At 42.9% G+C, this 72,089-nt stretch overlaps 1 protein-coding gene, 1 long non-coding RNA gene and 1 pseudogene across 2 annotated transcripts; all 3 read right to left on the bottom strand.

The window, feature by feature from the left end:
* Positions 1-25,537: 25,537 nt before the first annotated feature.
* LOC109759115 (uncharacterized) lies at positions 25,538-29,755 on the bottom strand. Its single transcript, XM_020317949.3, has 5 exons — positions 29,592-29,755; positions 27,211-27,290; positions 26,579-26,968; positions 26,456-26,506; positions 25,538-25,866 (listed from the first exon to the last, which is right to left on the bottom strand). Exons 1-5 carry the CDS (start codon positions 29,653-29,655, stop codon positions 25,846-25,848), a joined length of 606 nt encoding a protein of 201 aa, XP_020173538.1. The 5' UTR covers positions 29,656-29,755; the 3' UTR covers positions 25,538-25,845.
* Positions 29,756-39,895: 10,140 nt separating this feature from the next.
* On the bottom strand, positions 39,896-41,009 carry LOC141022988 (phospholipid-transporting ATPase 1-like; annotated as a pseudogene).
* A 311-nt stretch (positions 41,010-41,320) lies between these two features.
* LOC120965270 (uncharacterized) lies at positions 41,321-67,928 on the bottom strand. The gene is made up of 3 exons (XR_012183728.1): positions 67,678-67,928; positions 66,871-66,942; positions 41,321-41,424 (listed from the first exon to the last, which is right to left on the bottom strand). It is a non-coding gene; the product is annotated as an uncharacterized lncRNA (long non-coding RNA).
* Between the last annotated feature and the right edge of the window lie 4,161 nt (positions 67,929-72,089).

Genomic DNA, 72,089 nt, shown 5'->3' with positions numbered 1-72,089 from the left:
GCCTGTTCCTTCAAATGCGACAAGCCTCTCAGATGCCTTCCCGTGCTTCTCACATGGCGACATCGTTTCCAGCTCAAGCCCCTGGTAATCTGGATCTTCAACGCTGAAAGGGACCTGCCGAACCTCATACAAACAAAATGCCCAAATCAAAACCCAGCAAAATCAACCAAATCAAAAAGCCCCAAATCTGAAACCCTAACCCTAAACCTAGCTCAAGGGAAATCACCTGCTTAAGCCCGTCCGTGGATGAGGTCGAGTGCATGTACGGCAGGCTGGACGTCTCCTCACTGCTTTCGTCTTCGAAAACCATGGCGGGCGGCGGCGGTCCGGTCCGGCAACGCTGCGGGCGGCGACGAGGGCGGCGAGAGAGGAGCGAGGAGGAAGGCACGAGCGAGGAGGGAGAGACAGAGCACGGGCCGGTCCGGTTCGAGCCGGACCGCACGTATCGAGCGAGCGGGCGAGTGCCGATTCGCCAGCGTGGCAGCTGATGCGCGGGCCCGAGCGGTCAGTTCCAGCGTCAATACGTAGAAATACGAAGATTAGCTCGATTCGCAACAGTTCGACCCAAACGTGATACTGACACGTAAAATTTTTCAAAAGTGATACCAATTCGCCACCACCGCCCCAAATGTGGTACTATCGTGTAATTATCTCGATTCTATCAGATTCCCTCTGTTCGCATTTATCTAAGATTCGTACTGTATATTTGCATTGTAGTAGTAGTAGTTCGTTCATCTCATGATGCAGTAAGGCACATTTTTTTACACGAGAGTTACTGCAACAGTGGTCGTATCCTGCATTGGATGGTAGAACAGACAACCTTTCGGCCGTAGCAGTCTTGTGCACTTTTTACTCTGTGTGGTCAAATCAGTAGGAGTATGGTCTAGTGTATGGAGCTAGGTAGGACAAATCCTTTTCTGAGCCCGGGTTCATCTGCACCCATGTTGAATAAAAAAACAAAAGAAATACTAGAAAATTTTAAAAAATTCCAATTTTTTTCCCATGATAGACAATTTGATGCGTGAGGTCTGCCCTAATTTTCAAATCATTTGGACAACTGAGCAACTCTCGGCAAAAAAGACAAATTCAGGGTCTGTAAAACAGTTTACCGTTCATGTACTCTATTTTGACCCAATTTGTCTTTTTTCGCTGAGAGCTACTCAGATGTCCAAATGAGCTAAAATTTGGAGCGAACCTCACGCAATAAATTGTCTACCATGGGAAAAAATTTCAGAATTTTTTTAATTTTTTTAGTATTTGTTTTGAATTTTTTTCTGACCGGATGCAGATGAGCCTGGGCACCGAATCGCTACACTCCGTCCTCAGTTACTGCTCACACACACACTCTCTCTCTCTCTCTCTCGCATGAACGGATGAACCCATGCGGACATTGTTTGCCCCCAACGTCCTCAGTTATTGTGCTTTGTATCTGAGGACGCGTTTGGTTGCTCGCATCAGACCTAGGTTCAGACAGACAGTTCTCGTTTTGTTTGGTTGCCTTACCCGCATCTAAATCTTGGCCGGTACGAACCTTAAAGCAGTGCTCAGCCAGGCCCACTAGGAACGGCCGAATCGACAGTTTCCAGCGAGTCAGGCCCGAGCGATGGAGGGAAGGGGAATGCCGCGCTGCGCAACTGCGGGCAAGGAGATAGCGGGAGCGATGAGCGATGGTGCGTCTCCAAAAAAGCGGCGGGATGAATTCGAGTCACCGCCCGCCGGTTGCCCTATATAGCCAGGGTGACCGCCACGACAAAACTCCCGCCACCATTTCCTCCCTCTTGAGCTTTCCCTCCGGTGCAGATCGACTTCCACGATGAGGTAAGCGGCGCAACTACTCCAGCGATCGGTTGACTGCGGCGGCGGATCGACTGGTCCTCTTCTCCGATGTGCCAGGCACCTCCTCCGTGGCTTCTCCGATGGCGTCAGTAAGTTCAATCACCCCCTCCTCTCTACTAGTTCTAGCTAGATTTGTTGATGTGGTAGGGTAAGATCTTCCAATCTGTTTGACTGTGATGTTGTAGTTGCTAGTTTTGATGGATTTGAAGCATGGTAGGGGTTGTTTCCATGTCGGCAAGAATTGATACCTAGTGGCCATGGAGGGAATGGTAGTATGCTTAGATGTGTGGTATGCTAGTGTGCAAGTGTAGAACAAAAACATCCATGTGTCCATGATTAGTTCGATCTGTCCATGTTTTACTGGTAGTTCCTACTATCTATGTGTAGTGTGTTGTGGTATTGATGACACTTACATTTGTAGGACATGACCACGCAACAGTTTAGTCAGGCCATCGTGCTGTCCGAGAGCAAGTTCCCGCCGTCCTACATCGAGAACTGCCAGCCTCACATCGACCAGATGCCTCCTGAATCAGACATTTTTGACATGCCGCCTACTGTTGGAAATATGCCCTAGAGGAAATAATAAAATGGTTATTATTGTATTTCCTTGTTCATGATAATTGTCTATTGTTCATGCTATAATTGTATTAACTGGAAACCGTAATACATGTGTGAATACATAGACCACAACATGTCCCTAGTAAGCCTCTAGTTGACTAGCTCGTTGATCAATAGATGGTTATGGTTTCCTGACCATGGACATTGGATGTCATTGATAACGGGATCACATCATTAGGAGAATGATGTGATGGACAAGACCCAATCCTAAGCATAGCACAAGATCGTGTAGTTCGTTTGCTAGAGCTTTTCTAATGTCAAGTATCATTTCCTTGGACCATGAGATTGTGCAACTCCCGGATACCGTAGGAATGCTTTGGGTGTACCAAACGTCACAACGTAACTGGGTGGCTATAAAGGTGCACTACAGGTATCTCCGAAAGTGTCTGTTGGGTTGGCACGAGTCGAGACTGGGATTTGTCACTCCGTATGACGGAGAGGTATCTCTGGGCCCACTCGGTAATGCATCATCATAATGAGCTCAATGTGACTAAGGAGTTAGCCACGGGATCATGCGTTACGGTACGAGTAAAGTGACTTGCCGGTAACGAGATTGAACAAGGTATTGGGATACCGACGATCGAATCTCGGGCAAGTAACGTACCGATTGACAAAGGGAATTGTATACGGGATTGATTGAATCCTCGACATCGTGGTTCATCCGATGAGATCATCGTGGAACATGTGGGAGCCAACATGGGTATCCAGATCTTGCTGTTGGTTATTGACCGGAGAGTCGTCTCGGTCATGTCTGCATGTCTCCCGAACCCGCAGGGTCTACACACTTAAGGTTCGGTGACGCTAGAGTTGTAGAGATGTTAGTATGCGGTTAACCGAAAGTTGTTCGGAGTCCCGGATGAGATCCCGGACGTCACGAGGAGTTCCGGAATGGTCCGAAGGTAAAGATTTATATATGGGAAGTCCTATTTTGACCACCGGAAAATGTTCGGGATTTTTCGGTATTGTACCGGGAAGGTTCTAGAAGGTTCCGAAGTGGGGCCCACCTGCATGGGGGACCCACATGAACGTGGGTAGTGGGGGCAAGGCCCCACACCCCTGGTCAAGGCGCACCAAGATCCCACCTTAGAAGGAATAAGATCATATCCCGAAGGGATAAGATCAAGATCCCTAAAAAAGGGGGATAACAATCGGTGGGGAAGGGAAATGATGGGATTTCTTTCCCCCACCTTTGCCAACGCCCCAATGGACTTGGAGGGCAAGAAACCAGCCCCCTCCACCCCTATATATAGTGGGGAGGCGCATGGGAGCAGCACCCCAAGCCCTGGCGCCTCCCTCCCTCCCGTGACACCTCTTCCTCCCCGCTTGCGCTTGGCGAAGCCCTGCCGGGATCCCGCTACTTCCACCACCACGCCGTCGTGCTGCTGGATCTCCATCAACTTCTCCTCCCCCCTTGCTGGATCAAGAAGGAGGAGACGTCCCCGCTCCGTACGTGTGTTGAACGCGGAGGTGTCGTCCGGTCGGCGCTAGGATCATCGGTGATTTGGATCACGACGAATACGACTCCATCAACCCCATTCTCTTGAACGCTTTCGCTCGCGATCTACAAGGGTATGTAGATGCACTCCTCCCCTCTCGTTGCTAGCATCTCCTAGATTGATCTTGGTGACACGTAGGAAAATTTTGAATTTCTGCTACGTTCCCCAACAGTTGCATCATGAGCCAGGTCTATGCGTAGATTCTATGCACGAGTAGAACACAAATTAGTTGTGGGCGATGATTTGTTCAATTTGCTTACCGTTACTAGTCTTATCTTGATTCGGCGGCATTGTGGGATGAAGCGGCCCGGACCGACCTTACACGTACTCTTACGTGAGACAGGTTCCACCGATTGACATGCACTTGATGCATAAGGTGGCTAGCGGGTGTCTGTCTCTCCCACTTTAGTCGGATCGGATTCGATGAAGAGGGTCCTTATGAAGGGTAAATAGCAATTGGCATATCACCGTTGTGGCTTTTGTGTAGGTAAGAAACGTTCTTGCTAGAAACCCATAGCAGCCACGTAAAACATGGAACAACAATTAGAGGACGTCTAACTTGTTTTTGCAGGGTATGCTATGTGATGTGATATGGCCAAAAGGATGTGATGAATTATATATGTGATGTATGAGATTGATCATGTTCTTGTAATAGGAATCACGACTTGCATGTCGATGAGTATGACAACCGGCAGGAGCCATAGGAGTTGTCTTAATTTATTGTATGACCTGCGTGTCAATGAAAAACGCCATGTAATTACTTTACTTTATTGCTAACCGTTAGCCATAGTAGTAGAAGTAATAGTTGGCGAGACAACTTCATGAAGACACGATGATGGAGATCATGATGATGGAGATCATGGTGTCATGCCGGTGACGAAGGTGATCATGCCGCGCCTCGAAGATGGAGATCAAAAGGCGCAAGATGATATTGGCCATATCATGTCACTTTATGATTTGCATGTGATGTCTGTCATGTTTACATCTTATTTGCTTAGAACGACGGTAGCGTAAATAAGATGACCCCTAACTAAAATTTCAAGAGATGTGTTCCCCCTAACTGTGCACCGTTGCGAAGGTTCGTTGTTTCGAAGCACCACGTGATGATCGGGTGTGATAGATTCTAACGTTCGCATACAACGGGTGTTGATGAGCCTAGCATGTACAGACATGGCCTCGGAACACAAGCAAAGCACTTAGGTTGACTTGACGAGCCTAGCATGTACAGACATGGCCTCGGAACATAAGAGACCGAAAGGTCGAACATGAGTCGTATAGTAGATACGGTCAACATGGAGATGTTCACCGATGATGACTAGTCCGTCTCACGTGATGATCGGACACGGCCTAGTCGATTCGGATCATGTATCACTTACATGACTAGAGGGATGTCTATCTAAGTGGGAGTTCATTAAATAATGAGATGAACTTAATTATCATGAACATAGTCAAAAGGTCTTTGCAAATAATGTCGTAGCTTACGCTTTAGTTCTACTAAGATATGTTCCTAGAGAAAATTTAGTTGAAAGTTGACAATAGCAATTATGCGGACTGGGTCCGTAAACTGAGGATTGTCCTCATTGCTGCACAGAAGGCTTATGTCCTTAATGCACCGCTCGGTGTGTTGAACCTCGAGCGTCGTTTGTAGATGTTGTGAAACATCTGACATACACGTTTTGATGACTACATGATAGTTCAGTGTGTGATGCTAACGGTTTAAAATTGTGGCACCAAAGACGGTTTTGAAACGTCGCAGAACATATGAGATGTTCCAAAGACTCAAATTGGGATTTCAGACTAATGCCCACGTCAAGAGGTATGAGACCTCTGACAAGTTTCTTAAGCCTGCAAACTAAGGGAGAAAAGCTCAATCGTTGAGCATGTGCTCAGATTGTCTGAGTACTACAATCACTTGAATCGAGTGGGAGTTAATCTTCCAGATGAGATAGTGATGGTTCTCCATAGTCACTGCCACCAAGCTATTAGAGCTTCGTGATGAACTATAACATATCAGGGATAGACATGATGATCCTTGAGCAACTCGCGATGTTTGACACCGCGAAAGTAGAAATCAAGAAGGAGCATCAATTGTTGATGGTTAGTAAAACCACTAGTTTCTAGAAGGGCAAGGGCAAGAAGGGATACTTCATGAAACGGCAAATCAGTTGCTGCTCTAGTGAAGAAACCCAAGGTTGAACCCAAACCCGAGACTAAGTGCTTCTGAAATGAGGGGAACGGTCACTGAAGCAGAACTACCCTAGATACTTCGTAGATGAGAAGGCTGGCAAGGTCGACAGAAATATATTGGATATACATTATATTAATGTGTACTTTACTAGTACTCCTAGTAGTACCAGGGTATTAGATACCAGTTCGGTTGCTAAGTGTTAGTAACTCGAAATAAAAGCTGCGGAATAAACGGAGACTAGCTAAAGGTGAGATGACGATATGTGTTGAAAGTGTTTCCAAGGTTGATGTGATCAAGCATTACATGCTCCCTCTACCATCGAGATTGGGGTTAAACCTGAGTAATTATTATTTGGTGTTTGCGTTGAGCATAGACATGATTGGATTATATTTATCGCAATACGGTTATTCATTAAAGGAGAATAATGGTTACTCTGTCTATTTGAATAATACCTTCAATGGTCTTGCACCTAAAATGAATGGTTTATTGAATCTCGATCGTAGTAATACACATGTTCATGCCAAAAGATATAAGATAGTAATGATAGTACCACATACTTGTGGCACTGCCACTTGAGTCATATTGGTATAAAACGCATGAAGGAGCTCCATGTTGATGGATCTTTGGACTCACTCATTTTTGAAAAGATTGAGACATGCGAACCATGTCTATTAGTATATATGCATGAAGAAAGTCCATACAGATGGATCATTTGGACTCACTTGATTTTGAATCACTTGAGACATGCAAATCATACCACATGGGCAAGATGACTGAAAGGCCTCGTTTTCAGTAAGATGGAACAAGAGAGCAACTTGTTGGAAGTAATACATTTGATGTGTGCAGTCCAATGAGTGCTGACGCACGCAGTGGATATCGTTATGTTCTTACTTCACAGATGATTTGAGTAGATGCTGAGAATATTTACTTGATGAAACACAAGTCTGAATTATTGAAAGGTTCAAGTAATTTCAGAGTGAAGTTGAAGATCGTCGTGACAAGAGGATAAAATGTCTATGATGTGATCATAGAGATGAATATGTGAGTTACGAGTTTGGCACACAATTAAGACATTGTGGAAATTGTTTCACGACTAATACCGCTTGGAACACCATAGTGTGATGGTGTGTCCGAACATCATAACCGCACCCTATTGGATATGGTGCATGCCATGATGTCTCTTATCGAATTACCACTATCGTTCATGGGTTAGGCATTAGAGACAACCGCATTCACTTTAAATAGGGCACCACGCAATTCCGTTGAGACGACACCGTATGAACTGTGGTTTAGAGAAACCTAAGCTGTCGTTTCTTAAAAGTTTGGGGCTGCGACGCTTATGTGAAAAAGTTTCAGGCTGATAAGCTCGAACCCAAAGCGGATAAATGCATCTTCATAGAATACCCAAAACAGTTAGGTATACCTCCTATTTCAGATCTGGAAGCAAAAGTGATTGTTTCTAGAAACGGGTCCTTTCTCGAGGAAAAGTTTCTCTCGAAAGAATTGAGTGGGAGGATGGTGGAGACTTGATGAGGTCATTGAACCGTCACTTCAACTAATGTGTAGCAGGGCACAGGAAGTTGTTCCTGTGGCACCTACACCAATTGAAGTGGAAGCTTATGATAGTGATCATGAAACTTCAGATCAAGTCACTACCAAACCTCATAGGACGACAAGGATGCGTACTACTTCAGAGTGGTACGTAATCCTGTCATGGAAGTCATGTTGCTAGACAACAATGAACCTACGAGCTATGGAGAAGCGATGGTGGGCCCGGATTCCGATGAATGGCTCGAGGCCATAAAATCCGAGAGGAGCCATGTATGAAAACAAAGTATAGACTTTGAAAGAACTACTTGATGGTCGTAAGGCTGTTGGGTATAGATGGATTTTAAAGGGAAGACAGACAATGATGGTAAGTGTCACCATTAAGAAAGCTCGACTTGTCGTTAAGATGTTTTCCGGCAAGTTCAAGGAGTTGACTGCGATGAGACTTTCTCACTCGTAGCGATGCTAAGAGTCTGTTAGAATTATATTAGCAGTTACTACATTATTTATGAAATCTTGCAGATAGGATGTCAAAACATTGTTTCCTCGACGATTTTCTTGAGGAAAGGTTGTATGCGATACAACCAGAAGGTTTTGTCAATCCTGAAAGATGCTAACAAGTATGCAAAGCTCCAGCAATCCTTCTAAGGATTGGAGTAAGCATCTCGGAGTTGGAATGAATGCTTTGATGAGATGATCAAAGATTTTGGGTTTATACAAAGTTCATGAGAAACTTGTATTTCCAAAGAAGTGAGTGGGAGCACTATAGAATTTTTGATGAGTATATGTTGTTAACATATTGTTGATCAGAAATGATGTAGAATTTCTGGAAAGCATCCAGGGTTATTTGAAAAGTGTTTTTCAATGGAAAACCTGGATTAAGCTACTTGAACATTGAGCATCAAGATCTATAAGGATAGATCAAAAACGCTTAATAGTACTTTCAAATGAATACAGACCGTGACAGGATTTTGAAGGAGTTCAAAATAGATCAGCAAAGAAGGAGCTCTTGGCTGTGTTACAAGGTGTGAGTATTGAGTAAGACTCAAGACCTGACCACGGCAGAAGAAAGAGAAAGGACGAAGGTCGTCCCCTATGCTTTAGACGTAGGCTCTACAATATGCTATGCTGTGTACCGCACCTGAAGTGTGCCTTGCCATGAGTTAGTCAAGGGGTACAATAGTGATCCAGGAAGGGATCACATGATAGCGGTCGAACTTATCCTTAGTATCTAGTGGACTAAGGAATTTTCTCGATTATGGAGGTGGAAAGGGGGTTCGTCGTAAAGGGTTACGTCGATGCAAACTTTGACACTAATCCGGATGACTCTGAGTAGTGAACTGGATTCGTATAGTAGAGCAGTTATTTGGAATAGCTCCAACTAGCGCGTGGTAGCTGCATCTACAAGATGACATAGAGATTTGTAAAGCACACACGGATCTGAATGTTGCAGACCCGTTGACTAGAACCTCTCTCGTAAGCATAACATGATCAAACCCTAGAACTCATTGAGTGTTAATCACATGGTGATGTGAACTAGATTATTGACTCTAGAAAACTCTTGGGTATTAGTCACATGGCGATGTGAACTTTGAGTGTTAATCACATGGTGATGTGAACTATATTATTGACTCTAGTGCAAGTGGGAGACTGTTGGAAATATGCCCTAGAGGCAATAATAAAATGGTTATTATTGTATTTCCTTGTTCATGATAATTGTCTGTTGTTCATGCTATAATTGTATTAACTGGAAACCGTAATACATGTGTGAATACATAGACCACAACATGTCCCTAGTAAGCCTCTAGTTGACTAGCTCGTTGATCAATAGATGGTTATGGTTTCCTGACCATGGACATTGGATGTCATTGATAACGGGATCACATCATTAGGAGAATGATGTGATGGACAAGACCCAATCCTAAGCATAGCACAAGATCGTGTAGTTCGTTTGCTAGAGCTTTTCTAATGTCAAGTATCATTTCCTTGGACCATGAGATTGTGCAACTCCCGGATACCGTAGGAATGCTTTGGGTGTACCAAACGTCACAACGTAACTGGGTGCCTATAAAGGTGCACTACAGGTATCTCCGAAAGTGTCTGTTGGGTTGGCACGAGTCGAGACTGGGATTTGTCACTCCGTATGACGGAGAGGTATCTCTGGGCCCACTCGGTAATGCATCATCATAATGAGCTCAATGTGACTAAGGAGTTAGCCACAGGATCATGCATTACGGTACTTGTAAAGTGACTTGCCGGTAACGAGATTGAACAAGGTATTGGGATACCGACGATCGAATCTCGGGCAAGTAACGTACCGATTGACAAAGGGAATTGTATACGGGATTGATTGAATCCTCGACATCGTGGTTCATCCGATGAGATCATCGTGGAACATGTGGGAGCCAACATGGGTATCCAGATCCCGCTGTTGGTTATTGACCGGAGAGTCGTCTCGGTCATGTCTGCATGTCTCCCGAACCCGTAGGGTCTACACACTTAAGGTTCGGTGACGCTAGAGTTGTAGAGATGTTAGTATGCGGTTAACCGAAAGTTGTTCGGAGTCCCGGATGAGATCCCGGACGTCACGAGGAGTTCCGGAATGGTCCGGAGGTAAAGATTTATATATGGGAAGTCCTATTTTGGCCACCGGAAAATGTTCGGGATTTTTCGGTATTGTACCGGGAAGGTTCTAGAAGGTTCCGAAGTGCGGCCCACCTGCATGGGGGACCCACATGAACGTGGGTAGTGGGGGCAAGGCCCCACACCCCTGGTCAAGGCGCACCAAGATCCCACCTTAGAAGGAATAAGATCATATCCCGAAGGGATAAGATCAAGATCCCTAAAAAAGGGGATAACAATCGGTGGGGAAGGGAAATGATGGGATTTCTTTCCCCCACCTTTGCCAACGCCCCAATGGACTTGGAGGGCAAGAAACCAGCCCCCTCCACCCCTATATATAGTGGGGAGGCGCATGGGAGCAGCACCCCAAGCCCTGGCGCCTCCCTCCCTCCCGTGACACCTCTTCCTTCCCGCTTGCGCTTGGCGAAGCCCTGCCGGGATCCCGCTACTTCCACCACCACGCCGTCGTGCTGCTGGATCTCCATCAACTTCTCCTCCCCCCTTGCTGGATCAAGAAGGAGGAGACGTCCCCGCTCCGTACGTGTGTTGAACGCGGAGGTGCCGTCCGTTCGGCGCTAGGATCATCGGTGATTTGGATCACGACGAATACGACTCCATCAACCCCGTTCTCTTGAACGCTTCCGCTCGCGATCTACAAGGGTATGTAGATGCACTCCTCCCCTCTCGTTGCTAGCATCTCCTAGATTGATCTTGGTGACACGTAGGAAAATTTTGAATTTCTGCTACGCTCCCCAACACCTACGGTTCCTCCATTTGTATTGGCTCAACCCAATGCTGTTGCTCAAAAGGCAGCCGCAAAGGAGAAGAAGGATGGCAGGGCTAACAACATGAAATGGCAGCCATTCCTCTCCACTTTCGTGCTTAACAAGATGTGTGAGATCATAGCTAGTGGGGTAGGACTAACAATGGCTTCAAGGAGGTTCACTTGAACCTTGTTGCAAGGCAGGCGTTCGAGTTCTGTGGACAGGAGGTAACCTCGACCCGGGTGTACAACCACCTGATGAAGTAGAGAGCGAGGTGGATCACCGCATCCAAGATCAGAGACCTCAACGGTGCTTCGTGGGATGAGGACACCTGCTCGATCCTTTTGGAGGAAGAGCACTACCAATGCCACATCACGGTTAGCTCAAAAACCATGCCATTCTAACTAACCAACAATTTAAGCCTACGAACCATTGCCATACTAACTAACCACTCTGGCCTATTTCTTACTTAGGCTCACCCCAAGGATGCAGAGTTCCTCAACACACCTATCCACAACTACCACCAAATGCAGTAGATCTTCTCCTTCGGGCTAGCAACCGGCAAGCATGCCATGGGCTCTGGTCAGCCGATGGGCTCGCCGATGCCCGAGTATCCAGACACCCAGGAGTCAGACACCATCAACGTTGGTGCTCGTGAGAAGGATCGTGAGCACGTTCCTGTGGTTGATAGGAAGAGGAAGCGGGCATGCTTCATGTAGGAGGAGTTGAGCGTCTCAGTAGCATAACTCAGGTAGTGAAGGAGGTGGCCACCGCCATCAGGGTGAGCATGACGTTTGACGTCCACCCTGAGCTCTACGACGCCGTCATAGAGCAAGGTGGCTTCATCCCAGAGGCTCTCATGGTGGCTCTCAGCCATTTGCTGGACAAAAAAGCCCAGGGTGTTGGGTTTGTTGTCATGGGAGACGCCCACAGGGTTCTCTGGTTGTGGACCTGGCTGGGTAGGCACTACTATTCGTGTTGCTTCTGTTGGTGGTGACAGCGTGCATGATCCTTGATGGCGATGGCGATGGCAACAAGGACGACGATGACACCATCTATTTTGTGTAGTTAGGGCTTGAAAACAATCTTATGCTCTATATATTTTGGTGAGATGGTACATACTAACCCCTCATGGTGATCCTCACGGTGATTAAGAACTTGTGGTGGTAGGATTACACCCTTTTTGGATGTGGTGGTAGGATGACACCAAAGTAGTTGTAGGTTGAACTTGCTATGCGGTATGATCATGCATGCTTACTAATGCTCTTCTGCTACAGTGCTTCCGTGCTTCATTGCTTGCTCCTAGAGTGCTTCATTGCTTGTTGTTTGTGTGTCCCAATTTTTGTTGCTTCAATTTATTGCTCATTTGCACTGCTAGGGCAAGTGGTATGCGGTGTTCGAAGGGAGGGTTCCAGAGGTTTACAATTCATGGGAAGCTTGCAACCAATAAGTTTCGGCCTACAGTGACAGCAGTCATAGAGGGTTTAAGACTAGGCAGGCGGTAGAAGATGCTTACTCCAAGTATGTGCGAGAGTGGGCATGCAGCAAGGTTGAGGTTGGCAAGGTGGATCGTCCGTTAGGGCTGAAGAACTTTATCATCTTCATCCAGTTCATCGCCATTGCAGTGTTGTGGCGTTGGTGTGCTCGGTGCGATCATGTTTAAGGTGTGGTAGTATTGGGTAAACTAACCAAGTAGGGTACAAGGTGAGCACAACTCTATGCTCGTATGCAACTAAACAACATGCACTCATCTAACCACATACAATCCGAGCAAGCAAACGCGGTGCGTCGAGGCGTTGTTATGATGCAGGGAGAGCATATGCAGGCAACCAATCTACATGCAGATGTTGGTTTTTTGCCTGCATATGCTCAGCCGGGATAAGTATGCAAACGGTCCTGCTGGATTACCCTTGATAGAGACGAGGGGCCCGATCTTTCGATGAGATGATAACTATCGATTTTGTGGAGCCGACTTTGATGATCCAATTACAAAGGTGCACGACGTTGCGCCTTAGCAATCGCTAAACCAATCTCCTGAGGTTACTCACGATGCTGGAAGCACGATCAGCCTGACAACAAAGGTCTATTCCTGCATGCAATCGAAGAACAAGCAAGAATATGATAAAGAAATCTGAATATTATGAATATTTATAAGAAGTAGTGAAAATGGTGGGGATCCGTAAGCGTTCTTGGCCTGTTCGTTGGACACAAACGAAGTACACGAAGTTGCAATGACTAACTTTTAACTAGACAAATCCCCAACAAAAGGTTAATAGATTGATCTACTTATATAGGAGCAAGGGGTGGCGGCCAAGGAGGTGGGAGAATGCCCCAAGGAAGCCTAGAATTAATCTAGGTGGTACAAGGCTCACAGGCCCAAGTAGAGGTGATGCAACACCTTTGAACTTGTATTCTGCTACAGCGTCTGATTTTTTTGTCAATATCTCAACGCTCGGATGAATTTGAAGGTGAATCCAATTGGGTTGGAAAGTGCATGAAATAAACTTTCCAACACAAAAAGAATCACCCAATTCGGAGTCCGGATGAAAGAGATCTTGGCGTTTTGAGTCAGGTATGTGTGTGCAGTCCGAATCTGAGTCCAGAACGCGTGGGACTTGGACTCTATTTTCTCTTGGCCCAAAAGTGACGTGAAAGGACTTTTTGAACAACACCTAAACTTCTCTTTTCCCCTTATCTTCATATGTGGATTGTATAAATGTCTCATACACGTGCAATTAGACATGGCACAAAAGTCTGTGAAGTATTTTTGTTCTAGATAACATAAATAAATTATTGCATAGTTTGCATTAGAAATCACCTCACAAATATGCATGTATGCAATATTTTTTGTCGTATCCAAGGTAGTCATGTTCTCATTATCCTCCCCTTCTTAAAAACAAAGTTTTCCTCAACGTTGCTTAATCTGAAATGTGGCTAACAAAAGAGACAATGTGTACATGTTGTATATGTATATGTCATCCAGTTTTACTTCCCTTGATTTTTGCACCATGACACATGTATACATGAGTAACTTTTATAGTTCATAAAATATAAAGCCAAAATATTATCTTAAGAAGTAGAAGGCATGAAAATATTGCAACTCAGTTTGCACATATAAGTGAAGCTCTTATTCATATCAAAATATTGACAATGTTCATCATTAAACCATCCCAACATTGGTGAATAAACCTTACTTGCATCACATTTACATGCTACAATATGCTTAAATAAGCAAATATGCAATAAGTCATTTGACACAGAATCATCACCAAAATTAGAGGTCATATCAAAATGATTAAACATTGTCGCAATTATTTTCAAATGTATTTGATCCAAATCTGTTTTATTTTCCCTGATTCACATGGTTCTTTTGAATCAACAGTTAATTCAATGGATGCACTCAAAATTGTTGGTATTTCAGCTATTTGATCACATGACGCATTCATGACAGTAACACGGTTCTCTAAAATAGGTGGTGTACTCAAATCAACAGATAACTCAACACATGATGTATTCAAGTTAACTAGGCATGCATCATTCTCATGTGAAGTTATAACATCAATACATTTACTGTTACCTTGTCGCAAAGACGTAGCTGATGTACGTACAAACGATGACAATGTACCATACACTTAAGATGATGTCGCGCTCACAATCTGAGGTGTGGCTGCTCTAGTAGGTGCAACGGTAGAGGAACCAACCGGTGGTGGTGAGATTGAACTAGTATGATACGTCTCCAACGTATCTATAATTTTTGATTGCTCCATGCTATATTATCTTCTGTTTTGGACATTATTGGGCTTTATTATTCACTTTTATATTATTTTTGGGACTAACCTATTAACCGGAGGCCCAGCCCAGAATTGCTGTTTTTTACCTATTTCAGAGTTTCGCAGAAAAAGAATATCAAACGGAGTCCAAACGGAATGAAACCTTCGGGAACGTGATTTTCGGAACGAACATGATCCAGAGGACTTGGACCCTATGTCAAGAAAGCCACCAGGAAGCCACGAGGTAGGGGGCGCGCCTACCCCCACCAGGCGCGCCCTCCACCCTCGTGGGTCCCACGTTGCTCCACCGACGTACTCCTTCCTCCTATATATACCTACGTACCCCCAAACGATGAGATACGGAGCCAAAAACCTAATTCCACCGCCGCAACCTTCTGTACCCGTGAGATCCCATCTTGGGGCCTCTTCCGGAGCTCCGCCGGAGGGGGCATCGATCACGGAGGGTTTCTACATCAACACCATAGCCTCTCTGATGATGTGTGAGTAGTTTACCTCAGACCTTCGGGTCCATAGTTATTAGCTAGACGGCTTCTTCTCTCTTTTTGGATCTCAATACAATGTTCTCCCCCTCTCTTGTGGAGATCTATTCGATGTAATCTTCTTTTGCGGTGTGTTTGTTGAGACCGATGAATTGTGGGTTTATGATCAAGTTTATCTATGAACAATATTTGAATCTTCTGAATTCTTTTATGTATGATTGGTTATCTTTGCAAGTCTCTTCGAATTATCAGTTTGGTTTGGCCTACTAGATTGATCTTTTTTGCAATTGGAGAAGTGCTTAGCTTTGGGTTCAATCTTGCGGTGTCCTTTCCCAGTGACAGTAGGGGCAGCCAGGCACGTATTGTATTGTTTCCATCGAGGATAACAAGATAGTTTTTTTTATCATATTGCATGAATTTATCCCTCTACATCATGTCATCTTGCTTAAAGCATTACTCTGTTCTTATGAACTTAATACTCTAGATGCATGCTGGATAGCGGTCGATGTGTGGAGTAATAGTAGTAGATGCAGGCAGGAATCGGTCTACTTGTCTCGGACGTCATGCCTATATACATGATCATACCTAGATATTCTCATAACTATGCTCAATTCCGTCAATTGCTCAACAGTAATTTGTTCACCCACCGTAAAATACTTATGCTCTTGAGAGAAGCCACTAGTGAAACCTATGGCCCCCGGGTCTATTTTCCATCATATTAATCTCCCGACAACAAGCTATTTCTGGCATCGTTTTTATTTTGTTTACTTTACTTTGCATCTTTATCACAAAAATACCAAAAATATTATCTTATCATATCTATCAGATCTCACTCTCGTAAGTGACCGTGTAGGGATTGACAACCCCTTATCGCGTTGGTTGCGAGGATTTATTTGTTTGTGTAGGCGCGAGGGACTCGCGCGTAGCCTCCTACTGGATTGATACATTGGTTCTCAAAAAGTGAGGGAAATACTTACACTACTTTGCTGCATCACCCTTTCCTCTTCAAGGGAAAACCAATGCAGTGCTCAAGAGGTAGCAAGAAGGATTTCTGGCGCCGTTGCCGGGGAGTTCTACGCAAAAGTCAACATACCAAGTACCCATCACAAACCCTTATCTCCCGCATTACATTATTTGCCATTTGCCTCTCGTTTTCCTCTCCCCCACTTCACCTTTGTCGTTTTATTCGCCCTCTCTTTTTTGTTCGCCTCTTTTTCGTTTGCTTGTTGTCATGGCTAGTCCTTTATCTTCTCCATTGTCTCCCGAAAATGAAGTTCTCAATTTTAAACAAAGGGGGGAGAAAATCTAAAAGACGCTTGGTATAGAATTTGCAATGCTCAAAATAGATCTACCAGGAAGCAATCTACTTCCGTTCTTCTCCGCAATTTTTATGTAGGCGCTAATCCTTGGTATAGATATATTCTTGACACCATTACCTGAGGGAATTTCTTGGGTAGCCATACTATTGACTCTTATAATGCTATGATAGATTTGTTTGGCTCACCACCTCTTTTGGTTAATGGAACTATGTTAACTTTGGAGCATGTAATGCAAAGACTTGAAATTATTGAAAATAAAGTTGCTACCGTAGAGTTAATTGAAAATCTGGATAAAAAGATCCACAACCAAATTACCCAATATGGATCTAAAGTAGGAGTCACTTTGAAAAATATTAAGGAGAAGGAACCCATAGTTAATGAAAGAATAAATCAAGATTCCACTAGAATCGATAAACTTGAGGGTATCATTACCAACTTGGGAACCGCTTTTTCTTCCGTAAAGAATACTCCAAGTCCTCCAACAAAAATTTCCAAGCTTATGTATGTTCCTAAAAATAAGGGTGAATCCTCTAGTAAGGAAACTGCGGATCTCAAATCTATAAGCATTCATCCCAATCTTTTTGCTATCATTAAGGAACCATTTGCTACAAATGAATTTTTCGATCTTGTTCCTAAAAGTTTGATAATTAATAAAAAGAAATAAACTCTAAAGGATGATAGATGTCTTATTGAAGAATTGCCCACCAAAGATGGCAATACCTAGATCTATCCTTGCTTTTATGCCTAGCTAGGGGCGTTAAACGATAGCGCTTGTTGGGAGGCAACCCAATTTTATTTTTAGTTTTTTGCTTTTTGCTTCTGTTTAGGAATAAATATTTTATCTAGCCTCTGGTTAGATTTGTTTTTATGTTTTAATTAGTGTTTGTGCCAAGTTTAACCTATAGGATCTTCTTGGATGATAGTTATTTGATCTTGCAGAAATTTCCAGCAACTTTCTGTTCACGAAAATAATTGTTAAAAATCACCAGAACGTGATAAAATATTGATTCCAATTGCTGCTGATCAATAAACAAATTTTCTAGGTCGTCCTATTTTGGCTGAATTTTTGGAGTTCCAGAAGTTTGCGTTAGTTACAGATTACTACAGACTGTTCTGTTTTTGACAGATTCTGTTTTTCGTGTGTTGTTTGCTTATTTTGATGAATCTATGGCTAGTAAAAGAGTTTATAAACCATAGGGAAGTTGGAATACAGTAGGTTTAACACTAATATAAATAAATAATGAGTTCATTACAGTACCTTGAAGTGGTCTTTTGTTTTCTTTCGCTAACGGAGCTCACGAGATTTTCTGCTGAGTTTTGTGTTGTGAAGTTTTCAAGTTTTGGGTGAAAGATTTGATGGATTATGGAACAAAGAGTGGAAAGAGCCTAAGCTTGGGGATGCCCATGGAACCCCCAAGATAATCTAAGGACACCTAAAAGCCAAAGCTTGGGGATGCCCCGGAAGGCATCCCCTCTTTCGTCTACTTCCATCGGTAACTTTACTTGGAGCTATATTTTTATTCACCACATGATATGTGTTTTGCTTGGAGCGTCTTGTATGATTTGAGTCTTTGATTTTTAGTTTACCACAATCATCCTTGCTGTACACACCTTTTGAGAGAGACACACATGATTCGGAAATTATTAGAATACTCTATGTGCTTCACTTATATCTTTTGAGTTATATAGCTTTTGCTCTAGTACTTCACTTATATCTTTTAGAGCACGGTGGTGGATTTTTTATAGAAACTATTGATCTCTCATGCTTCACTTAGATTATTTTGAGAGTCTTAAATAGCATGGTACTTTCTTATGAGTGTGTTGAATACTAAGAGAAGTTTGATGCTTGATGATTGTTTTGAGACATGGAGGTAGTGATATCAAAGTTGTGCTAGTTGAGTAGTTGTGAATTTGAGAAATACTTGTGTTGAAGTTTGCAAGTCCCGTAGCATGCACGTATGGTAAACGTTATGTAACAAATTTGAAACATGAGGTGTTCTTTGATTGTCTTCCTTATGAGTGGCGGTCGGGGACGAGCGATGGTCTTTTTCTACCAGTCTATCCCCCTAGGAGCATGCGCGTAGTGCTTGGTTTTTGATGACTTGTAGATTTTTGCAATAAGTATATGAGTTCTTTATGACTAATGTTGATTCCATGGATTATACGCACTCTCACCTTTCCATCATTGCTAGCCTCTTCGGTACCGTGCATTGCCCTTTCTCACATTGAGAGTTGGTGCAAACTTCGCCCGTGCATCCAAACCCCGTGATATGATACGCTCTTTCACACATAAACCTCCTTATATCTTCCTCAAAACAGCCACCATACCTACCTATTATGGCATTTCCATAGCCATTCCGAGATATCTTGCCATGCAACTTTCCACCATTCCGTTTATCATGACACGTTCATCATTGTCACATTGCTTTGCATGATCATGTAGTTGACATAGTATTTGTGGCAAAGCCACCGTTCATAATTCTTTCATACATGTCACTCTTGGTTCATTGCATATCCTGGTACACCGCTGGAGGCATTCATATAGAGTCATACTTTGTTCTAGTATCGAGTTGTAATCATTGAGTTGTAAATAAATAGAAGTGTGATGATCATCATTTTCTAGAGCATTGTCCCAAGTGAGGAATAAAAAAAAGGAGAGAAAGGCCATAAAAAAAACAGAAGGCCCAAAAAAATGAGAGAAAAAGAGAGAAGGGACAATGTTACTATCCTTTACCACACTTGTGCTTCAAAGTAGCACCATAATCTTCATGATAGAGAGTCTCTTGTTTTGTCACTTTCATATACTAGTGGGAATTTTTCATTATAGAACTTGGCTTGTATATTCCAACAATGGGCCTCCTCAAGTGCCCTAGGTCTTCGTGAGCAAGCAAGTTGGATGCACACCCACTTAGTTTCTTTTGTTGAGATTTCATATATATTTATAGCTCTAGTGCATCCGTTGCATGGCAATCCCTACTCCTCAACATCAATCAATGGGCATCTCCATAGCTCATTGATTAGCCTCGTTGATGTGAGACTTTCTCCTTTTTTGTCTTCTCCACATAACCCCATCATCATATTCTATTCCACCCATAGTGCTATATCCATGGCTCACGCTCATGTATTGCGTGAAGGTTGAAAAAGTTTGAGATTACTAAAGTATGAAACAGTTGCTTGGCTTGTCATCGGGGTTGTGCATGATGAGAGCATTCTTGTGTGACGAAAATGGAGCATGACTAAACTATATGATTTTGTAGGGATGAACTTTCTTTGGCCATGTTATTTTGAGAGGACATAATTGCTTAGTTAGTATGCTTTAAGTATTATTATTTTTATGTCAATATTGAACTTTTATCTTGAATCTTTCGGATCTGAATATTCATACCACAATTAAGAAGAATTACATTGAAATTATGCCAAGTAGCATTCCACATAAAAAATTCTGTTTTTATCATTTACCTACTCGAGGACGAGCAGGAATTAAGCTTGGGGATGCTTGATACGTCTCCAACGTATCTATAATTTTTGATTGCTCCATGCTATATTATCTTCTGTTTTGGACATTATTGGGCTTTATTATTCACTTTTATATTATTTTTGGGACTAACCTATTAACCGGAGGCCCAGCCCAGAATTGCTGTTTTTTGCCTATTTCAGAGTTTCGCAGAAAAAGAATATCAAACGGAGTCCAAACGGAATGAAACCTTCGGGAACATGATTTTTGGAACGAACATGATCCAGAGGACTTGGACCCTACGTCAAGAAAGCCACCAGGAAGCCACGAGGTAGGGGGGCCCGCCTACCCCCCCAAGCGCACCCTCCACCCTCGTGGGTCCCACATTGCTCCACCGACATACTCCTTTCTCCTATAGATACCTACGTACCCCCAAATGATCAGATACGGAGCCAAAAACCTAATTCAACGGCCGCAACCTTCTGTACCTATGAGATCCCATCTTGGGGCCTGTTCCGGAGCTCCACCGGAGGGGGCATCGATCACAGAGGGCTTCTACATCAACACCATAGCCTCTCCGATGATGTGTGAGTAGTTTACCTCAGACCTTCGGGTCCATAGTTATTAGCTAGATGGCTTCTTCTCTCTTTTTGGATCTCAATACAATGTCCCCCCCTCTCTTGTGGAGATCTATTCGATGTAATCTTCTTTTGCGGTATGTTTGTTGAGACCGATGAATTATGGGTTTATGATCATGTTTATCTTTGAACAATATTTGGATCTTCTGAATTCTTTTATGTATGATTGGTTATCTTTGCAAGTCTCTTCGAATTATCAGTTTGGTTTGGCCTACTAGATTGATCTTTTTTGCAATGGGAGAAGTGCTTAGCTTTGGGTTCAATCTTGCGGTGTCCTTTCCCAGTGACAGTAGGGGCAGCAAGGCACGTATTGTATTGTCGCCATCGAGGATAACAAGATGGGGTTTTTTTTTATCATATTGCATGAATTTATCCCTCTACATCATGTCATCTTGCTTAAAGCGTTACTCTGTTCTTATGAACTTAATACTCTAGATGCATGTTGGATAGCGGTCGATGTGTGGAGTAATAGTAGTAGATGCAGGCAGGAGTCGGTCTACTTGTCTCGGACGTGATGCCTATATACATGATCATACCTAGATATTCTCATAACTATGCTCAATTCTGTCAATTGCTCAACAGTAATTTGTTCACCCACTGTAAAATACTAATGCTCTTGAGAGAAGCCACTAGTGAAACCTATGGCCCCCGGGTCTATTTTCCATCATATTAATCTCCCGACAACAAGCTATTTCTGGCATCGTTTTTATTTTGTTTACTTTACTTTGCATCTTTATCACAAAAATACCAAAAATATTATCTTATCATATATATCAGATCTCACTCTCGTAAGTGACCGTGTAGGGATTGACAACCCCTTATCGTGTTGGTTGCGAGGATTTATTTGTTTGTGTAGGTGCGAGGGACTCGCGCGTAGCCTCGTACTGGATTGATACCTTGGTTCTCAAAAACCGAGGGAAATACTTACGCTCCTTTGCTGCATCACCCTTTCCTCTTCCAGGGAAAACCAACGCAGTGCTCAAGAGGTAGCAGAATAGTAGTTGTTGTAGTCACCCAATGCATCCTCTTGTATCTGTCTCTCAAAGGTACAAGCGCGAACATACATAGCAATAATGCAACAAGGAATATGCTGAAATCTTGCGTGAAATATTATGGTTCAAACCACCAAAAAATCTATTCAATGTATCATCCTCAGATTCTTCTATGTCACAATGATGCATATAAGATTGAACTCTTGGTAGTAAGCATGAATAATGTTGTTGCCTTGTTTTAATTGTTCCAATTTGCGAAGCAATTCACGACGATAGTAAGAAGGAAAAATTGTTGTCTCATTACATCTTTCAAATCTTTCCAAGTTGTGGGTTGGTTATCAATGTTTTTTTACAATGCACACTCCACCAAACAGAAACAAAACTAGTAAATGCTCCAGTGGCAGTTCATACTCTCTCAAGTTCAAAAAAATATAGTGACTAAAAACTTGTTCTACTGCAACCTCCAAAGCTAGATAAATAGCTTAAATCTATCCTGAAATGACGGTAAAGAGACAACATTAATTACCATGTCCTTGTGTGTGTTATCGCACCTCTCGTGGTGGTGAAGATGTGTCCGTCGTCCAAGAACGTTTATCTTTAAAACTTGTCATGATTAGTAGAAACAAGAAACAAAATCCGAGAATAATGTTTCTATGAAATACTAGGATGTGGTGGTAAGGCGGTCACAGTAAAGTAAATATCAATATCTTACTAGTTCTTACCACGCAGTAGGCGGTGACCGGCAACCAGCGGTGTCAAATAACTCCAAAGATTGAGTAAAACGATTGCCAAGGGAACATATGTATACAGGGTGTAGAAATATGTGGAGCTTGGAAGGCTTAAATATATGATAGCAAAAGATTAGCAATAATCAATTCAGAGATGCAATGCTGAATAAACGCTCAACGACGGTACTGTGTTGGTCCTAGGATAGACCATACTAGAGACGCGAGTCTAGAACACTATTGAGGTGACGACGTAGTACAACTAGTAGCAACAAAGGATAGGAGGTAGCTTTGGACAACAAGATATAAGCGAAGATCATAATGACAGTAAAGATAATGATGAGAAACAAGCTCCAAGCAGCATATACCAAAAATCTATTTCCAACTTTCCTCTAGAAAATTTTGTGCCAATTTTCTGATAATTTTTCTCAAGAATGCTACCGACTCAAGCTTTCCAAAGCAAAACGAATCACTCAATTCCGAGTTCGTATGAGGAGTCAAAAAATTCAGGAACTGGCCTGAAAAACAGTGAGAAAGTGTGTTCGTGAACTTCGGAGGGCAAAAAGACCTATTTAGAAGCCGATTTTTAGGTGCCACATATTGAACTAGCTTATGCAACTATTCATATGCGGCTCGTCATTAGCTTTAATTTGAGTAGTTGTGGAGCAAAAACGGACTTCGTATGAGAAAGATATGCTTGTTCTACTGAATAGTGCGCAAAGCAGATTTCAATCCGAAATTAGGTATGAGATTGAGTCTAGATAGATCCCAAGAATAGGTTTCTCTCTCTCTCTTTTTCTCTCTTTTTTCTTCTTCTTCTTCTTCTTCTTCTTCTTCTCTCTCTCTCTCTCTCTCTTTTCACACTTTTCTTACTTTTTTCCTTCTCTTTTTTCCAAAACAAACTAGATAAGATGCAGATTGGATCAAGCAAATATGCGAACGACCTCGACTATGATTATGACAATGAACGATGGGTAGCAGATGGTGAAAATTGATGGATGGGGTGGTGGACACCGAAAGAGATAATGATGCAATGGCGGCGTGACTAATGTGAACATAACTCGAAACTCTAAAAAAACTAGATACTAAGACTAGCAACTCGACACGACGATGCAACCGCAAATTCAACAAAGCAAAACACCGAACAGAAAATTGCGAAAGGCTCAGATTGGTTCAGATATGATGATCTAGTCCAATTTTTTGTGGCTTTTTCTTGGACAATAGGTAACAAAATAAATCTAATCTAGGGATAACTAGAAAATTCTCACCGAGCAACCTGAAAACTGATACCACTTGATAGAGATGATGGGCCCGATCTTTTGATGAGATGATAACTATCGATTTGGTGGAGCCGACTTTGACGATCCGACTACAAATGTGCATGATGTTGCGTCTTAGTAATCGCTAAACCAATCTCCTGAGGTTACTAACGATGTTGGAAGCACGATCGACCTGACCACGAAGGTTTATTCCTGCATGCAATCGAAGGACAAGCAAAAATATGATAAAGCAATCTGAATATTGCGAATATATATGAAGTATTGATAGTGGTGCGGATCCGTAAGCGGTCTTGGCCTGGTCGTTAGACACAAACGAAGTACACGAAGTTGCAATGGCTAACTTTTAACTAAACAAATCCACAGAAAAAAGTTACTAGATTGATCTACTTATATGGGAGCAAGGGGTGGTGGCCAAGGAGGAAGGAGAACGCCCTAAGGCAGCCTAAAACTAATCCTAGTTTGTACAAGGCTGCAGCGTCAGATTGTTTCGTCAATATCTCAACGCTCCGGATGAATTTGAAGGTGAATCCAATTGGGCTGGAAAGTGCATGAAATAAACTTTCCAGCAAAAAAAGAATCATCCAATTCGAAGTCCGGATGAAAGAGATCTTGGTGTTTTGAATCAGGTATGTATGTGCAGTCCGAATCTAAGTCCAAAACATGTGGGACTTGGACTCTATTTTCTCTTGGCCCAAAAGTGACGCGAGATGGCCTTTTGAACAGCACCTAAACTTCTCTCTTTCCCTTATCTTCATATGTGGATTATACAAATGTCCCATACACCTGCAATTAGACATGGCACAAAAGTCTGCGAAGTATTTTTGTCTTGGATAATAAATTTTGTCCCATACACCTGCAATTATTGCAACGTCAGCTTGCATTAGGTATCACCTCACAAATATGCATGTATGCAACATTTTTGATCGTATCTAAGGTAGTCATGTCCTCATCAACCCTGGCCACCGCATGACCTCCGCCACTCCACGTAGAATAGACAACCTTTGACTACGTGCGACCCTGGATCCGGCCGCCCGCCATGTATGGTCCGCTGTCTCGCAATGTCGTGCATGACGGACACCGCACCCGGCAAGTGTTCAGTCAAATGCAATTGCCAATTTTTTGACGTTCTTGTTGTTTACTTTGAAAGAAAAACAATGGATTCACACGAGGAGTACTTCTAAATTGAGTTCATTGACTCGTCTTTGCCGAATGAGGGGAGAAATATGAGGATGAAACGGTGATGATAAGAGCGGTTCTTGTAGATGCGGTGCGTGCAGAGAAGCCTGTTCTCTCAATTAAAAAACAGGGCACGCGGGCATCTGATGTTGATCCATGACTACTTTGCCCCCAATGTGCTATTCGAGCCCTATTTTGTCATCGTTTTTGGATGCGGCGACAAGTGTTCGGGCCTATGATGATTATTTCACCCTAAAGAAGGATGCTGTTGGAACCATTCGGTTCTTAGATTACCAGAAGTGTGCCGCTGTAATGAAGATACTTGTGTATGGCACGTTTGTCCTCCGGATGTCTGAAAGCATTTGCCTTGAAACCATGACCATATTTGCTACTACAATGGTGAAGGTGTTTGCACAGGAATACTTGAAAGAACCAACTCCCAGACACGAAAAGATTCATGGCAATTGAAGAAACAAGAATGTTTCCAGGTATGTTCAGACCCCTGTGGATTACATGCACTAAAAATAGAGAAACTGTCCATATGCTCAACACGGACAGTACCAAGGCAATTGCAAAACGTGTAACATCGTTCCTGAAGCGGTTGCATCACATGACCTTTAAATTTAACATTCTTCATTTGGTATGCCCAGGTCGCATAATGTACTTACAACATTAACTCGCTCCACATAACCTTCGTGGAAATTTACTCAAATCCTAGCATTGACACGTACTACATACCAAGTAGTTCACGACTTAGACGTGGGTACACCACTTCATGGAAAAAGCAGAGACAAAGTTTACTCGCCGTTAGTTCATCCTTACATGTAGCAGCCGAGACATCGCATCAGACACAAACTCTCTTCACGCAGCACTCGAGACATCAGGCACAGCTCTGTTCACTCTTCAGGCACAACTCTCTTCAGGCACCACCCCCCGGAGACTGCAGCAAAACCCAATAATCAGAAAGTTCAAAAGTTGAAAGGCAAATTTGCATGAGAAAATCTGCCCTTATTTTGGTAGCTAAATTTGCATGAGAAAATCTGCCCTTATTTTGGTAGCTAAATAGCACATACTAGTGGTAGAGGCTAATGGTAACAGTACGCCCATAGCCACCACCATTCTACCACTAGACCAGCTACCCCATTAGCACCTCCATTATTTTACCACTAGATCAGCTACTCCACCGTAGCCCCTCTATCCATTATATTATACTAATATACCACCCACTGCTACCCTGTGGAGCATAAACCATGACCAAATTACTCCGGCATCTCCAAAAGAAATCTTCGACATTAAACAAAAACATGGACACTTAAAGCATCTTAAACAAGTAGAACTAAAAAAAGAGAGAATTCATAGACTAACAACTAGTATTACTTCTCCAATAGATTGTTTCTTAGGACTGCTACCAAGATTCCGTAGACCATTTAATTGTTGTATGTGTAGCTGATGGTCATGATATACTATGTACTTCTACACCCTGTGGCCTACATATGCAGTCAATGGCATGCATCTCAACGTGAAATTACCTTTTCATCCTTCTTCGCAGTCTTCTTCTTTGGGCCACAGTTCCTCGGACCCTGAAATAACTATGCTAATTAGCACAGAAAAAAATATCCAACAATTGGATGAATGGAGTAAGCTAGACTTACCGGACGCCGGAACATCATGAAGTAGATGAAGAGGAGAATCCCAGTTACAATGCTAGAGACAGGGAATATGACCTTCTTACTCGTCTCAGTGAGATAGTAACCACACAAGGTGCAGATTGTACCGACATAGCACAATTCGATCAACATGCACAGGGCCAGCACATTGATCCATCTAGTCTTGTGTGCTACTGCATGAGCAAGTCCAGATACACATATTGTATATGGAAACATGGCAATAGTCAACGATATGAAAACGTGTTTCACCACAGCATGCACCCTTTTGAATTCCTTAACAGTATGATTGTAGGACATGGTGGTGGCGAAAACATTCAACATATTGATAGCACCAGCACACACCACGGTGAAGATTTTAGCAGCCTCAATGAATGCCTGTCAAATTAAGAAAGTTTATTAAACTCATGCGAAGGCTGTAGCTATGATAATATTTCACTTGCAAATGTAACCTACCCATATAATTTTGGTTTTTTTGGTTTGGTGTTGCTTTGTTTGGCTGTTAGATAAATTTTACATATTTATTTATAAACCTAGCAGCAACAAACTGAACATCATCATTTAAGGCATATAATCCTTGCCGACAACAGGACCAATGCACAAAGGGTACATATTATTACCTTATCACGATGTGTCAATCGGTCAAATGGATCATCTTTCTTTAGAGCTTGCTTCAAGTCGCCAACGCCAATCGCGACAACTGCAGAAAACAAAAAGGAAATAAACTGATAAGGATTGTATGCTCAAGTCGTAAACAAAGTAAAAGCTCCATGATTTTGTTTTTTTTCTCCCAACAGATAGTTTGACATGTGCACACTGAATAAACAAAGCAACACCAAACCAAAAAAACCAAAAGTACTAACAACCAATGAGTTGATTGTGTGGAGAACACCATAGCACAAAGCTGATGCTATAGAGTTGCAGAAAACATAATAATGATGACCTAATAACAAAGTAATGTGTTGTGGTGAAAACATGACCTGACGTTTCCCATAGTTTTGTACATGTCAATCTAGGAGCTTGTTTTTTAGGGAATGTGTCCTTCTGTTGGAATGCTTTGACGCTGACTCTATATACCCATGAAGAATTCAGCAAGCATTCCAAATTGCAATCCATGGTCATGCGTAAAAGCAGGGTTATCTATTGGTTTTGCTACATTTTTAGTACATTTGTGGCTGTGGGGCTAGAAAGTTAAATCTCAGATTTAGGCTAAGATGCATCCTTCAATCACCATGGAATCTGAAATAGATAATACTTCCATCCCAACGCTCAAATATAGTGTCATATACCTCAATTATTGGCATAGCTCTAATCACACTAGACTGGATGCAGAATAACTAAGGTAAAAAAGGATTAATCCATCACAACCGTAAATAATGACCAATTTAACATTTACAACAGTGAGTTACACATACATGTGCCAAAAAGTATTCCAATTTAATTGGTTATTAGTGGTGCATGTAGCTGCCAAAAATAAAGAGAACACGGCATGCTAACAAAACACTTAATGGCTTACCAAGTAGGCAAATGGTAGTCAACCAACAAAGAAACAGTATTTAAATGCCCAATAGAAAAACATGGTTTAACTCGGATTCTTAGAAATAAGATATAGCTTCATATCAAAAGAACAATATGCTGAGAGAACCTAGCAATATTTTGAAAAAAGAATTGGACACAAATTGGCATACCCATTGACTGTAACAGCAATAAGCAATTAAATGTTACAAATTACCATGGTACAAAACTGCTAGCGTGCACTGAAGTGTAGAACTACAGATAATTGCTTCCCACCAAATTTCACTAACAATTAAGAGAAGAAATAGATACAACCAAGTTGTTTGCCCTTACAAGTGAAAATTTTAAGTGCAATTTCTCTAATTTATATATGATCCATAAACAAATATATAGTATCGAGCCAAAGTAATGATCCTACAGCTATATATGGACAAAAATGTACCACAACCGAGGAACATGAAAACTAACGAAAGGAACAACTAGATAAAGATTCAAAAGTAGATCCAATAAAGCTAGCAGACATGCTTCTTGCTGAATTTTGAAAAGAAAAAAAAATACAATGCCCGTTTATATACATTATAAAAGCAGTTGGCAATGAAATGATGACAACTACCTTAGTTACAAACTGCTAGTACACGCTTAAGTACATGACTTTGATTTCTGCATCGTACACCCTTGTACCAGTGAACTAAGAGCTGGTACGCTTTGCAAGTAAATAAACAAATAAACGGCGATTCCAAGATCACCAACAGCGCACAGTTGAAGCATCGAAAAAGACAACGAATTTGTCTCTCCACACTTGGATCCGAAGTTGTCCGGCGACTGGGAATCAACAGTGGTGTTCATCCCCACTGTAAATAAACAAATAGACGGCGATTCCAACATCACTAGCAGCGCACGGTTGAAGCATTGAAAAAGACAACGAATTTAACTCTCCACACTCGGATTCGAAGTCGTTCGGCTGCTGGGGATTGGGGATGGACAGTAGCGGCCCTCGGTTTGTCATCCACCGCCGCCGCTTCGTCCCCGTCGTGCGTGGCGCCCTCTTCCCTCGTCCAGCACACCATCGCCTTACCCCCTCCCCTTCCACGGCGACCAAGCCGGTGGCAGCAGCCGCGCGTGGCGCCCTCTCCAGCCTTCTCCCCTCATCCAGCACACCGTCGCCCTACCCCCTCCCCTTCGACGGCGAGCGAGCCGTCGACAACGGATGGCATTGGCAGCAGCCGCGCGTGCTGCTCTCTCCCGCCTTCTCCTCACTTTGTTCGCAACCGTGGACTCCCCACGATTATGCAGCAATACATCGCTTTGCCCCCTACCCCCTTCGATGGCCAGAGGCCCGTCGACCCCCGATGGCAGTGAAAGCAGCCACAGCGCCCTCTCCCGCGTCTCCCCCTCCGCCACCGGACTCCCCGAGACCCCCTCGACGGCGAGCTTTTCCATTTCGAATCCAAAAACCAGAGAAGAAATTCAAGGGCGCTGTACTTACGCTGCTGCGGGTCGCCCTGTTCCGCGGCGGAGGCTTCCGCCATTTCTTCGCCCGACTTGGACATGGTGCGAATCCGGCGGGGCGCGGGCGGCGGCGGAAGTCTCGCTTTCTAAGCACGACACACAGACTATTTTATAGCGGCGGCTCGTCTCTAGGGTAAGTCCATTCGGCGGGCCCGAGGGTCTTTCTATAAGAGGCCCAGTTCGGTCCGTGATGGTACTTGTTTTTAGTCTGCATATAAATTTTGTCTGAAGTCAAAATATCTGTACTGTCATTAAACTTTTACAAAAATGTAGTAATAATGTCAAATCATTATTTTTAGATTCATTATGAAATGTAGTTTCATAAAAATATGTATTTGGTATTGTACATAATGATTTTAATATAAATTTCATCAAACTTTGCAAACTTTCACTTCGCAGAAATCTAATATGCGGAGTAAAAAGGACCGGAGGGAGTATTTCAATAAGTTATAAAATAAGATTTGTTTAGCTGGGGTTTTCCTACCTGAAAAAGAAAGAAAAACTGGGGTTTCCTCTCTGTTAGCACGTACTACCTCTGTCCTGGTTTATTGGTCCTCTTCATACTTCGTGTCAAATTTTGACCATAAATTTAACTAGCGAAATGTTAATGCATGTCACTAAAAATTATATCGTTGGATTCGTATTTAAACATAGTTTCCAGTGATATAACTTTTGCTATGTACAACTTATATTTTAGTAGTTAAAATTATGATCAAAATATGACCCTAAATACAATGGGAACTAATAAATCAGAACGGAGGTAGTAACAAACAACTAGCACAAGTGCCCGTATGTTGCAATACAAGAAATATTTAGTCTTTACCTTTAAATTTAACTGCAACAAATGAAAAAAAAATCCATAGCACACCGCTTGTGTTTCACTACGTAGCAAACTTAAGAGCCTAACTTTTAAAATAGTTTGGATTGCTTATCACATTTGTGTCATGTGGTAGTTCAGAACGTAACTTCTGCTCGTTCGTTGGTGAGGAATGCTAGCACGTCTAGCAAAACAGGCCAATAGCTCCTGTGCGACACATTTCACGTGAATTGGAAGGAGTGCGACGTGGTTGACGAAAATAGTTGTAGTGCAACGCTTCAGAAGCCCAAATAGCCAAGGCCCACTCGGGCGATTAAAATGGTCGTCAACGGGAGTGAGATTATGTTTAAGACATGTGGGTCCCACTTGACAGAGCATCTAGTCACGACCCCACTTGGCAGTGCATCAGGTGAGATGTGGCTCCGTGCCTGTCTGAATCAGGTGAGCAGTGACCCGTTGCTCCCTCCTCTTCGTTCTCGGCGGTGAGCCGACGACGGCGCCGGAGCTTTTTTTCTCGGTGACAGCAGCGGCGGAGCTGTCGTTCTCGGTGACGGCGGCGGCTGTGGTGAGTAAATCCTGAACCCTTGTCCTGTTCCCCTCCTTGTCGAGTTAGATCTCACCGCATCGCCTCTGTTTCCTCTGTTTTTGGTCGATTTGATCCAGATTTGGGTGCGGGGGAGGGGGGCTGACTGCGATGGAGCCGCCAGAGACAACAACGTCGACTAGGTATGTGCATCCTTTCCAACCTATGCGATTTGTGCGTCGTCTGCTTCCGCTAGCTCACACTGCCCGCCATTGACAAACAGGGGTAGGACATTCGAATTCACTGTCGAATTCTTTCCTTCTAAGGCGAAGCTAGGTGATGGTAGCGTGCGAGACATAGAGAGAGATAAAATTGTGAAATGGGAGGTTGAATGTGCAGAGATTGATCCTCAGGAAATACAGAGCATGGAAGAGAGGGCCGTGAGAAATGTCGTGGAGAAAATTGGGGAGAGCATTTTTTTGGGGTCCAGAGCAGGAGGTAGCATTGCTACGGTTTGATAATTGGAAGGGTGAGTATGTGAGAATTGAGAATGGTGAAGAGATGGTTGATGAAATCGGTCGGCAAGACGGCTGGGCAAGCAAACAGACCACCTTTCATGCAGAGCTCGTTGATCTTAGATCAGATTCTAAGGTTGGATATATGTGCCCTCAAAGTTGGCTTCACAGATGGTAGATGATGATTGGGCCTCACAGAGATAGATAACGCCCATGTTTACGGGTGAAGTGATAGTAATAGAGGGGTTGATCAAGATATAGAAGAGGGTTGTGATGGTGCTGCAAGGCTGTTTGTGTTGATTGGAAATCAGTACAATTAGAAGACACTACTGATTTGGTCATTGCACCAATGGCTGACACTGAGATGGCCAAATTTTTTGGCATTCCAGTAGATCTAGTAGATGATCAAGATGAGCAAGAGAGGGATGAATCTAGTTTGCCTAATGATGCTAATAGAGATGCTTGTGAAGATGTGGATGGACAGCTGATGAAAGATGATGCAGATGATGTAGATGATGCACATGATGATGAGCTTGTAAGTGTGTATGACAAAGAAAATCCTGTTATTGAAGTAGGAAAGTTGTTCCCAAGCATGAAGGAGTTTAGGATGTGTTTCAAGACTTATGCAGTCAAACATGAGTTTGATGCCAAGACTATGTGGACTGACAAAAAGAAATTTTATGCAAGGTGTAGAGGTTTCGATGGAAGCGTCAGGCCTTGCAAGTGGTACATATCTGCTAGAATCCAACCTGATGGAAGTACCATTAGGGTTAATCAAATCCCAAATCCACATACTTGTATTACAAGTTCACATAGAGTATCAACCATGACATCACAGCTTTGAATTGCAGAAAAGATCACTCCAATTTTAGCCAAGAAACCAAACACTACAACAAAGAAACTTAAAGTGGACTTGGAAAAGCAGTACCCCATTAAGGTGAAGCATACCACAGTGTGGAAAGCAAAACAGAGGGCAATGAAGGAATTATATGGTGATTGGGCAAATACTTTTAGGATGCTTTATAACTTCAAAGCAGAGGTGGAAATGAGGTCACCTGGCAGTGTTGTGGAGATAGATACTGAGGTAACAGAGGATGGTAGAGTTCTTTTCTCCAAGTTCTTTATGGCTTTAAAGCCTTGCATAGATGGCTTCAAAGCAGGGTGTCATCCATATTTGAGCATAGACTCATCTTTTTTGACAGGCAAATGGAATGGTTAATTGGCAGCATGCAATTCTTTAGATGGACACAACTGGATGTTCCCTGTTGCTATTGGTTTGTTTCAGTCAGAGACAGAGGTTTCATGGACATGGTTCATGATGCAGTTGAAACGATGCATAGGGCCAGTGTCACCTTTGGCAGTACACAAAGATGCATGTAAAGGACTAGAAAATGCAGTGAAGAATGTTTTTCCTCATTGTGAGCAGAGGGAGTGCTTTGGCCATATGTGGATGAATTTGATCAAAAAATTCAGAGGGGAAGAATTTGGGAGAATGTGGCCAGCAGCAAGATCTTACACCAAACAAACACATTCATATAATCTTGATAAGATAAAAGCAGCATGCAGTGAGTTTGGTCCATGGTTGAACACCTATCATTCTCTATTGTGGTACAGGTCAGGATTTAACAGTGCCATCAAGTGTGATCATATCAACAATAACTTGGCAGAAAGTTTTAACAACAAGATAAGGCAGTTAAAGAACTTGCCTGTGCATGACATGGTTGACCAGATCAGGATCAGGATCATGCGCATGTGGGAATTGAAAAGAAGGATTGGTGATTGTCTGCAAGGGGATAAGCTTCCTGCAGTGGTACAACAGGTGGTGAACAGGAGCAGGAATCTTACATATTTGTCTGTTGAAAAATCTTCATTGTGGGGTGCTGAAGTTAGAGATACCAAGACTGGAAGGAGGCATGTTGTTAACACTGAGTTGCATGACTGCACTTGCCTCGAGTGGCAACACACCGGGAAACCTTGTGACCATGCCATACTTTTCTTGGCCTCCCAACCCAAGATAAACATGCACCCATACTTGCATGAATACTACTCAGTGGCAAGATTCAAGGCTGCATATGCTACTCCAATTCCAGCACTTACAGATCAGTCTCAGTGTCCTGAAGTGGAAATTGAAATTTCCATGTGTCCTCCCCTAACAAAAATAAAAGCTGGCAGGCCTAAAGAGAGTAGATTCAAGGCATGGTTTGAGAAAGGTGGGAGTAGTAAAAAGGGGAAGGGGAAGAAGGATGCAAAGCCAAAAAGGTCCCAAAAAGGTAACAAAAATAAATGCAAGCTGTGCCAGGAACTTGGGCACCGAAAAGGATCTCCAAAATGTCGTTACACTCCTGAAAGGCCAAAGTATGTTTACGTTTGTGTTTTTAATTTGGTTGTTGTATTTAATTACTAGCCAAATTACAAGCTTTGTTTTCCAGGAGGAAGCGTGGAGGTCAACCCCTTGTTGTTGAAGATTGCTGGGCAATCAAAAAGGCAAGAATCAATGGCTATAGAAAAAGAGAAGTTATGGTGATGAACCAGAGTTGGATGATGCTGCGGTGCAAAATGAGCAAGAGTTGGATGATGTTGTGATGCAAAATGAGGCAGTCTTTGATCTTGTGATGCATCATGACCAACATTTGGATGATGATGTGGTGCAAAATGTGGTGCAAAGTGAAGCTGTTGTGGCAGATGTTCTACAAACTGAAACTGAAACTGAAGATGTTCTGCAAACTGAAGCTGTTGCAGCAAATGTGATGCAAACTGAGCCTATATTGCAAGTTGTATTACCAATTGAAGCTACTGGAGTTGTTGTGCAAACTGAGCCTCATGTAGATGTTGTGGTGCCAACTCCAACTGTCCTAGCTAGTCCGGTTATGAAAATCAAGCATTTGAGTGAACTAGGTGTCGTACGATCAAAAAGTGGTAAGAGGAAGAAGAAATCGAGTGCTAAGAAGAAGTGAAAACTTTATTTGTCAAACTTGTGTAATGGTGATGTGTGTTGTAGAATAACAAACTTGCCTCAATTTGTGTAAACTCCTATTTGTGTAATGCTATTTAAATTCTGGCCGAATTTCAAATTTGACCCAAGATTCAAGTTTGACCCAAAATTCAAATTCAAATTTGTTTAGTATGTGGTATTGATGGTACAATGCTTTAATATTAGTCATATGCATGTTAAGCGATCAATCCGAGCACTTATTGTTGATGTGAAAAACTTGCCTCAATGAGCTCCGAAGCTAGGCTAAACACCCCCATTCATAAGCAAAAAAATTTGACCTTTTATAAATGGGCCGAAAATCAAAACTTGACATCTAGTGTGCAAATATAGGGTCCATGCCAAATATAGGATCATTTGGATAAACTATGACAAGCTTAGCCCTAAACCCTAGCTTGAATCACATGCAACCTCGTTCATGATAGCTATGTTGTGTGAAGGGTTTTTCATGAAAATAGCCATAGACCAAGTTTCTTATTTTTCCCAGCAACTCACTCACATAATATGATGATGGGTGAAAGTTTCATATTTTTATGATTTTTTTTGAATTAGTTATGCTCAACCCTAGCTTGAATCCCATGCAACCTCGTTCATGATAGCTATGTTTTGTGAAGGGTTTTTCATGAAAATACCCATAGACCAAGTTTCTTAATTTTCCCAGCAACTCACTCACATGATATGATGATGGGTGAAAGTTTCATATTTGTATGATTTTTTTGAATTAGTTATGCTCAACCGTAGCCCTCAAAACCCTCTCAAAACCCCTCATAACCCCATCTGAAACCCCGCATCCTTCCGAGCCGCTAGATCTCTGTTAGTGAACGGTCTGGATCAGGCGCTAGGGCCACGTCACTGATCCGTGTGATGCTCTGTGATTGGCTATATTCGACAACGCTGGATAACCCCCCTCTTCTCTGGATCTCTGGATCACTGCGCGTTCAACGGTGTGGATCAGCATGCGGTGCCACGTCAGCGATCCATGGGCTATGCTCTGATTTGCTGTAGTGGTTTTTAGAGGATGCAGTGCCATGCAGTAGCCGTTTGTTTTTTACGCTGCGGCGAGTGGGCTAGCCGTTGGGCTCTGGTAAAAGAAGCCCACCCGTTAGACCTTTGGACCGAATGTTGCCTCCTCTAGCCAGGCCCTATCCAGCAGGCTACATTGCCATGCATGCATGCACGGGCGGCACACGCAGAGAAAACGGGGCAGGCGTGTCCCCTTGACCCACGACGACACAAACGCGTGCGGGACGTCGCAGCATGGCAATTGATGCACGGGATAGAAGAACGGGCAGGCGTGACCCCTTGACCCGTGACCAATGGCACAGACGCGTCGCATCCTCGCTATTAATCCAGCGTTTGATGGCAGCCTTGGTTTCCCACGCTCGTGTACACACCTCGATGGGGCACCACCAAACGTCGCCCGCTCATTAGTTCCACCCGGTGAAACCACTCAAAGAAATCAAAAACTACGTCGCACTTGGGCTATTTAAGCCACACCTATCGTCTTCCTCTCCCTCCTCATCCATACCCCCTACCCCATCCTCTCCCATCTGCCCTCCTTCTTCCTTCTTCTCCACAAATCAAACCCGATCGAGCCACCATGCAGTTCACCGGGGCTACCTACCGTGTGCCGCCCACCTTCCCCGAGAGGCTCTACCCTGCCGGAGTCCGGGTGGAGAACACCCTACGGGTGTGGGTGATCTTGAGGTGGAGGGGGGCAAGGGGGCTGACCGAGTTCTTCCTCTCCGCCGGCTACCGTCACCACCTGAGGGGCTCTCCGGTCATGTTTCGAGTCGAAGATGTCAGTAATGATGGCTATCCTATCGGGCTCATCGTGTGGTTCACCAACCCCTTCGACGCCTACTACCTCCTCGGCCGTGTTTTTTGGTGTGGATGCGAGTTCATTGCATTCACCATGTACAACATCTTCACCGACTTCGACAGCGCCTTCCCCGCCAATGAGCGCATGCACACCCTCCCATACCCCACCGACGACGACGAGTGAAAGAGTTGGCCATGGAGGAGAGGAGTTGGCCATGGAGGAGTTGTCCTTGGAGCAAGCAAGCAAGCCAGTGATGTTTTATCTTATCTAGGGTGTCGTTTTATTATTATCGTGTTGGGTTGAACTATGAACTATCTATATAAGTTGTAATGGTACTATGTATGTCGTGCTTGGGACCCGTTTATCTATCTTAGTTGTAATGTGGTACTATCTAGCTCATGCAATGCTACTACTTATGCTACTATATTGTGATGTGTTCTATCTGTTTTTTTCTATCTAGTTGATATTGGTCAGTTGATATATATTGTGCTTGATGTTCTATCTAGTTGATCTACGTGTTACTAATAAAAGGGGTAGATTCCACTATGGACATGCAAGTGTATGGGTACCCAATTTTTTTGCAAAAAAAGCCATATCTTGAAGTGCTGCATGTGTGCATGCATGTATCTAGGCCCTGACTAATAGGGTCACCCTAGCTAGTAGGTGTAGGGTGCAAATTTTTGTGCAACCATGGACATGCAACTGAAATGCCCAAAAGAAATTTTTCTGTGCTCCTAAAAATATTGGTTTGAATTTTACCTCTGGCCATTATTTTTAGAGCAAAACATGAATATTTTCTTGGACCTATTTCAAGCGAATTTTAACTTGATCATTTCCAAAAATGTTTTCTGAGGCTTTCACATATCCCCATCAAATTTGGGTTTCATGGAGCCATAGACATGCATAAAAAGAATCACAAAACAATAGTGGACAAGCAACAAATATGTAAAGAAAAACAAAAAAGTACAATACATACGGCCCAACATTTATTCGACAAAAAAATTTGGCTAAAGAAAAAACAAGTAAAGAAGTATATGTTTGTTAAAAGTTTATTTGCCGAAGCAACATTTTATTTTTGAGGTTTTAGTCGAAGCATTTTTTTAAACATGGGCGCCTCTATGCTATAAAACTGGGCTGGTGCCCCTACGCGGGTGGGCTTGTCTCAATTTGGGCCTGGTTGTTTTCTCACGGCCCAACATCTATTTGGCAGCAAGATTTTTTTTTTCTGAATTTGGGGGGTGTGCACTCTGTTAACTGAAGAACAAGAACAGAGCATGGACACTGGATATCTCTGCTTCGATTCAATTACAATAACTTGGCATGGTGCACATATCGCATCCTATTACCAGAATATCATTGGGGTCTGAATATCATTACCAGAATTCAGGCTTTGCTTCACACAAATTCAAATTCAGCTAACAAATGATCCCTGACTTACTGAAACTATTAGCTAGACACAATAACTGAAACTAGGGACCCCTGACTCTGAAACTAGCTTGACAAACAAACTGAAACTGCAACAATTTCTAGCGATTGATGAACATCAAGTAAAAGAAACCCATAGCAATGACACAACAATAAAATGCTCCAGCCATCATATTTGCTTGCTGCTTCAAATCGATCAGCTGCTTTAGTTGCTTGCCCATTTTCTTCAATTCACACTTCACTTCAGCACTGTCCATCATCGGATTGGCTCTGTCCACCAAATGTGAGGCGTGTTCCACACAAGCTGCCCCCCAAAATTGAAATTGAGCTCTTGGGTTGAAGCCTCGAATTTCAACCTCTCAACGTACTCATCGAGCCACTCGAAATGTCCACATTTCTTCAGAACCTAAAAAACAGGGTAAACAGGGGTCAACGGCGGCATGAACCCTAGATCAGATCCATCGCCCAAATTCGACGGAAAAATGAAGAAATCGATCCAGCTACTTGGTGCGGTACACGGATCTAACCTGCCCCGGTTGTGGCTTGCTCAAGCATTTGACGAACTCGCACCCACGGTTGCCATTTTCCTCCTTCACACAAGTCAAACACTTCAGAGGCTCCATGCGCGGGCAATCGGGGCATCTTGTCAACGGCACTGGACCGTAGTGCAGCCATGTTTGACGGGAGGCCGAAGTTGAGCTAGACATCACTCACCGGCGGCACTCTCGCCGATGGCGCGCTTCGTTGCCGGAGAAGAGGAAGAACAAGGTGGGGGAAAGGGGAAAGGGGAAGGGCAGGCAATGGGGGGTGGGCTGGCTCGGACTCGTGTATGGCTCGGGTCGGGCATGCTTATGTGGATAAGTTGTGGGTCCCGCACGCATGTGAGTAAGTGGTGGGTCCCACATTCATGTGGATAACTGATGGGCCCCGCGTGTCATAACTCAAACCACTAACCCCTTATGTTTTGCATTTCATGGTTAAACATGGCCATGTCGCATTGAGCTATTGTTGGCTGCAAATAGGTCGCACCAGAGATATTTTCGTCAACTACGTCGCTCCTCATCCAATTAATCTCAAAGACGTCGCACAGGGGCTATAAGCCCTAGAAAAACATGTTTGTTTTTGTTGGCATGGGCTTTGGCGGACCATCCGTGATTCTGTGTTTCCTGAGTACTAGGGGTTGGGGTGCCACCTGGTGGTGCCTCTTGAGAGGAATCTAGGCGGTGCCAGGTTGAAAGCGCCCATTCCACTTACTTTCATGACAAATTTCGGAAGAGCTAAATAAATGACGCTTAAATACAAGGAGATTAGGTCATCTGAAACACAAAACACTAGAAGGCATGAGGTAGAACCAGAAAGACAGAGAGAGTTCACACATTCTCATTATTTAATGAATCAGTATATGTTGCAAGTTTCTGCAGTGGTAAGAATTCAACATTCAACTAGAAAGACAAAGAGAGCTCACACATACTCATTATCTAATGAATCAGTATATATTGAAGTTTCTGCAGTGGTAAGAATTCAACATTCAATTGTGACATGAAGTGCTACACCAAAACAATAAGAGCACAACGATGGAAAGTTTAAAGGGTATTCAAGCTGAATGCTCAAATTAAAATCACCATGAAATGTGAGGAAAATGCCACCCTGTTCTATGTGGATTCTGCGATATGTCTTGCAAGTAACCATACCATTCAATAAGCCAGAAATTTTTTAGACATCAAGTGGAGTCAAAAAGTGCTTTCAATGCTAACTGTCGGAGGAAGACAGTCTTCAGCATGTCTCCTAAGAACAGAGAAACTACAATGGGTACTTGTATCCGAGGTTGATAGTGTCCTATAGAAGGAATGTATGATGACTGTCTCGAGTTCTTGTGGTTTAGGACCCAAACTTGTGAGCTCACCTTACTAATCAAGGGGGTTCAAACGGGAAAATTAATGAACGCACATGTAAACAGAAACATGGAACATTACTAACAAAGAAGAATGCTACATGAAACAGAACTAAACAGGACCACCGGACCATCTCGTAGAACATCTGACACAGCTTGCGACAATAATCAGGTTAACTCAAATAATCAGGTGAACCTGCAAAACGCAAAGGTACATGCATTCAAATATTAGGGATAAAACACGTACAGATATGTAAGTGCTAAATATTAAAAGGCTTACATTGTCGATATCACATATTCTAATTCTTTTTTGTCAAATGGTGACGTATCAAGAATCCCATACTCCAAATGTCCATCATACTGATATTATATGTGAAGAAATGTACACAGGAAAGGACAAGGCTTCGTTACAAGGTATCTACCATTATGTTTCAGAAGAGTGTCATGTTGTAGCCCTCATTTTGAAGCTTTGCCTCAATAGTCTGAGACAATAAAGAAGGGTATTATGACTATTATGAGTAAGTCCTCTAGAATATCAACCACTACTGTGGGAACTGATGTGCAGATAATGGGATAGAAAGCAGTACTCTAATCTATCAGCACAAGAGTTACAGAATATGTAGTGTGCCTAAATCAATTCATTAAGAACTTAACTAGACCAGCATACATTACAAGAGGTCCAAAAAAGGCAAAAAGGGAGTGTGGGATGATGCTTCCGTATATTCATACATTTGGATAGTCAAATTGTAGGTGACAAGTAACAAAGGTAACATAGATATACTTAGCTTACATCATATGAGAAACACATAGAGGAGGGAATACGTACCAGAAGAGCATTAACACAAAGAAATCATTCTAGTAGAAGTTATAGAGAATCATGTATGTCATAGACCGATGGTTCCAGTGCTTGTGCGCAAGAAGCGATCTATTACAAAACTGCCCCATAACAAATCTGAGGCCATCACTACTTGACAACCTTCTTGACCACATATACCAAAACTAACATCAGCCCTTTGTATCATTGAAATATAATTTGCCCCTGCAAATAGAAAACAAGATCATAAAAATCCAGACTGTCAAGATGAACATGGGAAGATGCCAAATAGTGGAGAAAATAGTTAGCCATGTCTCCAAAATGAAAGGTGACAGTAAAACTGACAAGTTCAATGTACATCTAAAACTTATATTGGCATAATTCTGCAGTATTGTTTGTTTGATCTTCAATTGTCAGAAATGACTTGTGCCTCTGTACTAATTGTAACGTTCAACAGATAGGGAGCTTATTATTGTATAAAGCCTTATCAATATATAACTGGATTGCACATAAATAGAAATGCAATGCACATCATGTGATTCCACTCCTTCCTCTTAGTCCAGCCCCCTCTTTTCCATAACTCTCTCTCAAATACACATGTCCTCCCTTGAGGGGAAAACATAAATTAGTATGAAAACCATAGATATGGAACAGAAAAGGAACAAAACATGTATATGGAATTTTGAAGCCATGCCTTCATAGACCTGCTTCTAACTATAGTGCTATGTGTACAATTATTTTCTTATAAAGAACAAGCCCACAAAAACTACAATATCATTGAATGTATTGTATTTGGAGAACCATAATGAGAAGATCTAAAAGAAAGCCTTTTCACACTGGTATTTGGAGACAATATGAGGAACAGACACAACCAGATGTCGAGAATGAAGAGCTGGTACCAAAGAGCATACCTCACATGTCGGCCGCCGCAGTAGGCGCCTACTTGAGGTGGTCTAGGAGCCCGCCGCCACCAAGGCTGAGCTAATCGGCATTGGCAGGGATGACGTGGTCAAGCTGCAGTGAGCGTGCCGCCTTTCAAGAATAATGCATTTTCTTAAGAATGGATCTAACAAAACATGCTACAGCCAAGTATGCTGGTGCATATGAGTTGCACCCAGATCAACCGCATGCTTATCATATGGAATTTAAGGCCGTTTCTTCCTTGACAAAATGTCATTCTTTCCAACTAAATATACCCCATACTTTGAAGAATGTCAATGCATTATATATCCAGTTATGTTTTCTTCAAAATTGTATGAGTCGAGGGTTCATAATATGTACTAGTGGGCAAGGGCGCTCCGCCGCGCCAGGAAGTTACCCGGATGTTTGCTTGGCTTTTTTTGAAAGGGAAGGTTGTTTGGTTGCCTATATATTATTTCAGTTCTATAAAAAGTATTTAGTTGTCCATCACTTTAATGAGATGGTTTATTTAACAAACTAGATGGTACCCCGCACGTTGCGGCGGGAACTGGTAGAAATATATTTTGATGATAATCAATTGTACCGATCCTTTGCATTTCATAACCATCCTCACCGATGTGAAAACCATATTTTTATCGAAGTATATATAAACGGAAACTGTGTTTGGTTAGGAAATTGGAATCAATACAAATAACCATCACAATTAATTTGGAACTGCATTAGTGATAAAATTGACAGCTTGAAATGGCAACGTCTGACAGAAAATGAGGAATGGACTTGATAACCACCAGCATATGTATCTTATGGAAATATTACAAAAAAACAAAGTGAAACATTTTTTATAGTAACACTAACGGAAACTTGTTTTTGCTGTGAAACATGACATATCCTAAAGCATCGAAACAACTGCACTGAACACTAAATTTGCAAGAAGCATCTCCAACAAATCAGTGGAAAAAATTATCACGTTAGTTAAGGGGACTCACAAACAAATGATGGATAAGTTACCTCTGGCACATCAGACATGATAACCATCATAGATTATGTGTATCAATGGCACCGTGTTCCCACTGCATGGATGCGAACTAAACATAAATTTAGTTGTGAAACCAATAGTAGATCAAGAAATTATAAGATGTGACCATTAAACCATATATAGTACTAAAGAAAAATATCTAAAATTGAAAGCTAACCTTAGCATCTTGAAACGGTTCAACGGTTCTTCTTAGATAAGCAACAACCAAATATATATATTGTTCTCCATTGCCACATTCTGCAAGGAATAAGTGCAAGAAAATTCGCCTAAGGGAGAATAGGGTGCATTTTGTAACAAAGATGAAGAAAACAAAGCGAAACACAATCGTATAGATGAATGGCAATAAATAGATTGGCACGGCAATAATTTAATATACCTCCTCCAAATGGGCAGGATGCATCTGGTAAGATTAAATGCATACAAACTATTAATAGAGAAAAAGAAGAACATATTTGTACTGCATGAAATAACTTATTCGGCCACATCGGTAAATCATTTCATGAATGAGTTAATATGAATCTACTTATATGTGTTCCATGAAGAGGTAAAATCCGAACATATTTCGACCTCCAAAAAATCATAACATGTTTAAGATATGTATAGATGTTGAATTCTGATGCTTCTATGTCTATCCTAATTTTGCAAAGGCATACCAACCGATGGACTGAAGTTGCAACACTTGATAACCTATTGGGAAGAGCACTTGTGTACTAACCTGTTCAATGGAGCAATTTACAAACTCGCATACTGTTAGACACATATCTCGTAGTTCTAAATTCGGAGGGAGGGATATCAATCAATATGACAGAAAATAATGAGCAACTAAGGCAGTAAAGTTGAAAGGCCTAATCGTGAAGGAAGCAAAATTAAATCTTGGTAGGCATCACATCATTACACATTAGTAATTGGTAAAAAAATCATAAGAAAAACAAAGACATATATTAGCAATCAAACAATGTATAATCAACAGAGATATTTGTTACCTTATGTCCAAGTGAAAGTGCATCTCCGTGAAGTGTGTGTGAAAAGACGCAGATCGTTGGTAACCTGGACCAGTGAGCGTACAACACGGTGGTACAGCAGACGGTGCGGCGGGACTCGGGAATGAACCGTGAAGGCACGCACACAACCGGGGTTGGGGTTTGGGTGGCCACCATGGAATGGGAGGCAGGAAGAAGAGGTACGAGCAGCTTGCCTTGGTATAGTAGGACAGCGTTATTTTGGCATGGAGGTGGTGAGCAGGAGATTTTAATTTTATAGGAAGTCGACTACTCGCCTGCCTCGTCGTCGTCGGTTACATGCCAGAATCGTTGTATTGATTCGTTTCTATTGCATGGAGAAGCGTCTTGACTACATAGGAGACGGAGAGGAGCGATGTTCTGAAAGAAGATTAAAAATTGAATGACATGGTGACCCGGTGGACTCCTGTATGGGCGTTCCTTCCAGGCAAAAAGAGAAAACCTCCACGCCATGGTTGAGGCCTTGCCCGGCGGCACACCAATGTGTTCCTTCCATGATGAAAAGGAAAAAAAATGAAAATTAGATGACATGGTGACCCGGTGGACTCATCTGTACACCGGGTGTTCCGTCTAGGCAGAAAACAAATACCTCCACGCCATGGCTGAGGCCCTACCCAGCGATGCACCAATGATCGAGTTCCTTCCGAGGATAAAAGAAAGCCAACTTCAGATTAGAAACCCACCCGCCGCCAATCTGATTCCGCTGGAACCGCCGACATCGACCTCCCCAATGGATGTGCAGCTTCCTAGTCACGACGGAGACAAACACGGGGAGTGGAGGACCAGCGCACGCATCACGATACACCGGCAAGGAGATTCCTAGAGAGCCATCGAAGAGAGCAGCAGTTCCCTGATGTAGAGATCGGATTGCCGGATCGGCTCCCAGCCGCCGTAGCGAGGTGAGAAAACTGTTGTTCTTTTTTGTGGGGGACAGAGGGGTCGATCTTTTTGTGTTTTTTCCAATGAAGAGATATGTCCGTGCGTTACGGCTGGAAGTGGAAACAAAGAGAAGGCAAGTGTACAGGCGGACGCTGGTAATGAAACGTTGCATGTTAAGAGTTACAGAAATTATTATAGGAAAATTACATAGAGAAGAAAAACCTTTCTATATGTGGGACCTACATGATAACTTGGATAGCCTACATGTTTAGATAAATAGGTTAGTGGGGATGAATCTCTTAGGTATATAGGATGTGTCATATTCTTAGATAGAAAACATGGCACATTGATAGGTGAACAACACCACAATAGTTCATTTTTAGAGAGCAAAATATATGATATCCACTGTCATTGTCGGAAACAAATGTTCACTGCCATTGTCTTAAAAAGAAGTTCTCAGATGAAACTAAAATTATTATATTATATGCCTAATTTAGCAAGTTACCACTTACCAGCATGTTAGGCAGCTTTGCCTAATTTAGCAAGTTACCACTTACCAGCACGTTAGGCAGCTTTTGAACTAATTGCTTGCTCAAAAGAAGTACTACAGTTTGTAAAATTCAGCCATTTCTGCATTACTATACCCTTGAAAACAGAAACCGAAGAAATATTTGCAACATGAATGTGTACAATCACTAGTAGAAAACAGGGTCCAGGCCTGGCCAGCCCATTAGTCCCGGTTCAGTTACGAACCGGGACCCATGGGGGCATACGTCCCGGTTCGTGAGCCCAGGGGGCTGGCCGGGCCTCGTGGGGCATTGGTCCCGGTTCATGTGTCCCTTCCAGACACGAACCGGGACCAATGGGCCTCGCTCTTGGCCCATATCCATTGGTCCCGGTTCGTGATTGGAACCGGGACCAAAGGGGGGCCTTTGGTCACGGTTCTAGCCATGAACCGGGACTAATGAGGTGCCTATATATATCCCCTCGCCCGCGAGCAGAGCACTCCACTGCTCTGTTTTTTCTGGCCGGCGAGGGGAGGGCTTTGTGGTGCTCTAGCTCACCTCCTATGCACATGAGGTGTTCGATGAAATGCCCGAGCCACACTACTTAAGCTTTCTCCTCTCCAAGCTCGACCTCCAAGCTCCATTTTTCTCAAGATTTGTCTAGGTTTAGCGGTCCGGCACGTCCCGTCCCCGTCTTCACCGCCGTCGATCGCCCGCGTCGATCTCGTCGCCGGCACCACCGTGGTGAGCCTCTTGTTCTTATCTTATTTCTAAAAGAAAAAAAATCTTACTTGTATGATTTAGATCAATTGTTACCTTAGTTGTGATTATGATCACATTTTCTTACTTCTATTATTGTTTGTTATTATATAGCGCGATGGTTTTGGTATCCGTCGACCCTCATCCTGTATATGATTCGGATGTGGTATATATTATCTTTTATAACTATTTGGTTCATTTATTGTTTATGACAATTATGCAGACCAACGTGACATAGATTTTTTTATCTAGGAGGTATGTGAACCGGAAATTCCAACCGACCCTATTGTCGAGAGGTTAAATTTAGTTGAAGAAGAAAACAATTACTTGAAGGAAAAAATAAAAAAATTGAGGAGGAGAAGATGATATTGGATTTGCATGTTGCGGATGTCGTCGATGATCACAAGAGCAAGATGGATGCAATGCGCTTGAAGATTAGAAATATTAGAAAATATGCCATTCATACCGAGGCTTGGTATCATTATGACGTTGGACCAATTGTTACCTTGGTTGCAATTATGATCGCATTTGTTGTTGCATTGAAATGTTTTACATAGTTTCAATGTATGGTTTAATTAGATGCTCTGGAGAGCTATATGTTGTTCAATGAGAACTATGTATGTACTTTGGTTTTAATGTGATGATGAACTTCTATTAATTTGGTCACTTATCTATTCATGCTGTTCTGTAATGGTTTTTGACACACTTAATTATATATAATGCACGCAGATGAACCGACAATGGATGTACGGTGACAGACACACCTCCGAGTACATTAAGGGCGTGCATAATTTTCTCGAAGTGGCTGAGGCAAACAAGCAGAATGATTTTATGTGTTGTCCATGCCCTATATGTGGGAATACGAAGTCTTACTCTGACCGGAAAATCGGTCACAACCACCTGCTTTATAAGGGTTTAATGCCACACTATAATGTTTGGACCAAGCACGGAGAAATAGGGGTTATGATGGAAGACAACGAAGAAGAGAATGATGACAACTATGTGCCCCCTGAATACGGTGATGCTACAATGGGGGAAGCTGAAGATCAAGAGGAACCAGACGATGTGCCCGATGATGATCTCCGTCGGGTCATTGTTGATGCAAAGAGACAGTGCAAAAGTGAAAAGGAGAAGATGAAGTTCGATCGCATGTTAGAGGATCATAAAAAAGGGTTGTACCCTAATTGTGAAGATGGCAACACAAAGCTCGGTACCGTATTGGAATTGCTGCAGTGGAAGGCAGAGAATGGTGTGCCTGACAAAGGATTTGAGAAGCTACTAAAAATATTGAAGAAGAAGCTTCCAAAGGATAATGAATTGCCCGACAGTACGTACGCAACAAAGAACGTCGTATGCCCTCTAGGATTGGAGGTGCAGAAGATACATGCATGCCCTAATGACTGCATCCTCTATCACGATGCGTACAAGGATTTGAACGCATGCCCGGTATGCGGTGCATTGCGGTATAAAATCAGACGAGATGACCTTGGTGATGTTGACGGCGAGCCCCCCAGGAAGAGGGTTCCTGCCAAGGTAATGTGGTATGCTCCTATAATACCACGGTTGAAACGTCTGTTCAGAAACATAGAGCATGCCAAGTTGATCCGATGGCACAGAGAGGACCGTAAGAACGACGGGAAGTTGAGAGCACCCGCTGACGGGTCGCAGTGAAGAAAAATCGAGAGAAATTACTGGGAGCAGTTTGCAGGTGACGCAAGGAACATATGGTTTGGTTTAAGAGCGGATGGCATTAATCCTTTTTGGGGAGCAGAGCAGCAATCACATCACCTGGCCCATGACTCTATGTATCTATAACCTTCCTCCTTGGCTGTGCATGAAACGGAAGTTCATTATGATGCTGATAACCCACAAGTATAGGGGATCACAACAGTTTTCGAGGGTAGAGTACTCAACCCAAATTTATTGATTCGACACAAGGGGAGCCAAAGAATATTCTCAAGTATTAGCAGCTGAGTTGTCAATTCAACCACACCTGGAAAACTTAATATCTGCAGCAAAGTATTTATTTGAAAAGTAGTATGGAACTAACGGTAACGGTGGCAAAAGTAACAGTAGCAGTTTTGTAGTAATTGTAACAGTGGCAACGGTAAAGTAACTAAGCAAAGATCAATATGTGAAAAGCTCGTAGGCATTGGATCAGTGATGGATAATTATGTCAGATGCGATTCCTCATGCAACAGTTATAACATAGGGTGACACAGAACTAGCTCCAGTTCATCAATGTAATGTAGGCATGTATTCCGAATATAGTCATACGTGCTTATGGAAAAGAACTTGCATGACATCTTTTGTCCTACCCTCCCGTGGCAGCGGGGTCCTATTGGAAACTAAGGGATATTAAGGCCTCCTTTTAATAGAGTACCAGACCAAAGCATTAACACTTAGTGAATACATGAACTCCTCAAACTAAGGTCATCACCGGGAGTGGTTCCGATTATTGTCACTTCAGGGTTACCGGATCATAACACATAATAGGTGACTAATGACTTGCAAGATAGGATCAAGAACTCACATATATTCATGAAAACATAATAGGTTCAGATCTGAAATCATGGCACTGGGGCCCTAGTGACAAGCATTAAGCATAGCAAAGTCATAGCAACATCAATCTTAGAACATAATGGATACTAGGGATCAAACCCTAACAAAACTAACTCGATTACATGATAAATGTCATCCAACCCATCACCGTCCAGCAAGCCTATGATGTTATTACGCACGCACGGTGGTGAGCATCATGAAATTGGTGATGGAGGATGGTTGATGATGACGACGGCGACGGATTCCCCTCTCCGGAGCCCCGAACGAACTCCAGATCAGCCCTCCCGAGAGAGATTAGGGCTTGGCGGCGGCTCCGTATCGTAAAACGCGATGAATCCTTCTCTTTGATTTTTTTCTCCCCGAACGTGAATATATAGAGTTGGAGTTGAGGTCGGTGGAGCCTCAGGGGGCCCACGAGATAGGGGGCGTGCCCAGGGGGGCCGGCGCGCCCCCACCCTCGTGGACAGGGTGTGGGCCCCCTGGTGTTGATTCTTTCGCCATTATTTTTTATAAATTCCAAAAATATTCTCCGTGAAGTTTCAGGTCATTCCGAGAACTTTTATTTCTGCACAAAAATAACACCATGGCAATTCTGCTGAAAACAGTGTCAGTCCGAGTTAGTTCCACTCAAATCATGCAAGTTAGAGTCCAAAACAAGGGCAAAAGTGTTTGGAAAAGTAGATACGATGGAGACGTATCAACTCCCCCAAGCTTAAACCTTTGCTTGTCCTCAAGCAATTCAGTTGATAAACTGAAAGTGATAACGAAAAACTTTTACAAACTTTGTTTGCTCTTGTTGTTGTAAATATGTAAAGCCAGCATTCAAGTTTTCAGCAAAGATTATGAACTAACCATATTCACAATAACTCTTAGGTCTCATATTTACTCATATCAATGGCATAATCAACTAGCGAGCAATAATAATAAATCTCGGATGACAGCACTTTCTCAAAACAATCATAATATGATATAACAAGATGGTATCTCGCTAGCCCTTTCTGAGACCGCAAAACATAAATGCAGAGCACCTCTGAAGATCAAGGGCTGACTAAACATTGTAATTCATGGTAAAAGAGATCCAGTCATTGTCATACTCAATATAAACTAATAGTAATGTATGCAAATGACAGCTGTGCTCTCCAACAGGTGCTTTTTAATAAGAGGAGGATGACTCAACATAAAAGTAAATAGATAGGACCTTCGCAGATGGAAGCAGGGATTAGTAGAGGTGGCAGAGCTCGATTTTTGAAACAGAGATAAATAATATTTTGAGTGGCATACTTTCATTGTCAACATAACAACCGAGAGATCTCGATATCTTCCATGCTACACACACTATAGGCGGTTCTCAAGCAGAATGGTAAATTTTATACTCCCCCACCACCAACAAGCATCAATCCATGGCTTGCCCGAAACAACGGGTGCCTCCAACTAACAACAGTCCTGGGGGAGTTTTGTTTGCAATTATTTTGATTTGGTTTGAGCATGGGACTGAGCATCCCGGTGACCAGCCATTTTCTCGTGAGTGAGGAGCGGAGTCCACTCCTCTTGAGAATAACCCGCCTAGCATGGAAGATACAGACCGCCCTAGTTGATACATGAGCTATTCGAGCATACAAAACAGAATTTCATTTGAAGGTTTAGAGTTTGGCACATACAAATTTACTTGGAACGGCAGGTAGATACAACATATAGGAAGGTATGGTGGACTCATACGGAATAACTTTGGGGTTTATGGAAGTGGATGCACAAGCAGTATTCCCGCTTAGTACAAGTGGAGGCTAGAAAGAGACTGGGAAGCGACCAACTAGAGAGCTACAACAGTCATGAACATGCAATAAAATTAATAAACATTGAGTGCAAGCATGAGTAGGATATAATCCACCATGAACATAAATATCGTGGAGGCTATGTTGATTTTGTTTCAACTACATGCGTGAACATGTGCCAAGTCAAGCCACTTGAATCATTCAAAGGAGGATACCACCCTATCATACCACATCACAACCATTTTAATAGCATGTTGGCACGCAAGGTAAACCATTATAAACTCCTAGCTAATTAAGCATGGCATAAGCAACTATAATCTCTAATTGTCATTGCAAACATGTTTCATTCATAATAGGCTGAATCAGGAACGATGAACTAATCATATTTACAAAAACAAGAGAGGTCGAGTTCATACCAGCTTCTCCCATCTCAATCAGTCCATCATATATCGTCATTATTGCCTTTCACTTACGCGACCGAACGGTGTGGACAATAATAATAGTGCACGTTCAATTGGACTAAGCTGGAATCTACAGGCATTTGAATACACAGGAGAAGACAAGGTAATATGGGCTCTTTGTTAAATCAACAATAATGCATATAAGAGCCACTTCAACATTTTAATTATGGTCTTCTCATCTCGACCCCCAAAGAAAAGAAAAGAAATAAAACTATTTACATGGGAAAGCTCCCAACAAGCAAAAGAAGAACGAGAAATCTTTTTGGGGTTTCTTTTAATTATTACTACTACAGGCATGGAAATTAAACTAACTAAAAGCTACAACTAATTTTTTTGTTTTTCTTAAGGTTTTTCAAACACACAAGAAGAAAGCGAGAAAAAGGAAAATAAACTAGCATGGATAGTACAGTGAAAAAGTATGAGCACCGACAACTAGAATGAGTGTGTGAACATGAATGTATTGTTGGTGAGAAATACGTACTCCCCCAAGCTTAGGCTTTTGGCCTAAGTTGGTCTATGCCCATGGACGGCCTGGCCGATATCCAAAGTTGTAACCGGGGTCATACTGAGATGCAACAGCTACTGCCTCAAGAGCTGCAGCTTGGAGGCGAGATGCCTCCGTCCTCCTCTCGTACTCGTTCGCCTCCTCCCTGGTTATAACATATCTCCTTTTTGCCTGAAAGTCAAAGAAAGCAGGAGCAGGGAGAGCAACATGGATAGTGCGGCGTCTGTCAAAGATTAGTCGGTATTGGAGGAACTGTTCATTCCTCTCAACAAACTGATGACGAACCATAGCATTATAATCTAAATAAGCAGGAGGCAATTCCATATCATTTTCATGTATGGGTATCTCAAGATAATTGGCTACACGGGTTGCATAAATTCCACCAAACAAATCTCCACTAATACTGTTATGATGCAACCTTCGTGCAACAATAGCCCCCAAGTTGTATTGTTTATCTCCTAATATAGCACTCTTGAGAACACTAAGACCAGGAACACACATGTGACATGCCTCGTCCTTGCCGTTAATGCATCTACCTATAAAGAGAGCAAAATAATGTATAGCAGGAAATTGAATGCTCCCTATGGTAGCTTGTGTTATTTCTCTAGATTCCCCCACAGTGATACTAGCAAGAAAATCTTTAAACTCAGATTTGTGAGACTCACTGACACTACTCCATTGCGGGAGTTTACAAGCAGCATTAAAATCTTCTAAGTCCATGGTATAAGATTTATCACAGAGATCAAATAGGACAGTGAGAGAATTGCGTGAGTATGTAAATTTAAACCTTCTCACAAAGGAATCAGTTAGGTGGTAATATCGGGGACACTTATCTAACATGAAGCCCTCGAGTTCAGCATTACGCACATATGCATCAAATTCCTCCTTAATTCCTGCTTGGACCATGAAATTTTCTGACGGCCATTCACAAGGCCGCGAGCTTCTCTTGGTAGTTCATAGTCCTACTCACGTATTGCGGGCCTGGGTCCTTGCTTCCTTGAAGAACCACCTTGGTAAATTTTCCTAAACATATTTCTTCCTCTGAAAAATTTCTGAAATTTTTAGTGACTCAAAATAAAAGTGAACCAAACTCAACAGTATCGATAGCAACTACTCCCACAAGTGTCTAGAGACTATATCATGCATTAGAACTACTTGGAACCATATAAATTTGACGTGCAAGCTCAAGAACAGGGTCACCTAAGCAGCAAAAACTTGCAATAAATAAAGCACTAGAACAAAAACTAATTGGACCATTGGAGGAGTCACATACCGAAGAACAATCCCCCAAAGCAGTTTAGTGAATGGAGCTTTGAGCAAGGAGATCGAAAATCGCAGCAAAATGAGCCAGAAGACGAGTTTGAGCTGTGTGGTGATTTTTTCTGGAGGAAGACGAAGTGTGTGGGTGCTGGAATAAGTGGAGGGGGGCCACGTGGGGCCCACAAGGCAGGGGGCGTGCCCAAGGGGGTGGGCGCGCCCTGGACCCTCGTGGCCAGGTGGTTGCTCCCCCTGATGTGTTCTCAGCGCCCTTTCCAATCTCGAAAATCGCCGTTCCCCTCTTCTTTCCCGAACGCAAGTCAAAGCTCTCACCCCTGCTCGCCGCCGCCGCGCCCCCATTGCCTTCAATCCCTCACCCCTTCTCAACCGCCATGGCGCCCAAGACGAGCAAGGGCAAGGGAGCGGCCAAGGACGCCGGGGGGAAGGAGGCGCCGGAGAGTGAGCTGGTGGAGATGCGGACGCAGCACGCCCTCTTCACCTCGACGGTCAATGCGCTCACCCTCAGGGACATGTTCAGGCCCCTGTGGGGAAGGGTGACGTCGGGGCACGCGCATCATCCCCGCCGCCTTCGCCGAGGCCGGTCCAAACTGGTACCCCTTCTTCGTCGATTACTTCTCCTGGGGGCTGTGCCCCCTTTATCAGATTTCTTCAATGACGTCATGCACACCTACGGCTTCCATCTCCTGGACCTTACGCTGAACGCCGTGGTGTGCATGGCCTTCTTCGCCCATCTCTGCGAGGGCTTTGTCGGAGTGCTTCCCAGCACGGCGCTCTTCCGCCATTACTTCTACCCTTGCATCCAGCCAGGGGGCGCCATCTCTGGCTGCATCACCTGGATCCTGAGGACCCAGGGCAGGGGCACGTACTCGGAGGGCGCCCAGAAGGAGAGGTGGGACGAGTGGCGGGGCCGGTGGTGCTGGATCGAGGAGGCAGATCCGCAGGAGTTCTGCCAGGTCCGTCGGAGGCCGCCGGTCCATCGCAAGGACTGGGGCGATCTCGACGCCAATGACAAGAAGCTCACAGTCGCCAACACCAGGATACATCGCCTTACTTCGGTCGGGCTCACCCTCGAGATGATCGGTCTCTGTTTCCCGCCCTTTGGGCCGCTGAAAAGAGACCTTTGGTCCTGGTTGGTGGCACCAACCGGGACTAAAGGGGGGCATTGGTCCCGGTTGGTGCCACGAATCGGGACCGGTTGTTGCCACGAACCGGAACCAAAGCTTCGTGTATATAAGAAAGCACTTAGCAGTTTCTGCAAAAATCACTTCTTTCTCCGCCCCGACACCCCAGCGCTGCTCCTCGTCGCTGTCGCCGCCGAGCCCTGCCCCGACGCCGTCAGGCTGCTCCACCGCGTCGTCGCCGACGCCGTCAGGCTACTCCACCACGCCGTCACCGCCGCCGCCGCCGACGCCCTCTGCCCCGACGTCAGCGCCGGTCCCCTCGCCCCTGCCGCCCCGACGCCGCCCGCCGTGCACCCTTGCACGGCCGGGCCGCCGCCGCCCGCCGTGCGCCCTTGCCCGCCCGGCCCGCCGCCGCCCGCCGTGCGCCCCTTCCCGCCCCGACACTGCCCGCCGTGCCCCACTGCCCCTGCCCCGACGCCTCCCTCTATGAGCACCGCGCCCGTGCCCTGCCGCCGCCGCGTTGCTTTTTTTTGTTATATGTGCTTTCTTTTTGTTACATGTTTGTAGATGTTTTTACATGTTTTTAGATGTTCATATATGTATGTATTTATTTCTAGATGTATTTTTTGTATGTATGTATGTTTGTATTTTTTCAATTGTAATATGCATGATGTTTTAAATTTTTAAATGTGCTCTTTTTTTAGATGTGATAGGTAGATGTTTCGTGGAGATGAGATGAGACGAAAGAGAATTTTTTTAAACTTTTTATATGTATGGAAAAGAGGGAGAAGGAAGAAGGGAAGAAAAAGAAGGAGAGGAAAAAGGGGAGAAAAAGAGAAGAAGAGGAGAGGAAGAAGAGGAGAAAAAAATAAGAAGAGAAAGAAGGAGAAGAAGAAGAGAAGAAGAGTAGAGGAAGAATAGAAGAAGAAAAAAAAGAAGAAGAAGGAATAGAGGAGAAGAAAAAAAGAATAATATTATTTTATTTTTTTTCTTCTTCTCCTCTATTCCTTCTTCTTCTCCTCTTTTTTTTCTTCTTCTTCCTCTTCTTAATTTTTATCGGGAACGAGGGTGTCGAGGATCACCGAGCGGTCGAGGGTCGGGAACTAGGGTAGAGGGTCGTGGGCGCCGAGGGGTCGAGGGTCGTCGAGGGGTTGAGGGTCAAGGGTCGAGGATTGCCGAGGGGTCGAGAGGGGGACGTCGATCAACCCCCTATCGCTCGACCAACTCTTGAGGACACCCAAACCTTAGAAAAAAACATTGTCGATCTCCTACCCCCTCCCGCCCCTACCCGACAAACTCTCTCGAGATTTATAAGAGAGTTGTCAATAATGCCCCCATTATGGATGTGTATAATTAAGTTGTCCATATTTATTTATGATCTCATCTACCATTCTATATGTGCACGTTCTCTTGTGTCAAATATTGAAGAAATCCATGGTTTCATAATTAGCCAGAAGTAACAGGCCCATGATGGTTTGAAGCTCTCCAAAGTTATTTTGGAAAGGAGTACCGATAGGATAATTCGCTTTTTGGTACGAAGTTCAGCAAAGGCCTTCCAAATAGCGATATTTGAAAGGCTCTTGCTAAACTTCGTACCAAAAAGCGAATTATCCTATCAGGACTCCATTCCAAAATAACTTTGGAGAGCTTCATACCATCATGCGCCTGTTACTTCCGGCTAATGATGAAGCCATGGTTTTCTTGAATCCTTTGATACTAGACAACGTGACATATAGAAGGGTAGATGAGATCAGGAAAAATAGGGACCATTTTCTGCACATCCAGAATGGCGCCATTTTGTTAAACCCCTTGTCGGTCCAGACGTCGGACATTTATGAGAGAGGCGGTCTGGCCCAAACCCTAGAAGCGTTGCCGCGAGGCCACCCCAAACCCTAGAAGCATCGAGGCCACCCCAAACCCTAGAAGCGTTGCCGCGAGGCCACCCCAAACCCTAGAAGCGTTGAGGCCACCACAAACCCTAGAAGCGTTGCCGAGGCCACCCCAAACCCTAGAAGAGTTTTCGAGGCCACCCGAGACCGTAGAAGCGTCGAGGCAACTAATTAATATTCCTTGTTGTGATTAGCTAGCTAGGTCTACGTTTACCACTAATATATTCATTTATCATGTTTGTATATTAATTGCCATGTTGTAATATTTGCAGAAACTATGGAGCACCGAGACTTGAAAGCAGAACAGTTGTTGGGGGACATAATCCTCGGCGGAGGTGATGTCTTGTCGTGTCCCAATCACACCGATGGTCTGGACGGAGAGGGTGAAGCAGGCTCCGGTGATCGAACAATGGAGGAGGAAGGACATGATCATGATGGCTCCGGTGACCGAATGCCGGTGGAAGAAGGAGACCGTGATGACGGCTCCGGTGACCGAACGGAGGGGGGAGCTGTTGCAAAGTTCGGCGAGGTATATATATTAATTAAGACTGTGCTGACTAGCTAAATGATGCATTAATTGTTTTGGTATGTACACATATTAACTCTTCTTTCTTCTTTCCTAGCCCTCCGGATCGAGCCAAACTTCGGTAACGAGACGAGGCCTGAAGAAAAGGTTGCGCCAGGATGAAAGGTTCACGATGACAGCAATCGCGGACGATGGCCAACCGATTGAACCCAGCCAGACCAAGGAAGCATTTTCTGCTCAGTGCGGGGTTCTTGTTAGGGACAAGATCCCGATCAGCATCCACCAATGGAATAAGCCTAAGAACAAAGACCCTCAAGTTCCTTATGACAACGATAGACAGAAAGATGATCTTTGGACCGCGCTGAAGGCAAATTTCACCCTACCGCCAGAGGAGGATCCAGATAAGCCAGTTATAGAGCCATTGGTCAAGGCCCATGCTCTTAAGAAGATGGCAGATCTATTCAGGAGGTGGAAGAATGAGTTGAAATCAACGTATGTCGACAAAAGGAAGACTCCAGAATTCACCGTCCGATTTGAGAAGATAAGAGATCACTGGCCCGCATTTGCGGCCTACAAGACATCGGAGAAGAGTAAGATGATGTCAGCACCAAACAAGATAAATGCTGCAAAGAAGGAGCATCACCATCGCACGGGGTCAGGTGGCTACCTCAAAGCCCGGCCGTTGTAGGACAAGGCTGAGAGTGACCTGATTGCTAAAGGGGTCAAACCAGAGACATTGAACTGGCCAGACCGTTCAAGGACTTGGTTCTTTGGGGTTGGGGGGACCTTGGACCCTGAAACAGGGAAGTGCGTTTGGACAGACGAGGAACTCGAAATACCCGTCAAGAAGCTTCAGAAGTATATCGCCGCAACGCAGCAAGGGACATTCATTCCCGATAGAGAGAACGACGAGCTCACAGAGGCTCTCGGGAATCCTAATTACCCTGGACGAACATGAGGCACGCCAGGCTCCGTTGCGTGGAGGGTTGGGTTTCCCGGCGTAGGCGGTTACAAAACCCGGGAGAGGAGGAGGAAAGTGAAGCAGAGCGAACTGCAGAAGCTGAATGCAAGGGTACGAAAGCTAGAAGAACAAGTTGACAGCCAGCGACCTGCCGGAGCTACCCCAGAAGCTACCCCGCCATCTCAGCGGAGAAGCAGCGTGGCTTTCCCCAAGCTAGTTCAGCAGCCTGACTTCACGGCTCCTAGCTACCCCATGGATGCTATCACAGAGGCTCAACATTGCCACCTTATGACGTAATGGAAGAACCTCAAAGTCAAGGCGGCTGTCGGCTCTGTTGCACCTCCTGAACCCGACGCAACTTTTCACTGCCGTCCGATTCCACAAGGCTATGCTATTGTGATGGTGGATGAAATAACGGAGGGATTTGAGGAGCTCGAGCTTGACCACCCTACTAGTGAAGGGGAGACTCAGCTGGGTCTTGCTCTGAAGACTCCAAGTCTATGGCGGAAGGAGCACATCAAGCTTCCGAACTGGACGCCTCCTCGTCCTCCTCCGGTGAGTCAGGGCACTCCGCCTCCTTCTCCAGCGCATGAGGGCGGCACTCCGCCTCCATCTCCGCCTGCTCCGGTGCGTCTGAGCAGCCCGCATCCTCCTCCACCTCGTCAGCAATGGCGGAAGCCAGATGCCGCCGCCCCGGCTGCTCCGGCCCGTCGGAGCACTCCGCCTCCTTCTACTACTCGTCAGCAACAACGAAAGAGAGACGCCGCCGCTTCGGCGTCTAGCAGTATAGCCAGAGGCGGGGGGGGGGGCAATATAGATTCGGTCCATCTCTCAAGCCTGTAGAGAAGTTACCATACAAGATGACCGATGAGGAAAACATGAAGATCTGTGAAGCCGAAGTGAAGGACTTCTTTGAAACGCGAAGAGCTATGAAACATCCACCTCCGGAGGAGAAGATAGATCCGGTGAAATTGAAGCGCACTATCAATGCCCTGAAGCGACCACCACTGCCTCCGCCCGATGACAACCATGTCTGCTGTCTTAAAAAGACATATGAAGATGCGCAGCGGTCAGGAACTACTTCAAGTGACAAAAGGTTAGCAGAATGAAGAAGTGGGAAAAAATTCCCTAGCTCGGAGAACAGGAGAACCAATCGTGCCCCCCGCTCAAGGTGTCTAGCGATATCGTCGCAAATCTGCCGGGGATGCTGCCCGATACCAATCCGAGTGATTACCTGCCCGACGATGTACATATTGATACAATGGAGGTGGACGAATTCAAATACCAGTACGGAAATCCTCTCGTCAAAGATGTAAGTCCTCCTCTAACAACGATGATGCGAAGATTCCATCAATGGTACATGAAAACCTGCAGCAAGTCTGGGAAGGATGCTTTGTCGATGAGAATTAAAGAGGACCACGACTTCAAGAACTATTAACTGTTGATTTTAACGACTTTTTCCAGTTCTACAATCTAAATGCCCTCGAAAAATCACTCGTGGCTTGCTACTGCCTGTAAGTACTACTTTCTGTAATTAAGTCTCTATATATACAACTCAGCTCTTTCATTGCATGTATATATAATTATCCTCACTATATTATGCAGATTGAAGATCGTCGAATGCAGAAAAGCATAAATCTATGGCATTGGGTTCATTAACCCAAATATCATACATGAATGGACGGTTAAAAGGAATGTCTCAGAAACCGAGGATAACTTGCTCAAATCGTTGCTAAAACATCAAAGCAAAGATAAAATACTCTTTCCTTACAACTTCAAGTGAGTGTTACTGTCTTGTGCACATTTGGTTTCCCTTATTACTCGAGGTTATAGTAATATAACTGATGAGTTATGCATGCATGTGCAGCTACCACTTTATTCTCCTAGAGATTAAGCTTCAGCAGGGACTAGTAACTGTCTTCGACTCGAGACGAAAAGATCCCCGAGAGTATGTGATACGTCTCCAACGTATCTATAATTTTTGATTGCTCCATGCTATATTGTCTACTGTTTTGGACATTATTGGGCTTTATTATTCACCTTTATATTATTTTTGGGACTAACCTATTAACCGGAGGCCCAGCCCAGAATTGCTGTTTTTTGCCTATTTCAGAGTTTCGCAGAAAAGGAATATCAAACAGAGTCCAAACGGAATGAAACCTTTGGGGACGTGATTTTTAGGAAGAATATGATCCAGGAGACTTGGACCCTACGTCAAGAAACAAAAGAGGAGGCCACAAGGTAGGGGGCACGCCCACCCCCTAGGGCGCGCCCTCCACCCTCATGGCCCCCCTGTTGCTCCACCCACGTACTCCTTCCTCCTATATATACCTACGTACCCCCAAATGATCAGATACGGAGCCAAAAACCTAATTCCACCGCCGCAAGCTTCTGTACCCACGAGATCCCATCTTGGAGCCTGTTCCGGAGCTCCGCCGGAGGGGGCATCCATCACGGAGGGCTTCTACATCAACACCGTAGCCTCTCTGATGAAGTGTGGGTAGTTTACCTCATACCTTCGGGTCCATAGTTAGTAGCTAGATGGCTTCTTCTCTCTTTTTGGATCTCAATACAATGTTCTCCCCCTCTCTCATGGAGATCTATTCGATGTAATCTTCTTTTGCGGTGTGTTTGTTGAGACCGATGAATTGTGGGTTTATGATCAAGATTATCTATGAACAATATTTGAATCTTCTCTGAATTCTTTTATGTATGATTGGTTATCTTTGCAAGTCTCTTCGAATTATCAGTTTGGTTTGGCCTACTAGATTGATCTTTCTTGCAATGGGAGAAGTGCTTAGCTTTGGGCTCAATCTTGCGGTGTCCTTTCCCAGTGACAGTAGGGGCAGCAAGGCACATATTGTAGTGTTGCCATCGAGGATAAGAAGATGGGTTTTTTATCATATTGCATGAATTTATCCCTCTACATCATGTCATCTTGCTTAAGGCGTTACTCTGTTTTCATGAACTTAATACTCTAGATGCATGCTGGATAGCGGTCGATGAGTGGAGTAATAGTAGTAGATGCAGGCAGGAGTCGGTCTACTTGTCTCAGACGTGATGCCTATATACATGATCATACCTAGATATTCTCATAACTATGCTCAATTTTGTCAATTGCTCAACAGTAATTCGTTCACCCACTGTAAAATACTTATGCTCTTGAGAGAAGCCACTAGTGAAACCTATGGCCCCCGGGTCTATCTTCATCATATTAATCTTCCAACACTTAGTTATTTCCTTTGCTTTTTACTTTGCATCTTTATCACAAAAATACCAAAAATATTATCCTATCATATCTATCAGATCTCACTCTCATAAGTGACCGTGAAGGGATTGACAACCCCTTATCGTGTTGGTTCCAGGATTTATTTATTTTGTGTAGGTACAAGGGATTCGCGCGTAGCCTCCTACTGGATTGATACCTTGGTTCTCAAAAACTAAGGGAAATACTTACGCTACTTTGCTGCATCACCCTTTTCTCTTCAAGGGAAAACCAACGCAGTGCTCAAGAGGTAGCAAGAAGGATTTCTGGCGCCGTTGCCGGGGAGGTCTATGCAAAAGTCAACATACCAAGTACCCATCACAAACCCTTATCTCCCACATTACATTATTTGCCATTTGCCTCTCGTTTTCCTCTCCCCCACTTCACCCTTGCCGTTTTATTCGCCCTCTCTTTTTTGTTCATCTTCTTCTTTTTGCCCCTCGCTCTCTCTGTCGTTATGTCTGAAATTGGGGAAATTATTGCTGATATGGACAATAATAATATCATAGAAAATTCTGATGCTCCTGCTGAAGAACCCCCTACCTTGCATACAAAAAGATTTCGAATTGGTAGTGGTAATATTATTGGAAACCGAGTTATTCAAGATTTCTTTACTTGTGCCGGTGCTTTGCCTTCTATGGGCGGTTCTATTCTTCATAGAACTAGTAGTCTTGCGGACGCTATTGCCATGCTTATAGTTGAACTTGAAAGGCAATTTATGCACATGCATCCTTGCATACAAAGAATTTTCCTAGAATTCTCTAATATTGAGCATTCTTCTGTTCAGCGTGCCGCTACTATCTTTTTGGCTCATGAGTTTAGATTCATAATAAAAGAGGCCAAAGAAATCTTTGCGCATTATAGGGTAGATGCTAGTCATCCTCCCACTGAAGCTATCCTTTTTAATCAAGAAGACATGATGCCTTTGGATCATATTGCTTATAATGAAAATCTTAGGAAAAAGGTTCCCGTTGATGTTGTAGTTGATAGAATTTCCGAACTTAATGATGATTTTGCTATTCAGAATAATGGATTAGGTTTTCCTCTTGAACAAAGGCTTGTGACTTTTTGCGAAAAGAATGCTTGTAATGATGAATTGGTTGTGCAATACAAAGGGCCTAGGGAGGAACCCATACCTCCCGAGATTGGTCTTGGGGACTTTTATCCCATTAAATTTAGCCATTTTCATTATTTTGCTTGCCTCAAAGAAAACTTGCTGCTGAACGTAGAGAATATGAGAAAAAAATTCATGACTTGCCATACCACTATTATGGCAATACCTAGATCTATCCTTGCTTTTATGCCTAGCTAGGGGCGTTAAACGATATCGCTTGTTGGGAGGCAACCCAATTTTATTTTTAGTTTTTTTGCTTTTTGCTTCTGTTTAGGAATAAATATTTGTTCTAGCCTCTGGTTAGATGTGTTTTTATATTTTAATTAGTGTTTGTGCCAAGTTAAACCTATAGGATCTTCTTGGATGATAGTTATTTGATCTTGCTGTAATTTCCAGAAACTTTCTGTTCACGAAAATAATTTTTAAAAATCACAAGAACGTGATAAAATAGTGATTCCAATTGCTTCTGATCAATAAACAAATTTTCTAGGTCGTCCTATTTTGGCTGATTTTTTGGAGTTCCAGAAGTTTGCGTTAGTTACAGATTACTACAGACTGTTCTGTTTTTGACACATTCTGTTTTTCGTGTGTTGTTTGCTTATTTTGATGAATCTATGGCTAGTAAAATGGTTTATAAACCATAGAGAAGTTAGAATACAGTAGGTTTAACACCAATATAAATAAATAATGAGTTGATTACAGTACCTTGAAGTGGTCTTTTGTTTTCTTTCGCTAACGGAGCTCACGAGATTTTCTGTTAAGTTTTGTGTTGTGAAGTTTTCAAGTTTTGGGTGAAAGATTTTGATGGATTATGGAACAAGGAGTGGCAAGATCCTAAGCTTGGGGATGCCCATGGACCCCCAAGATAGCCTAAGGACACCATAAAGCCAAAGCTTGGGGATGCCCCGGAAGGCATCCCCTCTTTCGTCTACTTCCATCGGTAACTTTACTTGGAGCTATATTTTTATTCACCACAGGATATGTGTTTTGTTTGGAGTGTCTTGTATGATATGAGTCTTTGCTTTTTAGTTTACCACAATCATCGTTGATGTACACACCTTTTGAGAGAGCCATACATGATTTGGAATTTGTTAGAATACTCTATGTGCTTCGCTTATATCTTTTGAGTTATATAGTTTTGCTCTAGTACTTCACTTATATCTTTTAGATCACGGTGGTGGATTTGTTTTATAGAAACTATTGATCTCTCATGCTTCACTTAGATTATTTTTAGAGTCTTAAATAGCATGGTAATTTGCTTAAATAATCCTAATATGCTTGGTATTCAAGATTAGTAAAACTTTCTTATGAGTGTGTTGAATACTATGAAAAGTTTGATGCATGATAATTGTTTTGAGATATAAAGATGGTGATATTAGAGTCATGCTAGTTGAGTAGTTGTGAATTTGAGAAATACTTGTGTTAAAGTTTGTGATTCCCGTAGCATGCACGTATGGTGAACCGTTATGTGATGAAGTCGGAGCATGATTTATTTATTGATTGTCTTCCTTATGAGTGGCGGTCGGGGACGAGCGATGGTCTTTTCCTACCAATCTATCCCCCTAGGAGCATGCACGTAATACTTTGCTTTGATAACTTGTAGTTATTTGCAATAAGTATATGAGTTCTTTATGACTAATGTTGAGTCCATGGATTACGCACTTTCTTCCTTCCACCATTGCTAGCCTCTCTAATACCGCACACTTTTCGCCGGTATCATACACCCACCATATACCTTCCTCAAAACAGCCACCATACCTACCTATCATGGCATTTCCATAGCCATTCCGAAATATATTGCCATGCAACTTTCCACCGTTCCGTTTATTATGACACGCTCCATCATTGTCATATTGCTTAGCATGATCATGTAGTTGACATCGTATTTGTGGCAAAGCCACCGTTCATAATTCTTTCATACATGTCACTCTTGATTCATTGCATATCCCGGTACACCGTCGGAGGCATTCATATAGAATCATATTTTGTTCTAAGTATCGAGTTGTAATTGTTGAGTTATAAGAAAATAAAAGTGTGATGATCTTCATTTTTAGAGCATTGTCCCAAGTGAGGAAAAGGATGATGGAGACCATGATTCCCCCACAAGTCGGGATGAGACTCCGGATGAAAAAAAATAGGCCATAAAAAAAGGAAGAAAAGGCCCAAATAAAAAAATGAGAGAAAAAGAGAGAAGGGACAATGTTACTATCCTTTTACCACACTTGTGCTTCAAAGTAGCACCATGATCTTTATGATAGAGAGTCTCTCATTTTGTCACTTTCATATACTAGTGGGAATTTTTCATTATAGAACTTGGCTTGTATATTCCAATGATGCGCTTCCTCAAAATGCCCTAGGTCTTCGTGACCAAGCGAGTTGGATGCACACCCACTTAGTTTCTTTTGTTGAGCTTTCATATACTTATAGCTCTAGTGCATCCGTTGCATGGCAATCCCTACTCACTCACATTGATATCTATTGATGGGCATCTCCATAGCCCGTTGATATGCCTAGTTGATGTGAGACTATCTTCTCCATTTTTTGTCTTCTCCACAACCACCATTCTATTCCACATATAGTGCTATGTCCATGGCTCACGCTCATGTATTGCGTGAAGATTGGAAAAGTTTGAGAATGTCAAAAGTATGAAACAATTGCTCGGCTTGTCATTGGGGTTGTGCATGATTTAAATACTTTGTGTGGTGAAGATAGAGCATAGCCAGACTATATGATTTTGTAGGGATAACTTTCTTTGGCCATGTTATTTTGAGAAGATATGATTGCTTTGTTAGTATGCTTAAAGTATTATTATTTTTATGTCAATATTAAACTTTTGTCTTGAATCTTTCGGATCTGAATATTCATACCACAATTAAGAAGAATTACATTGAAATTATGCCAAGTAGCACTCCGCATCAAAAATTCTGTTTTTATCATTTACCTACTCGAGGACGAGCAGGAATTAAGCTTGGGGATGCCTGATACGTCTCCAACGTATCTATAATTTTTGATTGCTCCATGCTATATATCTACTGTTTTGGACATTATTGGGCTTTATTACTCACTTTTATATTATTTTTGGGACTAACCTATTAACCGGAGGCCCAGCCATTGCTGTTTTTTTGCCTATTTCAGAGTTTCGCAGAAAAGGAATATCAAACGGAGTCCAAACGGAATGAAACATTCGGGAACGTGATTTTTAGGAAGAATATGATCCAGGAGACTTGGACCCTACGTCAAGAAACAAAAGAGGAGGCCACGAAGTAGGGGGCGCGCCCTCCACCCTCGTGGGCCCCCTGTTGCTCCACCGACGTACTCCTTCCTCCTATATATACCTACGTACCCCCAAATGATAAGATGCGGAGCCAAAAACCTAATTCCACCGCCGCCACCTTCTGTATCCACGAGATCCATCTTGGGGCCTATTCCGGAGCTCCGCCGGAGGGGGCATCCATCACGGAGGGCTTCTACATCAACACCGTAGCCTCTCCGATGAAGTGTGAGTAGTTTACCTCATACCTTCGGGTCCATAGTTAGTAGCTAGATGGCTTCTTCTCTCTTTTTGGATCTCAATACAATGTTCTCCCCCTCTCTCATGGAGATCTATTCGATGTAATCTTCTTTTGCGGTGTGTTTGTTGAGACCGATGAATTGTGGGTTTATGATCAAGATTATCTATGAACAATATTTGAATCTTCTCTGAATTCTTTTATGTATGATTGGTTATCTTTGCAAGTCTCTTCGAATTATCAGTTTGGTTTGGCCTACTAGATTGATCTTTCTTGCAATGGGAGAAGTGCTTAGCTTTGGGTTCAATCTTGCGGTGTCCTTTGCCAGTGACAGTAGGGGCAGCAAGGCACGTATTGTATTATTGCCATCGAGGATAACAAGATGGGGTTTTTTTATATCATATTGCATGAATTTATCCCTCTACATCATGTCATCTTGCTTAAGGCGTTACTCTATTTTCATGAACTTAATACTCTAGATGCTTGCTGGATAGCGGTCGATGAGTGGAGTAATAGTAGTAGATGCAGGCAGGAGTCGGTCTACTTGTCTCGGACGTGATGCCTATATACATGATCATACCTAGATATTCTCATAACTATGCTCAATTCTGCCAATTGCTCAAGAGTAATTCGTTCACCCACCGTAAAATACATATGCTCTTGAGAGAAGCCACCAGTGAAACCTATGGCCCCCGGGTCTATCTTCATCATATTAATCTTCCAACACTTAGTTATTTCCTTGTTTTTTTACTTTGCTTTTATTTTACTTTGCATCTTTATCACAAAAATACCAAAAATATTATCCTATCATATCTATCAGATCTCACTCTCGTAAGTGACCGTGAAGGGATTGACAACCCCTTATCGTGTTGGTTGCGAGGATTTATTTGTTTTGTGTAGGTACGAGGGACTCGCGCGTAGCCTCCTACTGGATTGATACCTTGGTTCTCAAAAACTGAGGGAAATACTTACGCTACTTTGCTGCATCACCCTTTCCTCTTCAAGGGAAAACCAACGTAGTACTCAAGAGGTAGCAGTATGCGAACATGACAGAGATGCTCTAGAAGTAAGTTCAATCGATCATTATCGCACCATATCGGCAACTTTGTTCATTTCCTGATATCAAGTAATTATTTTCTTTGTCTGGCAGGGTTTGGAAAGAGTTCACCGCAATTTCTCCGGGACTGCCGACCGAGCTGAAATTTAAACACCCGAAAGTAAGTACTACTACCTACTTTCGCGCATCTCCCATTGATTCTAGCTAGTTTCATCAATACCATTTAGCATGCTTGCTTATTAGTTTGATTGACCTCTATTTCTCGTAAAGTGCTTGTGGCAGGAAGCCGGGAATGATTTATGTGGATACTACATTTGTGAGTTCATCTACAACGAGACGACCAAGAATATGAAGTGCGTAAGCAAAATTATTCACAATTTTATTTTATTGCCATCATTTGTGGTGAGTTTCATTCATACACATGTATTGACCCTCTTCTTTGATTAGATCTGGAAGATGCGGGATGATCTGCTACCACAAGATCGCATAAAAGCAATTCAAGAGGAAATCACGGGATTGTTTCTTGACCACGTCATCAATAAATCTAGAGAATACCATGTGGAACTTGACTTCATATGTTAGGGATTGTAAGAGATCTTGTATATATGTAGCTAGTAGCGTCGGATAGATATAAGAAAACTTGTTGTTCAATCAATCTATCGGAGAAGGAGGAGGTCGATCACTTCTCTCTGTATATGTTCATGACGATCTTGTGTACTTAATGGTTTCCTTCATTGGCTTACTAGCTAGCGTGTCGCGAGTTCTCTCTATACGTATAGTATGTAGCGTCGACTAAGCATGGAGATAAGAGATGTCACTTCTCTCTATTAGCTAGCTAACACAATATATGAAACCCCTAAATTAACCCTTCAAAACCCCCCCCAACCCCCCCCCCCTAAAAAAACAAAAACCTCAGCCCCTGAAATGCTGACGCGTGGATGCTTTTTGGTGCCGATTGGTGTTACCAACCGGGACTAAAGGCCCTCCTCCCTAGGCAAGCCGCAGCGGCCACGTGGAGCCCCATCTGTCCCGGTTCATAAGCGAACTGGGACTAAAGGTATTGGGCTTTAGTCCTGACCCTTTAGTCCCAGTTCCAGAACCGGGACAAATGGGCCTCTGGAACCGGGACAAATGGGCCTTTTTCTACTAGTGAATTAGTCTTAAACAAAGAACATGCATAATCTTCACAAGGTCCGGCGTGGCAAACCATGTCTACAGTTCTCAAATAAGACGTCGTGATATCATCACCGACTTCTTGTTCCAGCCATACATTAGAAATTCCATCCATTAGCATTTGACAACATGACTCAACGATTACCTTACCTCATCAAATCATCGTGACACCTTGTATCCTGCATGGTCAAGTAGTACACCTTCCGATGGCAATAACAAATTCTGCATAAGATTAAGGAAAAATTAGCATGCTGATCTTTTCCAGAAAATAAATAAAATATGATTCCTCGGTCTTCAAAGAAAATATAAATCATTTTTCATAATTCCAATATGAAACGACTTTATTTGTAGAAGTAGGCAAGGCAAGCAACTCAGCCAAATGGATGCGGTATATACATGAATACAAACGTAGCAAAAGGAAATCATATATGCATGGGACATGGGCACAACACAAAAAATTCTTTATGCATATTTCACATACATAACTAAAGTTAATGATCATCTCATGGAAAAATAGTCACTAATTAATTAAATCAATTCATCCAACATTATACTGCTAGTCTGATACAACTTTTACCGAGGATTATTATAAGAGAGCACTTCTAGAATTATGCAGATATAAACTGCTTGACATTTATGTCAACAAACTACAAACCACCATGAATGTTGTCTGGTCAAGTTCTAATGGGATGACTGTAAAACGATTTACCTTCAAACTATATAGACAGAAAAATAGATCGGACTCAGCTTAATCTTTGAACTTGTGTAATTAGCACTCGGTCATTTGCAAAAACAGTTCATCTGGTTATATTTAGTACCTACAGAAGCGAGCATAGAAATGTTTATCCTCACAAACAAAGAATAAGAATACATGTGTAAGACCAATACTATAACTGGTTATCAAGAAAACTAAACAATAGAAGAAACATAAAATAAAGGATGGAAGATTGGACCTACTTGACTAAGAATGCCACAGGATACAGTAGGAATTCCTTCTTTACGGCTGGCTCCCATAGAATTTCCAGAGAATGCATATTGACCAAGCTCATGCAGTCCTCGATAGAGAAAAAATGCAGGGACAACCTTCATAACTAATATCCAACCACCTGAGTAGAAAATACAAACCTTGTTATCTGTAGTCATAACATGTAAATTGAATAGTAGATTACTGCTAAGTTAGCAGCTTACAGTGTAAAGTTCTATCCTACAGAAAAGGAAAAAGAAATGCCACCTGTTAGTTAGAGCCAAATATATAGATTGCCAATCATTGCAGAAGCAGAATAAACGAAAATTTTCACTTTAAGAAGGAATCTTGACTCAAGGTGTTAGAGGTTTAAGTCACTGATTGTGGCTATCTTAACAGATGAAATGAAAGATGCCACAAAAAGGCAAAACACCAATCTGTAAAAGTATGTAGATGAGGAAAAAAATATGCCATAGTAATTGACTCTGAAGATCAATTTGGATTTTGGAGTACATTGTAACATCCCAAAATTCTAAATTTTGGAATGTTATATTAATTAAGTAATAATGATTGGTTGTGTGATTTGTTATGTGAAATTGAGTGAAATTTAAAACCTTTTGAAGGTTTAATGAGAGGGAATAAAAGGACTTTCCCAAAATTTTCCATTTGAATCCCTATTCTAGTTTGAGTTCGAATCCTTTCGAAAAACCCTCTGATAAACAAATAAAATGAGAGGAGGAAAATGACACTCCAAAGTCAGATTTGTGGACAGAAACTATTTGCAATTTATTTAAAATCCAAATTCCTTTTCATTTTGGAGTTGTTGCAAAAACAAATGTTTTTCTAAAGTATTTTATTTGGTCCTGGAAAAATGTTCACCATTTAGGAAATTGTGTTCTTCGAATTTTAATGTATAATATGCCTATGCAGAATTTATATTTTAGTATCCGTTATTTTTCCGTTTACGTTTTCTGTTTATATTTAAAAAGAAAGTCTATGTGCGGCCCATTACTATCCGATGCCCACGTGCCCAACATAGTCAGCAGACAGGACCATAATTGTTTTTATTTATTTTTCGGTATGCTTGGAGAAAGAAATATTATTTTCAGAAATATTTCTTTTTCTTAGAAGAAAGTTAAAAAAAACTGCAGCGCGCGTGCGCCGGCCGGCCAAACCCATGCGTTTTTCTCTTTTCTATCTTTGACATCTAAATCTCTTTTCCACCAAAAATAGTTACGGGCCTCCAAAAATCATTCGACTCGAGTTAAATCAATATTTTGGTTTGACTAGCTTCCAAAAATCATAGAGCCTCCAAAAATCATCCGACTCGGGTTAATTCAATATTTTGGTTTGACTAGCTTCCTAAAAATAAATATTATTTCTTCTGTCCGGCGGGAATTCTGGAAGTCGTCTTCTCTTTGAAGTTGTCTATTTTCTACGTTGTGAAGGTATTCTCTTCGTATTTTCTTTTATACTTCCGTAGTTATTATTTCTAGACTAGTATACGGTCGAACAATTAGATTATCAATTAGGCTCTGTATTTATACATTAGATCAATAATTTTTTTTAGCCGTAACTATTTTTCTTCCGTAAAACAGCTTGGCCCTGATTTTTTAAATAGCCATAACTTTTTCCACGTTCATCCAAATTAGGTAAACCAACGCCTACATTTTCGTCTTGATTCCACCTATCTAGTGGATCTATCAAATAAACTTTTTGCAACTTTCAAATTCCGAAATTTGTTCAGATTCATATTCAAACTTCTTTTGATCATATCTTTTTATCTGTAGCTCCGTTTCCGATGAACCCAACTGCATCGGATTCGTATTGAAGTAATTTTTCCGTTCGCCCAATTAGTGTCATCCTTCCAACATATAATTTTGATCTTAGCCAGTTACTCTACTAGTCCAACAAAGAAGTTGTTACACAACATTCTAAGCAGATTTAATGCTATGTTGAATTACTTGATCCGTTATTTTCAACCTAGTACTTCTTTTTCCTACATATTCATATTGACTTCCTACATCCAGTAGCATCATTAGTTTCAACTTTTGATCTTTTCAGATTTGAACAATTCAAATTTGAACTCGAAGCTTCACTTGATCATATCTTGTAAACTGTAGCGCTTTTTCAATTGATTCCTTTTTCAAATTGAATCCCTAGGCGTAATCTAACATCTTGAGTCATCACCACACTTTTTCACTAAAATTAGGATCTGATCTTGCAAAATAATTTGATTTGGTTCTTTTGGAGTTTTCGCAATCTTCTTTTGCATTTTCTTTTGGGTCTTTGAGTGATTTCTTATTTGTGGTTATAATTGCTTGCTTACGATAGATTGGTCGGAGTGTGATGAGTAGAACTATCAGAAAATATGAGTGCGAAGAATCTTCATCAACAGTACAAGGCAAGTTCACACTTTGATCATACTCTTCCTATACCCAGTTTTACTTGCATTAGATACACCCCTCAAAGATTTGCATGTGTAGGATTTGGGTACATGTGGTTTTGCTATGTAGTTCATGAGGTAGGAACCTATGATACTTAAAACACCCCGGGATTATTCGTTTTGTCATATATTGCTTAGCCATGCTTATAGACGGGGATTGGTATGTGAGATTCATGCATGTTATGAGAAAAATAATAATTAATGGTAACTTTAAGGTGGCAACATTAACACACATCTGGGTGGAATGGTTGGGGCACCCTGGAGAAACCAGTGGCTTGCCCGGGTACCTGGAGAAACCGGTGCTTGCCTAAGGGAATCCCAGAGTACCCGTGTGATTACCCTATGGAATGCCACCCAGGCTCAAAGGGATCATACGATATTTCATGCCTATAAACTTCCGTGTGCAGCCACAAGCTAATATGGGCTCTGGCGTAGTTGAGTAAGTTGTGGGAAATCTTTCCATGATAGGCTAGCAAATGTAGGGGAATTGTAGGTGTACCGGCCTATCTATCGGTTAAGGGGACCTCTTCAGAAAGACTATGTCTCGATCATCTGGTTCTCAAACATCAAGCAGTGCGAGAAATTCAATGGAGGAGATCGAGTCTTGTGGGGAAAAGTGCGCAAACCTCTGCAGAGTGTACAAACTAATCATGATTAGCCGTGTCCCTGGTTATGAACATCTTTGAGTATCTAGAAGTGGATTATTGGTTGATCTCATCACTCTATTTAATTAATGAATTGGGTATTATTATTTATACCTGGTAATTTTGAAATTGAGTTGGAGGAACCATCTCAATATTGGCATAAACTTTGTAGTAAAATAAAATTTATTCCTTTGTTGTAGGGAAAAATTAACTTTATGCAAGATTAAACCTAGAGCCTCCACCAGCCAAATATGCATATAGAGATAGACATTTTCATTGTTATTCTATGGTGTGAAATTGCCAGTACATTTAATGTACTGACCTACATGGCTGCAACGTCTCATGTTGCAGGATTCTTACGATGAGTAAGTGATACGTTAGGGTTACGATGTCTACACTCAACTTTGCCGTTGGTGTTGTTGGGAATCCACAACTTTGTTGTTACTTCCGCTATATGGATTGAGGTAATAGTATTTACGTTACTTTATACATGTCATTGAACTCTGTTATAAATCCTCGAGTACTGTGTGTGTTAGCATACCGATCCAGGGATGACACTTAAGCACAAAGAATTGATCCATTTGGGTCGGGTCGCTACATACATATATTTTCTTTCCACAAAAATAGAAGCTCGGTGAAATATCTGAAGATCAGTTAGTTCTTTCAAAAATACTTAGTGAAACAAAGAACTCGAAGCTGCATCACACAAGAGAGAAGGGTGATTCTCTCCACTCCTCAAAATACCTGCAGGTGATGGCGAGCAGCATCTCGTTGAGGCTGCGACCTGGGCGCCGGCCAGCCGCACGAGCGCCCGCGCGGTGGACTCGACGGGGAAGTAGCCCCCGGCGTCCTTGGCGCACAACAAGAGCACTTCGCAGAGCTCCATGAGCGACGCGAGTGGCGCGCCTCCCCTGCGCCCTCCGAGGCAACGGCCGCCATTATCCGACAGAACTTGCCGCCCCGGCCCCCCCGTCACTACAAAAAGGAGCACGACGGCAGGGCGTCTCTTCAGTCCATGGTATCCTTCTGCATCAAGGATAAACACGATGCTGCAGAGAGGAAGAGTAGGCGGGCAGCGGGGCATAGGAGACGGCGGAGGGAATGGGGATTTTTTCCTTTGTTTCCAATGAACCCGAGCCTAGATAGCTTGCTCACGGGGACGACTGCAGCGGCGAGACGGCGGAAGATAGGAGGAGGAGGAGGTGCGCCGGCGAGGCGGCGGCTCATGTACCGGGAAGGAGAGGCGACACCGCTGGATAGAGGGGTTGGTGTGGCGGCGCCGGAGAAGAGGACGAGGCGGAGGACAGAGAAGGGG

This window comes from Aegilops tauschii, chromosome 5 (genome assembly GCF_002575655.3).
Source record: "Aegilops tauschii subsp. strangulata cultivar AL8/78 chromosome 5, Aet v6.0, whole genome shotgun sequence".
Lineage (NCBI taxonomy): Eukaryota > Viridiplantae > Streptophyta > Magnoliopsida > Poales > Poaceae > Aegilops > Aegilops tauschii.
This window is presented reverse-complemented; position numbering and strand designations above follow the sequence as displayed.

Excerpts from the sequence above, each read along its gene's own strand:
- LOC109759115 (XM_020317949.3), bottom strand. The coding sequence starts at position 29,655 with ATGTCCAAGTCGGGCGAAGAAATGGCGGAAGCCTCCGCCGCGGAACAG. Across the intron at positions 27,291-29,591 it reads ACAGGGCGACCCGCAGCAGC|TTGTCGCGATTGGCGTTGGC; the intron begins GTAAGTACAGCG and ends TGTTTTCTGCAG. Across the intron at positions 26,969-27,210 it reads GATTGACACATCGTGATAAG|GCATTCATTGAGGCTGCTAA; the intron begins GTAATAATATGT and ends TTAATTTGACAG.